Source organism: Triticum aestivum, chromosome 6A (assembly GCF_018294505.1).
Source record: "Triticum aestivum cultivar Chinese Spring chromosome 6A, IWGSC CS RefSeq v2.1, whole genome shotgun sequence".
NCBI lineage: Eukaryota > Viridiplantae > Streptophyta > Magnoliopsida > Poales > Poaceae > Triticum > Triticum aestivum.
In genome coordinates this window covers 23188773-23260861 of record NC_057809.1, presented here as the reverse complement: position 1 = coordinate 23260861, position 72089 = coordinate 23188773, and the positions used below count along the sequence as shown (strand labels likewise).

At 44.5% G+C, this 72089-nt stretch overlaps 2 protein-coding genes, 1 long non-coding RNA gene and 1 pseudogene across 3 annotated transcripts; 3 read left to right on the top strand and 1 right to left on the bottom strand.

Annotated features, from left to right (window-relative positions):
• Positions 1-34019: 34019 nt before the first annotated feature.
• On the bottom strand, positions 34020-34533 carry LOC123130074 (uncharacterized). Its single transcript, XR_006463729.1, has 3 exons — positions 34433-34533; positions 34232-34350; positions 34020-34162 (listed from the first exon to the last, which is right to left on the bottom strand). It is a non-coding gene; the product is annotated as an uncharacterized lncRNA (long non-coding RNA).
• Positions 34534-44381: 9848 nt separating this feature from the next.
• Positions 44382-45708, top strand: LOC123129344 (protein MAIN-LIKE 2-like; annotated as a pseudogene).
• A 65-nt stretch (positions 45709-45773) lies between these two features.
• On the top strand, positions 45774-55089 carry LOC123129343 (uncharacterized). Its single transcript, XM_044549547.1, has 8 exons — positions 45774-46080; positions 51945-52087; positions 52858-52932; positions 53144-53635; positions 53750-53860; positions 54144-54296; positions 54452-54577; positions 54710-55089. Exons 1-8 carry the CDS (start codon positions 45774-45776, stop codon positions 54965-54967), a joined length of 1665 nt encoding a protein of 554 aa, XP_044405482.1. The 3' UTR covers positions 54968-55089.
• Positions 55090-57517: 2428 nt separating this feature from the next.
• LOC123130073 (histone H2B.3-like) lies at positions 57518-58139 on the top strand. The gene has a single exon (XM_044550030.1). The coding sequence runs from the start codon at positions 57594-57596 to the stop codon at positions 58002-58004; it is 411 nt and encodes a 136-aa protein (XP_044405965.1). The 5' UTR covers positions 57518-57593; the 3' UTR covers positions 58005-58139.
• The last annotated feature ends 13950 nt before the right edge of the window (positions 58140-72089 follow it).

Genomic DNA, 72089 nt, shown 5'->3' with positions numbered 1-72089 from the left:
ATGGTGGAGAGTATTTTTCCAATGAATTTGATGCTTTTTGCGCGGAACATGGTGTAATCCATGAGAGGACGCCTCCCTATTCACCTCAATCAAATGGGGTGGTCGAAGGAAAAACCATACTCTAACTGATTTCGTTAATGCCATGTTAGACACAACGGGGCTCTCCAAGGCATGGTGGGGGGAGGCGATATTGACAGCATGTCATGTCCTGAACCGAGTCCCCACAAAGAACAAAGAGATAACTCCATTCGAGGAATGGGAGAAGAAAAGGTTAAAACTCTCTTATCTGCGAACATGGGGTTGTTTGGCGAAAGTCAATGTTCCAATTCAAAAGAAGCGGAAGCTTGGACCAAATACTGTGGATTGTGTTTTCCTGGGATATGCTTTTCATAGCATTGGCTATAGATTCTTGGTTGTAAAATCTGAGGTACCTGACATGCATGTCGGTACGATCATGGAGTCGAATGATGCGACTTTCTTTGAAGATATCTTTCCCATGAAGGATATGACTACCTCATCTAATCAGGAGATGCCTAGTTCATCGAATCAGGAACCAGTTACAATAACCGAACCTGCCATTTCGATGGAACACTTTGAAAGGTCTGTGGAGGAGAACAATGAAGTTCCTACTAGGAGCAAGAGACAGAGGACTGCAAAGTCCTTTGGTGATGATTTTCTTGTGTATCTCATAGATGACACTCCCAGTTCTATTTCAGAGGCCTATGCATCTGAAGATGCTGACTACTGGAAGGAAGCGGTTCGTAGCGAGATGGATTCCATCTTGACGAATGAAACCTGGGAGATAACTGATCGTCCTTGTGGGTGCAAATCTATAGGATGCAAATGGGTATTCAAGAAGAAGCTTAGGCCTGATGGTACTATTGAAATGTACAAGGCTCGGCTCGTGGCTAAGGGTTATACCCAAAAGGAAGGTGAAGACTTCTTTAATACTTACTCACCTGTGGCTCGACTGACCACTATTTGAGTTCTACTTTCACTAGCTGCCTCGCATGGTCTTCTCGTTCATCAAATGGATGTTAAGACTGCTTTCCTAAATGGAGAGTTGGACGAGGAAATTTATATGGAAAAACCAGATGGGTTTGTACTAGATGGTCAGGAAGGGAAAGTGTGCAAGTTGCTGAAGTCTTTGTACGGACTTAAGCAAGCACCCAAACAGTGGCATGAGAAGTTTGAAAGAACTTTAACAGCTGCAGGCTTTGTTGTAAACGAAGCTGACAAATGTGTGTACTATCGCCATGGTGGGGGCGAGGGAGTTATCCTGTGCTTGTATGTTGATGACATACTGATTTTCGGAACAAATCTGAATGCTATCAAGGAGGTCAAGGATTTCCTATCTCGTTGTTTTGAGATGAAGGATTTAGGAGTGGCTGATGTCATTCTGAACATTAAGTTGTTGAGATACAATGATGGTGGGATTACATTGCTTCAATCTCACTATGTGGAAAAGATCTTGAGTCACTTTGGCTATAGTGACTGCAAACCCTCTCCAACACCATATGATGCTGGTGTGTTGCTTCGAAAGAATTGAAGAATTGCTAGAGACCAATTGAAGTATTCTCAGATTATTGGCTCGCTTATGTACTTAGTCAGTGCTACAAGACCTGACATCTCTTTTGCTATTAGCAAACTGAGTCGGTTTGTTTCAAAACTAGGAGATGTGCATTGGAAAGCTCTAGAAAGAGTTTTGTGTTATTTGAAAGGCACTGCAAATTATGGAATTCACTACACCGGGCATCCAAAGGTGCTTGAAGGGTATAGTGACTCAAACTGGATCTCAGATGCTGATGAGATAAAGGCAACGAGCGGTTATGTATTCACTAATGGAGGTGGCGTTGTTTCTTGAAAGTCTTGCAAGCAGACTATCTTAACGAGGTCAACAATGGAAGCAGAACTCACAGCACTAGATACAGCTACAGTTGAAGCAGATTGGCTTCGCCGACTCTTGAATGACTTGCCGGTTGTTGAGAAACCTATACCGGGTGTCCTTATGAACCGCGACAATCAAACTGTGATCACGAAAGTGAGCAGCTCAAAGGATAACATGAAGTCATGAAGACACGTTTAGAGAAGGTTAAAGTCTGTCCGAAAAATGAAAAACTTCGGAGTTATTGCATTGGATTATATCCAAACGTCTAAAAATCTGGTAGATCCTTTTACTAAGGGTCTATCACGTAATGTGATAGATAATGCATCGAGGGAGATGGGTATGAGACCCATAATATGAGTTGTTCACAGTGGTAACCTATTCTTTGTGATCGGAGATCCCGTGAATTAGATGTGGAAGACAAGCTGTTCGTCAACTGAGAGGAGAGTATCCTTGTTGGGGAACGTAGCAGAAATTCAAAATTTTCTACGCATCACCAAGATCAATCTATGGAGTAATCTAGCAACGAGGGGAAGGAGAGTGCATCTACATACCCTTGTAGATCGCTAAGCGGAAGCGTTCAAGTGAACGGGGTTGATGGAGTCGTACTCGTCGTGATCCAAATCACCGATGATCCTAGTGCAGAACGGACGGCACCTCCGTGTTCAACACACGTACAGCCCGGTGACGTCTCCTACGCCTTGATCCAGCAAGGGAAGAAGGAGAGGTTGGGGAAGACTCCATCCAGCAGCAGCACAATGGCGTGGTGGTGGTGGAGGAGCGCGGGACCCCAGCAGGGCTTCGCCAAGCACTACGAGAGACGAGGAGGAAGAGGGGTAGGGCTGCGCCAACAGGGAGATTAAATCACATGTGTTGGGCAGCCCCAAACCTCAAGTATATATAGGGGGAGGGGAGGGGCTGCTCCCCCACCTAGGGTTCCCTCCCTAGGGGTGGCGGCAGCCCCCAGATCCCATCTAGGAGGCGGCCAAGGGGGAGAGAGAGGGGGGCGCACCTAGGGTGGGCCTTAGGGCCCATCTGCGCCTAGGGTTTGCCCCCACTCCTCTTGAGGACGCCTTGGGCCTTGGTGGGAGGCGCCCCAGCCCACATAGGGGCTGGTCCCTTCCCACTTATGGCCCATGCAGGCCTCCGAGGCTGGTGGCCCCTCCCGGTGGTCCCGGTACACTACCGGTGATGCCCGGAACACGTCCGGTGGCCAAAACCATACTTCCTATATATCAATCTTTACCTCTGGACCATTCCGGAACTCCTCGTGACGTTCGGGATCTCATCCGGGACTCCGAATAACATTCGGTAACCGCGTACATACTTTCCCTATAACCCTAGCGTCATCGAACCTTAAGTGTGTAGACCCTACGGGTTCGGGAGTCATGCAGACATGGCCGAGACAACTCTCCGGTCAATAACCAATAGCGGGATCTGGATACCCATGTTGGCTCCCACATGCTCCACGATGATCTCATCGGATGAACCACGATGTCAAGGACTTAATCAATCCCATATACAATTGTTGGGGAACGTAGTAGAAATTCAAAATTTTCTTACGTATCACCAAGATCTATCTATGGAGAAACCAGCAACGAGGGAAAAGAGAGTGCATCTACATACCCTTGTAGATCGCTAAGCGGAAGCGTTCAAGTGAACGGGGTTGATGGAGTCGTACTCGTCGTGATCCAAATCACCGATGATCCTAGTGCCGAACGGACGGCACCTCCGTGTTCAACACACGTACAGCCCGATGATGTCTCCCACGCCTTGATCCAGCAAGGAGAGAGGGAGAGGTTGAGGAAGACTCCATCCAACAGCAGCACAACGGCGTGGTAGTGGTGGAGGAGCATGGCAATTCTGCAGGGCTTCGCCAAGCACCATGGGAGAGGAGAAGGACTTGGGAGAGGGGAGGGGCTGCACCAGAACATTGGTATGGCTACCATCCCACCCCCACATATATATAGGGGCAAGGGAGAGGGGGGAGGCGCAGCCTTGGCCCTTCCTCCAAGGAAGGGTGCGGCTAGGAGGAGTCCCTCCTCCCCAAGGCACCTCGGAGGTGCCTTCCCCCCTTAGGACTCTTCCTATCCCTCATCTCTTGGCGCATGGGCCTCTTGGGGCTGGTGCCCTTGGCCCATATAGGCCAAGGCGCACCCCCTATAGCCCATGTGGCCCCCCGGGGCAGGTGGCCCCACCCGGTGGGCCCCCGGGACCCTTCCGATGGTCCCGGTACAATACCGATAACCCCGAAACTTGTCCCGATGGCCGAAATAGGACTTCCTATATATAAATCTTTACCTCCGGACCATTCCGGAACTCCTCGTGACGTCCAAGATCTCATCCGGGACTCCGAACAACATTCGGTAACCACATACAAACTTCCTTTATAACCCTGGCGTCATCGAACTTTAAGTGTGTAGACCCTACGGGTTCGGGAACCATGCAGACATGACCGAGACGTTCTCCGGTCAATAACCAACAGCGGGATCTGGATACCCATGTTGGCTCCCACATGTTCCATGATGATCTCATTAGATGAACCACGATGTCGAGGATTCGATCAATCCCGTATACAATTCCCTTTGTCTAGCGGTACGATACTTGCCTGAGATTCGATCGTCGGTATCCCGATACCTTGTTCAATCTCGTTACCGACAAGTCTCTTTTACTCGTTCCGTAACACGTCATCCCGTGATCAACTCCTTGATCACATTGTGCACATTATGATGATGTCCTACCGAGTGGGCCCAGAGATACCTCTCCGTCACACGGAGTGACAAATCCCAGTCTCGATTCGTGCCAACCCAACAGACACTTTCGGAGATACCTGTAGTGTACCTTTATAGCCACCCAGTTACGTTGTGACGTTTGGCACACCCAAAGTTTTCCTACGGTATCCGGGAGTTGCACAATCTCATGGTCTAAGGAAATGATACTTGACATTAAAAAAGCTTTAGCATACGAACTACACGATCTAGTGCTATGCTTAGGATTGGGTCTTGTCCATCACATCATTCTCCTAATGATGTGATCCCGTTATCAACGACATCCAATGTCCATGGTCAAGAAACCGTAACCATCTATTGATCAACGAGCTAGTCAACTAGAGGCTTACTAGGGACATGGTGTTGTCTATGTATCCACACATGTATCTGAGTTTCTGTCAATACAATTATAGCATGGATAATAAACGATTATCATGAACAAGGAAATATAATAATAATCAATTTATTATTGCCTCTAGGGCATATTTCCAACAGTCTCCCACTTGCACTAGAGTCAATAATCTAGTTCACATCGCCATGTGATTAACACTCACAGGTCACATCGCCATGTGACTAACACCCAAGAGTTTACTAGAGTCAGTAGTCTAGTTCACATCACTATGTGATTAACACTCAATGAGTTCTAGGTTTGATCATGTTTCTTGTGAGAGAGGTTTTAGTCAACGGGTCTGAACCTTTCAGATCCGTGTGTGCTTTACAAATCTCTATGTCATCTCCTAGATGCAGCTACCACGTTCTATTTGGAGCTATTCCAAATAACTGTTCTACTTGAAGCTATTCTAAATTGTTGCTCCATTATACGTATCCGGTATCTCTACTCAGAGCTATCCGGATAGGTGTTAAGCTTGCATCGACGTAACCCTTTACGACGAACTCTTTTACCACCTCCATAATCGAGAAAAATTCCTTAGTCCACTAGTTACTAAGGATAACTTTGACCGCTGTCCTGTGATCCATTCTTGGATCACTCTTGTACCCCTTGACTGACTCATGGGAAGGCACACTTCAGGTGCGGTACACAGGATAGCATACTGTAGAGCCTACGTCTTAAGCATAGGGGACGACCTTCATCCTTTCTCTCTATTCTGCGATGGTCGAGCTTTAAGTCTTAACTTCATACCTTACAACTCAGGCAAGAACTCCTTCTTTGACTGATCCATCTTGAACACCTTCAAGATCATGTCAAGGTATGTGCTCATTTGAAAGTACCATTAAGCGTTTTGATCTATCCTTATAGATCTTGATGCTCAATGCTCAAGTAGCTTAATCCAGGCTTTCCATTGAAAAACACTTTCCAAAAAACTCTGCATGCTTTCTAGAAATTCTACATCATTTCCGATCAACAATATGTTAACAACATATACTCATCAGAAATTCTATAGTGCTCCCACTCACTTCTTTGGAAATACAAGTTTCTCATAAACTTTATATAAACCCAAAATCTTTGATCATCATCAAAGCATACATTCCAACTCCGAGATGCTTACTCCAGTCCCTAGAAGGATTGCTGGAACTTTGCATACTTATTAGCATCTTTCAGGATTGACAAAACCTTCCGGTTGTATTACATACAACCTTTCCTCAATAAAAGTCGTCGAGGAAACAATGTTTTGACATCCTATCTACAAGATTTCATAAATAATGCAGTAACTGCTAACATAATTCCAACAGACTTTTAGCATCGCTACATGTGAGAAAGTCTCATCATAGTCAACTCCTTGAACTTGTCGGGAAACATCTTAACGACAAGTCGAGCTTTCTTAATGGTGACATTTACCATCATTGTCCGTCTTCCTTTTAAAATCCATCTGTACTCAACAGCCTTACAACCATCGAGCTGTTCTGCCAAAGTCTACACTTTGTTTTCATACATGGATCCTCTCTCGGATTTTATGGCCTCGAGCCATTTTGGAATCCAGGCCCACCATCGCTTCTCCATAGCTCGTAGGTTCATTGTTGTCTAGCAACATGACTTCCAAGACAGGATTACGTACCACTCTGAAGTAGTACACATCCTTGTCGTCCTACGAGGTTTTGGGAGTGACTTGATCTGAAGTTTCATGATCACTATCATAAGCTTCCACTTCAATTGGTGTAGGTGCCACAGGAACAACTCTTTGTGCCCTGCTATACACTAGTTGTAGTGACGGTTCAATAACCTCATCAAGTCTCCACCATCCTCCCACTCAATTCTCGAGACAAACCTTTTCCTCGAGAAAGAACCCGATTCAAGAAACAATCCCTTATTGCTTTCGGATCTGATACAGGAGGTATACCCAACTGTTTTGGGTGTCCTATGAAGATGCATTTATCCGCTTTGGGTTCGAGCTTATCAGCCTGAAACTTTTTCACATAAGCGTCGCAGCCCCAAACTTTTAAGAAATGACAGCTTAGGTTTCTCTAAACCATAGTTCATACGGTGTCATCTCATCGGAATTACGTGGTGCCCTATTTAAAGTGAATGCGGTTGTCTCTAATGCCTAACCCATAAACTATCGTGGTAATTCGATAAGAGACATCATGGTATGCATCATATCCAATAGGGTGCAGTTATGATGTTCGGACACACCATCACACTATGGTGTTCCAGGTTGTATTAGTTGTGAAACAATTTCCACAATGTCTTAATTCTGTGCCAAACTCGTAATTCAGATATTCATCTCTATGATCATATCATAGATCTTTTATCCTCTTGTCACGACGATCTTTCAACTTCACCCTGAAATTACTTGAACCTTTCAATAATTCAGACTCGTGATTCATCAAGTAAATATACTCAACATCTACTCAAATCATCTGTGAAGTAAGAACATAATGATATCCACTACATGCCTCAGCACTCATTGGACTGCACACATCAAAATGTATTACTTCCAGCAAGTTGCTTTCTAGTTCCATTTTACTAAAACCGAGGCTTTCAGTCATCTTGCCCATGTGGTATGATTTGCATGTCTCAAGTGATTCAAAAATCAAGTGAGTCCAAACGGTCCATTTGCATGGAGTTTCTTCATGCATATACACCAATAGACATGGTTCGCATGTCTCAAACTTTTCAAAAACGAGTGAGCCCAAAGATCCATCAACATGGAGCTTCTTCATGCGTTTTATACCGATATGACTTACGTGGCAGTGCCACAAGTAGGTGGTACTATCATTACTATCCTGTATCTTTGGCATGAACATGTGTATCACTACGATCGAGATTCAATAAACCATTCATTTTAGGTGCAAGACCATTGAACGTATTATTCAAATAAATAGAGTAACCATTATTCTCCTTAAATGAATAACCGTATTGCAATAGACATAATCCAATCACGTCTATGCTCAACGCAAACACCAAATAACAATTATTTAGGTTTAACACCAATCTTGATGGTAGAGGGCGCGTGCGATGCTTGATCATATCAACATTGGAAACACTTCCAACACATATTGTCAGCTCACCTTTAGCTAGTCTCCGTTTATTCCGTAGCTTTTATTTCGAGTTACTAACACTTAGCAACCGAACCGGTATCTAATACCCTGGTGCTACTAGGAGTACTAGTAAAGTACACATCAACACAATGTATATCCAATATACTTCTATCGACCTTGCCAGCCTTCTAATCTACCAAGTATCTAGGGTAATTCTGCTCCAGTGGTTGTTCCCCTTATTACAGAAGCACTTAGCCTCGCGTTTGGGTTCAACCTTGGGTCTCTTCACTAGAGCAGCAGCTGAATTGCCGTTTCATGAAGTATCCCTTCTTGCCCTTGCCCTTCTTGAAACTAGTGGTTTCACCAACCATCAACAATTGATGCTCCTTCTTGATTTCTACTTTGGGTGTCAAACATCGCGAATATCTCAAGGATCATCATATATGTCCCTGATATATTATAGTTCATCACGAAGCTCTAGCAGCTTGGTGGTAATGACTTCGGAGAAAACATCACTATCTCATCTGGAAGATCAACTCCCACTCGATTCAAATGATTGTTGTACTCAGACAATCTGAGCACAAGCTGAACAATTGAGTTTTTCTCCTTAGTTGGTAGGCTAAGAAAATCGTCAGAGGTCTTATACCTCTTGACGTGGGCACGAGCATGAAATCCCAATTTCAGCCCTTGAAACATCTCATATGTTTCGCGACGTTTCGAAATCGTCTATGGTGCCTCAACTCTAAACCGTTTAACTGAACTATCACGTAGTTATCAAAATGTGTATGTCACATGTTCGCAACATCCACAGATGACGTTCGAGGTTCAGCACACTGAGCGGTGCATTAAGGACATAAGCCTTCTATGAAGAAATGAGGACAATCCTCAGTTTACGGACCTAGTCCGCATAGTTGCTACTATCAACTTTCAACTAAATTTTCTCTAGGAACATATCTAAACAGTAGAACTGAAGCGCGAGCTACGATATAATTTGCAAAATCCTTTTGACTATGTTCAGGATAATTAAGTTCATCTTATGAACTCCCACTCAGATAGACATCCCTCTAGTCATCTAAGTGATTACATGATCCGTGTCAACTAGGCTGTGTCCGATCATCACGTGAGACGGACTAGTCAACATCGGTGAACATCTTCATGCTGATCGTATCTACCATATGACTCATGCTCGACCTTTCGGTCTTCTGTGTTCCGAGGCCATGTCTATACACATGCTAGGCTCGTCAAGTCAACCTAAGTGTTTCGCGTGTGTAAATCTGTCTTACACCCGTTGTATGTGAACGTTAGGATCAAACACCCGATCATCACGTGGTGCTTTGAAACAACGAACTGTCGCAACGGTGCACAGTTAGGGGGAACACTTTCTTGAAATTTTAATGAGGGATCATCTTAATTACTACCGTCGTTCTAAGCAAATACGATGTATAAACATGATAAACATCACATGCAATCAAATAGTGACATGATATGGCCAATATCATAGTGCTCCTTTTGATCTCCATCTTCGGGGCTCCATGGTCATCATCGTCACCGGCATGACACCATGATCTCCATCATCGTGTCTTCATGAAGTTGTCTCGCCAACTATTACTTCTACTACTACAGCTAACGGTTAGCAATAAAGTAAGTAATGACATGACGTTTATGTTGACACGCAGGTCATAAATTAAGACAACTCCTATGGCTCCTGCCGATTGTCATACTCATCGACATGCAAGTCGTGATTCCTATTACAAGAACATGATCAATCTCATACATCACATATATCATTCATCACATCCTTTTGGCCATATCACATCACATGGCATACCCTGCAAAAACAAGTTAGACGTCCTCTAATTGTTGTTTGCATGTTTTACGTGGCTGCTATGGGTTTCTAGCAAGAACGTTTCTTACCTACGCAAAACCACAACGTGATATGCCAATTGCTATTTACCCTTCATAAGGACCCTGTTCATTGAATCCGATCCGACTAAAGTGGGAGAGACAGACACCCGCCAGCCACCTTATGCAACTAGTGCATGTTTGTCGGTGGAACCGGTCTCACGTAAGCGTACGTGTAAGGTTGGTCCAGGCCGCTTCATCCCACAATGCCGCCGAATCAAGATAAGACTAGTAACGGCAAGTAAATTGACAAAATCAACGCCCGCAACTACTTTGTGTTCTACTCGTGCATAGAATCTACGCAATAGACCTAGCTTTGATACCACTGTTGGGGAACGTAGTAGAAATTCAAAATTTTCTTACGTATCACCAAGATCTATCTATGGAGAAACTAGCAACGAGGGGAAGGAGAGTGCATCTACATACCCTTGTAGATCGCTAAGCGGAAGCATTCAAGTGTACGGGGTTGATGGAGTCGTACTCGTCGTGATCCAAATCACCGATGATCCTAGTGCCGGACGGACGGCACCTCCGTGTTGAACACACGTACAGCCCGATGATGTCTCCCACGCCTTGATCCAGCAAGGAGAGAGGGAGAGGTTGAGGAAGACTCCATCCAGTAGCAGCACAACGGCGTGGTGGTGGTGGAGGAGCATGGCAATCCTGCAGGGCTTCGCCAAGCACCATGGGAGAGGAGAAGGACTTGGGAGAGGGGAGGGGCTGCACCAGAACATTGGTATGGCTGCCATCCCACCCCCACATATATATAGGGGCAAGGGAGAGGGGGGAGGCGCAGCCTTGGCCCTTCCTCCAAGGAAGGGTGCGGCTAGGAGGAGTCCCTCCTCCCCAAGGCACCTCGGAGGTGCCTTCCCCCCTTAGGACTCTTCCTATCCCTCATCTCTTGGCGCATGGGCCTCTTGCGGCTGGTGCCCTTGGCCCATATAGGCCAAGGCGCACCCCCTACAGCCCATGTGGCCCCCCGGGGCAGGTGGCCCCACCCGGTGGGCCCCCGGGACCCTTCCGGTGGTCCCGGTACAATACCGATAACCCCGAAACTTGTCCCGATGGCCGAAATAGGACTTCCTATATATAAATCTTTACCTCCGGACCATTCCGGAACTCCTCGTGACGTCCGGGATCTCATCCGGGACTACGAACAACATTCGGTAACCACATACAAACTTCCTTTATAACCCTAGCGTCATCGAACCTTAAGTTTGTAGACCCTACGGGTTCGGGAACCATGTAGACATGACCGAGACGTTCTCCGGTCAATAACCAACAGCGGGATCTGGATACCCATGTTGGCTCCCACATATTCCACGATGATCTCATCGGATGAACCACGATGTCGAGGATTCGATCAATCCCGTATACAATTCCCTTTGTCTAGCGGTACGATACTTGCCCGAGATTCGATCGTCGGTATCCCGATACCTTGTTCAATCTCGTTACCGACAAGTCTCTTTTACTCGTTCCGTAACACATCATCCCGTGATCAACTCCTTGATCACATTGTGCACATTATGATGATGTCCTACCGAGTGGGCCCAGAGATACCTCTCCGTCACACGGAGTGGCAAATCCCAGTCTCGATTCGTGCCAACCCAACAGACACTTTCGGAGATACCTGTAGTGTACCTTTATAGCCACCCAGTTACGTTGTGACGTTTGGCACACCCAAAGTATTCCTACGGTATCCGAGAGTTGCACAATCTCATGGTCTAAGGAAATGATACTTGACATTAAAAAAGTTTTAGCATATGAACTACACGATCTAGTGCTATGCTTAGGATTGGGTCTTATCCATCACATCATTCTCCTAATGATGTGATCCCGTTATCAACGACATCCAATGTCCATGGTCAGGAAACCGAAACCATCTATTGATCAATGAGCTAGTCAACTAGAGGCTTACTAGGGACATGGTGTTGTCTATGTATCCACACATGTATCTGAGTTTCTGTCAATACAATTATAGCATGGATAATAAACGATTATCATGAACAAGGAAATATAATAATAATCAATTTATTATTGCCTCTAGGGCATATTTCCAACAGTCTCCCACTTGCACTAGAGTCAATAATCTAGTTCACATCGCCATGTGATTAACACTCACTGGTCACATCGCCATGTGACTCACACCCAAGAGTTTACTAGAGTCAGTAGTCTAGTTCACATCAGTATGTGATTAACACTCAATGAGTTCTAGGTTTGATCATGTTGCTTGTGAGAGAGGTTTTAGTCAACGGGTCTGAACCTTTCAGATCCGTGTGTGGTTTACAAATCTCTATGTCATCTCCTAGATGCAGCTACCACGTTCTATTTGGAGCTATTCCAAATACCTGTTCTACTTGAAGCTATTCTAAATTGTTGCTCCATTATACGTATCCGGTATCTCTACTCAGAGGTATCCGGATAGGTGTTAATCTTGCATCGACGTAACCCTTTATGACGAACTCTTTTACCACCTCCATAATTGAGAAAAAATCCTTAGTCCACTAGTTACTAAGGATAACTTTGACCGCTGTCCTGTGATCCATTCTTGGATCACTCTTGTACCCCTTGACTGACTCATGGCAAGGCACACTTCAGGTGCGGTACACAGCATAGCATACTGTAGAGCCTACGTCTTAAGCATAGGGGACGACCTTCGTCCTTTCTCTCTATTCTGCCATGGTCGAGCTTTAAGTCTTAACTTCATACCTTACAACTCAGGCAAGAACTCCTTCTTTGACTGATCCATCTTGAACACCTTCAAGATCATGTCAAGGTATGTGCTCATTTGAAAGTATCATTAAGCGTTTTGATCTATCCTTATAGATCTTGATGCTCAATGCTCAAGTAGCTTAATCCAGGCTTTCCATTGAAAAACACTTTCCAAATAACTCTGCATGCTTTCTAGAAATTCTACATCATTTCCGATCAACAATATGTTAACAACATATACTCATCAGAAATTCTATAGTGCTCCCACTCACTTCTTTGGAAATACAAGTTTCTCATAAACTTTATATAAACCCAAAATCTTTGATCATCATCAAAGCATACATTCCAACTCCGAGATGCTTACTCCAGTCCCTAGAAGGATTGCTGGAGCTTTGCATACTTATTAGCATCTTTCAGGATTGACAAAACCTTTCGGTTGTATTACATACAACCTTTCCTCAGTAAAAGTCGTCGAGGAAACAATGTTTTGACATCCTATCTACAAGATTTCGTAAATAATGCAGTAACTGCTAACATAATTCCAACAGACTTTTAGCATCGCTACATGTGAGAAAGTCTCATCATAGTCAACTCCTTGAACTTGTCGGGAAACATCTTAACGACAAGTCGAGCTTTCTTAATGGTGACATTTACCATCATTGTTCGTCTTCCTTTTAAAATCCATCTGTACTCAACAGCCTTACGACCATCGAGCTATTCTGCCAAAGTCTACACTTTGTTTTCATACATGGATCCTCTCTCGGATTTTATGGCCTCGAGCCATTTTGGAATCCAGGCCCACCATCGCTTCTCCATAGCTCGTAGGTTCATTGTTGTCTAGCAACATGACTTCCAAGACAGGATTACGTACCACTCTGAAGTAGTACACATCCTTGTCGTCCTATGAGGTTTTGGGAGTGACTTGATCTAAAGTCTCATGATCACTATCATAAGCTTCCACTTCAATTGGTGTAGGTGCCACAGGAACAACTCTTTGTGCCCTGCTATACACTAGTTGTAGTGACGGTTCAATAACCTCATCAAGTCTCCACGATCCTGCCACTCAATTCTCGAGACAAACCTTTTCCTCGAGAAAGAACCCGATTCAAGAAACAATCCCTTATTGCTTTCGGATCTGATACAGGAGGTATACCCAACTGTTTTGGGTGTCCTATGAAGATGCATTTATCCGCTTTGGGTTCGAGCTTATCGGCCTGAAACTTTTTCACATAAGCGTCGCAGCCCCAAACTTTTAAGAAATGACAGCTTAGGTTTCTCTAAACCACAGTTCATACGGTGTCATCTCATCGGAATTACGTGGTGCCCTATTTAAAGTGAATGCGGTTGTCTCTAATGCCTAACCCATAAACTATCGTGGTAATTCGATAAGAGACATCATGGTATGCATCATATTCAATAGGGTGCAGTTATGATGTTCGGACACACCATCACACTATGGTGTTCCAGGTTGTATTAGTTGTGAAACAATTTCCACAATGTCTTAATTCTGTGCCAAACTCGTAATTCAGATATTCATCTCTATGATCATATCATAGATCTTTTATCCTCTTGTCACGACGATCTTTCAACTTCACCCTAAAATTACTTGAACCTTTCAATAATTCAGACTCGTGATTTATCAAGTAAATATACTCAACATCTACTCAAATCATCTGTGAAGTAAGAACATAATGATATCCACTACATGCCTCATCACTCATTGGACTGCACACATCAAAATGTATTACTTCCAGCAAGTTGCTTTCTAGTTCCATTTTACTGAAACCGAGGCTTTCAGTCATCTTGCCCATGTGGTATGATTTGCATGTCTCAAGTGATTCAAAAATCAAGTGAGTCCAAACGGTCCATTTGCATGGAGTTTCTTCATGCATATACACCAATAGACATGGTTCGCATGTCTCAAACTTTTCAAAAACGAGTGAGCCCAAAGATCCATCAACATGGAGCTTCTTCATGCGTTTTATACCGATATGACTTACGTGGCAGTGCCACAAGTAGGTGGTACTATCATTACTATCCTGTATCTTTGGCATGAACATGTGTATCACTACGATCGAGATTCAATAAACCATTCATTTTAGGTGCAAGACCATTGAACGTATTATTCAAATAAACAGAGTAACCATTATTCTCCTTAAATGAATAACCGTATTGCAATAGACATAATCCAATCACGTCTATGCTCAACGCAAACACCAAATAACAATTATTTAGGTTTAACACCAATCTCGATGGTAGAGGGAGCGTGCGATGCTTGATCATATCAACATTGGAAACACTTCCAACACATATTGTCAGCTCACCTTTAGCTAGTCTCCGTTTATTCCGTAGCTTTTATTTCGAGTTACTAACACTTAGCAACCGAACCGGTATCTAATACCCTGGTGCTACTAGGAGTACTAGTAAAGTACACATCAACACAATGTATATCCAATATACTTCTATCGACCTTGCCAGCCTTCTAATCTACCAAGTATCTAGGGTAATTCTGCTCCAGTGGTTGTTCCCCTTATTACAGAAGCACTTAGCCTCGCGTTTGGGTTCAACCTTGGGTCTCTTCACTAGAGCAGCAGCTGAATTGCCGTTTCATGAAGTATCCCTTCTTGCCCTTGCCCTTCTTGAAACTAGTGGTTTCACCAACCATCAACAATTGATGCTCCTTCTTGATTTCTACTTTGGTGTCAAACATCGCGAATATCTCAAGGATCATCATATATGTCCCTGATATATTATAGTTCATCACGAAGCTCTAGCAGCTTGGTGGTAATAACTTTGGAGAAAACATCACTATCTCATCTGGAAGATCAACTCCCACTCGATTCAAATGATTGTTGTACTCAGACAATCTGAGCACAAGCTCAACAATTGAGTTTTTCTCCTTAGTTGGTAGGCTAAGAAAATCGTCAGAGGTCTTATACCTCTTGACGTGGGCACGAGCCTGAAATCCCAATTTCAGCCCTCGAAACATCTCATATGTTTCGCGACGTTTCGAAATCGTCTATGGTGCCTCAACTCTAAACCGTTTAACTGAACTATCACGTAGTTATCAAAATGTGTATGTCAGATGTTCGCAACATCCACAGATGACGTTCGAGGTTCAGCACACTAAGCGGTGCATTATGGACATAAGCCTTCTATGAAGCAATGAGGACAATCCTCAGTTTACGAACCTAGTCCGCATAGTTGCTACTATCAACTTTCAACTAAATTTTCTCTAGGAACATATCTAAACAGTAGAACTGAAGCGCGAGCTACGATATAATTTGGAAAATCCTTTTGACTATGTTCAGGATAATTAAGTTCATCTTTTGAACTCCCACTCAGATAGACATCCCTCTAGTCATCTAAGTGATTACATGATCCGAGTCAACTAGGCCGTGTCCGATCATCACGTGAGACGGACTAGTCAACATCGGTGAACATCTTCATGCTGATCGTATCTACCATATGACTCATGCTCGACCTTTCGGTCTTCTGTGTTCCGAGGCCATGTCTGTACACATGCTAGGCTCATCAAGTCAACCTAAGTGTTTCGCGTGTGTAAATCTGTCTTACACCCGTTGTATGTGAACGTTAGGATCAAACACCCGATCATCACGTGGTGCTTTGAAACAACGAACTGTCACAACGGTGCACAGTTAGGGGGAACACTTTCTTGAAATTTTAATGAGGGATCATCTTACTTACTACCGTCGTTCTAAGCAAATACGATGTATAAACATGATAAACATCACATGCAATCAAATAGTGACATGATATGGCCAATATCATAGTGCTCCTTTTGATCTCCATCTTCGGGGCTCCATGATCATCATCATCACCGGCATGACACCATGATCTCCATCATCATGATCTCCATCATCGTGTCTTCATGAAGTTGTCTCGCCAACTATTACTTCTACTACTACAGCTAACGGTTAGCAATAAAGTAAAGTAATTACATGACGTTTATGTTGACACGCAGGTCATAAATTAAGACAACTCCTATGGCTCCTGCCGGTTGTCATACTCATCGACATGCAAGTCGTGATTCCTATTACAAGAACATGATCAATCTCATACATCACATATATCATTCATCACATCCTTTTGGCCATATCACATCACATGGCATACCCTGCAAAAACAAGTTAGACGTCCTCTAATTGTTGTTTGCATGTTTTACGTGGCTGCTATGGGTTTCTAGCAAGAACGTTTCTTACCTACGCAAAACCACAACGTGATATGTCAATTGCTATTTACCCTTCATAAGGACCCTGTTCATCGAATCCGATCCGACTAAAGTGGGAGAGATACACACCCGCCAGCCACCTTATGCAACTAGTGCATGTTTGTCGGTGGAACCGGTCTCACGTAAGCGTACATGTAAGGTTGGTCCGGGCCGCTTCATCCCACAATGCCGCCGAATCAAGATAAGACTAGTAACGGCAAGTAAATTGATAAAATCAACGCCCACAACTACTTTGTGTTCTACTCGTGCATAGAATCTACGCAATAGACCTAGCTTTGATACCACTGTTGGGGAACGTAGTAGAAATTCAAAATTTTCTTACGTATCACCAAGATCCATCTATGGAGAAACTAGCAACGAGGGGAAGGAGAGTGCATCTACATACCCTTGTAGATCGCTAAGCGGAAGCGTTCAAGTGTACGGGGTTGATGGAGTCGTACTCGTCGTGATCCAAATCACCGATGATCCTAGTGCCGAACGGACGGCACCTCCGTGTTGAACACACGTACAGCCCGATGATGTCTCCCACGCCTTGACCCAGCAAGGAGAGAGGGAGAGGTTGAGGAAGACTCCATCCAGTAGCAGCACAACGGCGTGGTGGTGGTGGAGCAGCATGGCAATCCTGCAGGGCTTCGCCAAGCACCATGGGAGAGGAGAAGGACTTGGGAGAGGGGAGGGGCTGCACCAGAACATTGGTATGGCTGCCATCCCACCCCCACATATATATAGGGGCAAGGGAGAGGGGGGAGGCGCAGCCTTGGCCCTTCCTCCAAGGAAGGGTGCGGCTAGGAGGAGTCCCTCCTCCCCAAGGCACCTCGGAGGCGCCTTCCCCCCTTAGGACTCTTCATATCCCTCATCTCTTGGCGCATGGGCCTCTTGGGGCTGGTGCCCTTGGCCCATATAGGCCAAGGCGCACCCCCTACAGCCCATGTGGCCCCCCGGGGCAGGTGGCCCCACCCGGTGGTCCCGGTACAATACCGATAACCCCGAAACTTGTCCCGATGGCCGAAATAGGACTTCCTATATATAAATCTTTACCTACGGACCATTCCGGAACTCCTCGTGACATCCGGGATCTCATCCGGGACTCCGAACAACATTCGGTAACCACATACAAACTTCCTTTATAACCCTAGCGTCATCAAACCTTAAGTGTGTAGACCCTACGGGTTCGGGAACCATGTAGACATGACCGAGACGTTCTCCGGTCAATAACCAACAGCGGGATCTAGATACCCATGTTGGCTCCCACATGTTCCACGATGATCTCATCGGATGAACCACGATGTCGAGGATTCTATCAATCCCGTATACAATTCCCTTTGTCTAGCGGTACGATACTTGCCCGAGATTCGATCGTCGGTATCCCGATACCTTGTTCAATCTCGTTACCGACAAGTCTTTTTTACTCGTTCCGTAACACAGCATCCCGTGATCAACTCCTTGATCACATTGTGCACATTATGATGATGTCCTACCGAATGGGCCCAGAGATACCTCTCCATCACACGGAGTGACAAATCCCAATCTCGATTTGTGCCAACCCAACAGACACTTTCGGAGATACCTGTAGTGTACCTTTATAGCCACCCAGTTACGTTGTGACGTTTGGCACACCCAAAGTATTCCTACGGTATCCGGGAGTTGCACAATCTCATGGTCTAAGGAAATGATACTTGACATTAAAAAAGCTTTAGCATACGAACTACACGATCTAGTGCTATGCTTAGGATTGGGTCTTGTCCATCACATCATTCTCCTAATGATGTGATCCCGTTATCAACGACATCCAATGTCCATGGTCAGGAAACCGTAACCATCTATTGATCAACGAGCTAGTTAACTAGAGGCTTACTAGGGACATGGTGTTGTCTATGTATCCACACATGTATCTGAGTTTCTGTCAATACAATTATAGCATGGATAATAAATGATTATCATGAACAAGGAAATATAATAATAATCAATTTATTGTTGCCTCTAGGGCATATTTCCAACAACAATTCCCTTCGTCTAGCGGTACGATACTTGCCCGAGATTCGATCGTCGATATCCCGATACCTGGTTCAATCTCGTTACTGGCAAGTCTCTTTTGCTCGTTCTGTAACACATCATCCCGTGATCAACTCCTTGATCACATTGTGCACATTATGATGATGTCCTACCGAGTGGGCCCAGAGATACCTCTCCGTTTACACGGAGTGACAAATCCCAGTCTCGATTCGTGCCAACCCAACAGACACTTTCGGAGATACCTGTAGTGTACCTTTATAGCCACCCGGTTACGTTGTGACGTTTGGCACACCCAAAGCACTCCTACGGTATCCGGGAGTTGCACAATCTCATGGTATAAGGAAATGATACTTGACATTAGAAAAGCTTTAGCATACGAACTACATGATCTTGTGCTAGGCTTAGGATTGGGTCTTGTCCATCACATCATTCTCCTAATGATGTAATCCCGTTATCAACGACATCCAATGTCCATGGTCAGGAAAGCGTAACCATCTATTGATCAACGAGCTAGTCAACTAGAGGCTTACTAGGGACATGGTGTTGTCTATGTATCCACACATGTATCTGAGTTTCCTATCAATACAATTCTAGCATGGATAATAAACGATTATCATGAACAAGGAAATATAATAATAACCAATTTATTATTGCCTCTAGGGCATATTTCCAACAGTCTCCCACTTGCACTCGAGTCAATAATCTAGTTCACATCGCCATGTGATTAACATTCACTTGTCACATCGCCATGTGACCAACATCCAAAGAGTTTACTAGAGTTCAATAATCTAGTTCACATCACTATGTGATTAACACTCAATGAGTTCTGGGTTTGATCATGTTACTTGTGAGAGAGGTTGTAGTCTACGGATCTGTCACATTCAGATCCGTATGTACTTTCCAAATTTCTATGTCATCTTGTAGATGCAACTACTACGCTACATTTGGAGCCATTTCAAATAACTGTTCTACTTGGAGATATTCTAAATTATTTCTCCATTATACGTATCCGGTATATCTACTCAGAGCTATCCAGATAGGTGTTAAGCTTGCATCGACGTAACTCTTTACGTCGAACTCTTTATCACCTCCATAACCGAGAAACATATCCTTATTCCTCTAAGGATAATTTAGACCGCTATCTGGTGATCTACTCCTAGATCACCTTTGTACCCTCTTGCCAGATATGTGGCAAGGCACACATCAGGTGCGGTACTCAGCATGGCATACCGTATAGAGCCTATGACAAAAGCATAGGGGACGACCTTCGTCCTTCCTCTTTCTTCTGCCGTGGTCGAGCTTTAAGTCTTAACTTCATACCTTACAACTCAGACAAGAACTCCTTCTTTGACTGATCCATCTTGAACACCTTCAAGATCAAGTTAAGGTATGTGCTCATTTGAAAGTACCATTAAGCGTTTTGATCTATCCTTATAGATCTTGATGCTCAATGTTCAAGTAGCTTAATCCAGGCTTTCCACTGAAAAACACTTTCCAAATAACCCTATATGCTTTCCAGAAATTCTACGTCATTTCTGATCAACAATATGTCAACAACATATATTCATCAGAAATTCTATAGTGCTCCCACTCACTTCTTTGGAAATACAAGTTTCTCATAAACTTTGTATACACCCAAAATCTTTGATCATCTCACCAAAGCATACATTCCAACTCCGAGATGCTTACTCCAGTCCTTAGAAGGATTGCTGGAGCTTTGCATACTTGTTAGCATCTTTCAGGATTGACAAAACCTTCCGGTTGTATCACATATAACCTTTTCCTCAAGAAAATCGTCGAGGAAACAATGTTTTGACATCCTATCAGCAAGATTTCATAAATAATGCAGTAATCGCTAATATAATTCCAACAGACTCTTAGCATCGCTACAAGTGAGAAAGTCTCATCGTAGTCAACTCCTTGAACTTGTCGGAAAACATCTTAATGACAAGTCGAGCTTTCTTAATGGTGATACTTACCATCATTGTCCGTCTTCCTTGTAAAATCCATATGTACCTAGCAGCCTTACGACCATCAAGTAGTTCTTCCAAAGTCTACACTTTGTTTTCATATATGGATCCTCTCTCGGATTATATGGCCTCGAGCCATTTTGGAATCCAGGCCCACCATCGCTTCTCCAAAGCTCGTAGGTTCATTGTTGTCTCGCAACATGACTTCCAAGATAGGATTACATACCATTCTGAAGTAGTACGCATCCTTGTCATCCCACGAGGTTTGGTAGTGACTTAATGTGAAGTTTCATGATCACTATCATAAGCTTCCACTTCAATTGGTGTAGGTGCCACAGGAACAACTCCTTGTGCCCTGCCACACACTAGTTGAAGAGACGGTTCAATAGCCTCATCAAGTCTCCACCATCCTCCCACTCAATTCTTTCGAGAGAAACTTTTCCTCGAGAAAGGACCCGATTCTAGAAACAATCCCTTATTGCTTTCGGATCTGAGACAGGAGGTATACCCAATTGTTTTGGGTGTCCTATGAAGATGCATTTATCCGCTTTGGGTTCGAGCTTATCAGCCTGAAACTTTTTCACATAAGCGTCACAGCCCCAAACTTTTAAGAAATGACAGCTTAGGTTTCTCTAAACCATAGTTCATACGGTGTCATCTCATCGGAATTATGTGGTGCCCTATTTAAAGTGAATGTGGTTGTCTCTAATGCCTAACCCATAAACTATCGTGGTAATTCGATAAGAGACATCATGGTATGCATCATATCCAATAGGGTGCAGTTATGATCTTCGGACACACCATCACACTATGGTGTTCTAGGTTGTATTAGTTGTGAAACAATTTCCACAATGTCTTAATTCTGTGCCAAACTCGTAATTCAGATATTCATCTCTATGATCATATCATAGATATTTTATCCTCTTGTCACGACGATCTTTCAACTTCACCCTGAAATTACTTGAACCTTTCAATAATTCAGACTCGTGATTCATCAAGTAAATATACTCAACATCTACTCAAATCATCTGTGAAGTAAGAACATAACGATATCCACTACACGCCTCAGCACTCATTGGACTGCACACATCAAAATGTATTACTTCCAACAAGTTGCTTTCTAGTTCCATTTTACTGAAAACGAGGCTTTCAGTCATCTTGCCCATGTGGTATGATTTGCATGTCTCAAGTGATTCAAAATCAAGTGAGTCCAAACGGTCCATTTGCATGGAGTTTCTTCATGCATATACACCAATAGACATGGTTCGCATGTCTCAAACTTTTCAAAACCGAGTGAGCCCAAAGATCCATCAGCATGGAGCTTCTTCATGCGTTTTATACCGATATGACTTACGTGGCAGTGCCACAAGTAGGTGGTACTATCATTACTATCTTATATCTTTTGGCATGAACATGTGTGTCACTACGGTCGAGATTCAATAAACCATTCATTTTGGGTGCGAGACCATTGAAGGTATTATTCAAATAAACAGACTAACCATTATTCTCCTTAAATGAATAACCGTATTGCGATAGACATAATCCAATCATGTCTATGCTCAACGCAAACACCAATCTCAATGATAGAGGGAGCGTGTGATGCTTGATCACATCAAGCTTGGGAAAAAACTTCCAACACATATCGCCAACTCACCTTTAGCTAGTCTCTGTTTACTCCGCAGCCTTTTATTTCGAGTTACTAACACTTAGCAACCGAACCAGTATGTAATACCATGGTGCTACTAGGAGTACTAGTAAAGTACACAATGTATATCCAATATACTTCTATCAACCTTGCCACCCTTCTCATCTACCAAGTATCTAGGGTAATTCTGCTCCAGTGGCTGTTCCCCTTATTACAGAAGCACTTAGTCTCGGGTGTGGGTTCAACCTTGGGTTTCTTCACTAGAGCAGCAGCTAAATTGTCGTTTCATGAAATATCCCTTCTTGCCCTTGCCCTTCTTGACACTAGTGGTTTCATCAACCATCAACAATTGATGCTCCTTCTTGATTTCTACTTTTGTGGTGTCAAACATCGCGAATATCTCAAGGATCATCATATATGTCCCTGATATATTATAGTTCATCACGTAGCTCTAGCAGCTTGGTGGTAATGACTCCGGAGAAACATCACTATCTCATCTGGAAGACCAACTCCCACTCGATTCAAATGATTGTTGTACTCAGACAATCTGAGCACAAGCTCAACAATTGAGCTTTTCTCCCTTAGTTTGCAGGCTAAGAAAATCATCGGAGGTCTTATACCTCTTGACGTGGGCACGAGCCTGAAATCCCAATTTCAGCCCTCGAAACATCTCATATGTTTCGCGACGTTTCAAAACGTCTTCGGTGTCTCAACTCTAAACCGTTTAACTAAACTATCACGTAGTTATCAAAATGTGTATGTCAGATGTTCGCAACATCCACAGACGACGTTCGAGGTTCAGCACACTGAGCGGTGCATTAAGGACATAAGCCTTCTATGAAGCAATGAGGACAATCCTCAGCTTACGGACCTAGTCCGCATAATTGCTACTATCATCTTTCAACTAAATTTTCTCTAGGAACATATCTAAACAGTAGAACTGAAGCGCGAGCTACGACATAATTTGCGAAGACCTTTTGACTATGTTCAAGATAATTAAGTCCATCTTATGAACTCCCACTCAGATAGACATCCCTCTAGTCATCTAAGTGATTACATGATCCGAGTCAACTAGGCCGTGTCCGATCATCACGTGAGACGGACTAGTCATCATCGGTGAACATCTTCATGTTGATCGTATCTTCTATACGACTCATGTTCGACCTTTCGATCTTCCGTGTTCCGAGGCCATGTCTGTACATGCTAGGCTCGTCAAGTCAACCTAAGTGTTTCGCATGTGTCCCGAGGCCATGTATGTACATGCTAGGCTCGTCAACACCCGTTGTATTCGAACATTAGAATCTATCACACCCGATCATCACGTGGTGCTTCGAAACAACGAACCTTTGCAACGGTGCACAGTTAGGGGGAACACCTTTCTTGAAATTTTAGTGAGGGATCATCTTATTTAAGCTACCGTCGTTCTAAGCAAATAAGATGTAAAACATGATAAACATCACATGCAATCAAATAGTGACATGATATGGCCAATATCATTTTGCTCCTCTTGATCTCCATCTTCGGGGCTCCATGATCATCGTTGTCACCGGCATGAAACCATGATCTCCATCATCGTGTCTTCTTGAAGTTGTCTCGTCATCTATTACTTCTACTACTATGGCTAACGCTTTAGCAATAAAGTAAAGTAATTACATGATATTTATGTTGACACGCAGGTCATAAATAAATTAAGACAACTCCTATGGCTCCTGCCGGTTGTCATACTCATCGACATGCAAGTCGTGATTCCTATTACAAGAACATGATCAATCTCATACATCACATATATCATTCATCACATCCTTTTGGCCATATCACATCACAAGGCATATGCTGCAAAACCAAGTTAGACGTCCTCTAATTGTTGTTGCAAGTTTTTACGTGGCTGCTATAGGTTGCTAGCAAGAACGTTTCTTACCTACGCCAAAACCACAACGTGAATTGCCAATTTCTATTTACCCTTCATAAGACCCTGTTCATCGAATCCGATCCGACTAAAGTGGGAGAGACACACACCCGCCAGCGACCTTATGCAACTAGTGCATGTCAGTCGGTGGAACCGGTCACACGTAAGCGTACGTGTAAGGTTGGTCCGGGCCGCTTCATCCCACAATGCCGCCGAATCAAGATAAGACTAGTAACGGCAAGTAAATTGACAAAATCGACGCCCACAAGTACTTTGTGTTCTACTCGTGCATAGAAACTACGCATAGACCTAGCTCATGATGCCACTGTTGGGGAACGTAGCAGAAATTCAAAATTTTCTACGCATGACCAAGATCAATCTATGGAGTAATCTAGCAACGAGGGGAAGGAGAGTGCATCTACATACCCTTGTAGATCGCTAAGCGGAAGCGTTCAAGTGAACGGGGTTGATGGAGTCGTACTCGTCGTGATCCAAATCACCGATGATCCTAGTGCCGAACGGACGGCACCTCCATGTTCAACACACGTACAGCCCGGTGACGTCTCCTACGCCTTGATCCAGCAAGGGGAGAAGGAGAGGTTGGGGAAGACTCCATCCAGCAGTAGCACGACGGCGTGGTGGTGGTGGAGGAGCGCGGGACTCCAGCAGGGCTTCGCCAAGCACTACGAGAGACGAGGAGGAAGAGGGGTAGGGCTGCGCCAACAGGGAGATTAAATCACATGTGTTGGGCAGCCCCAAACCTCAAGTAAATATAGGGGGGGGCTGCGCCCCCACCTAGGGTTCCCTCCCTAGGGGTGGCGGCAGCCCCCAGATCCCATCTGGGAGGCGGCCAAGGGGGAGAGAGAGGGGGCGCACCTAGGGTGGGCCTTAGGGCCCATCTGCGGCTAGGGTTTGCCCCCTCTTATGGCCCACGCAGGCCTCCGGGGCTGGTGGCCCCTTCCGGTGGTCCCGGTACACTACCGGTGATGCCCGGAACACGTCCGGTGGCCAAAACCATACTTCCTATATATCAATCTTTACCTCCGGACCATTCCGAAACTCCTCGTGACGTCCGGGATCTCATCCGGGACTCCGAACAACATTCGGTAACCACATACATACTTTCCCTATAACCCTAGCGTTATCGAACCTTAAGTGTGTAGACCCTACGGGTTCGGGAGTCATGCAGACATGGCCGAGACAACTCTCCGGTCAATAACCAACAACGGGATCTGGATACCCATGTTGGCTCCCACATGCTCCACGATGATCTCATCGGATGAACCACGATGTCAAGGACTTAATCAATCCCGTATACAATTCCCTTCGTCTAGCGGTACGATACTTGCCCGAGATTCGATCGTCGGTATCCCGATACCTGGTTCAATCTCGTTACCGGCAAGTCTCTTTTACTCGTTCCGTAACACATCATCCCGTGATCAACTCCTTGATCACATTGTGCACATTATGATGATGTCCTACCGAGTGGGCCCAGAGATACCTCTCCGTTTACACGGAGTGACAAATCCCAGTCTCGATTCGTGCCAACCCAACAGACACTTTCGGAGATACCTGTAGTGTACCTTTATAGCCACCCGGTTACGTTGTGACGTTTGGCACACCCAAAGCACTCCTACGGTATCCGGGAGTTGCACAATCTCATGGTATAAGGAAATGATACTTGACATTAGAAAGGCTTTAGCATACGAACTACATGATCTTATGCTAGGCTTAGGATTGGGTCTTGTCCATCACATCATTCTCCTAATGATGTGATCCCGTTATCAACGACATCCAATGTCCATGGTCAGGAAACCGTAACCATCTATTGATCAACGAGCTAGTCAACTAGAGGCTTACTAGGGACATGGTGTTGTCTATGTATCCACACATGTATCTGAGTTTCCTATCAATACAATTCTAGCATGGATAATAAACGATTATCATGAACAAGGAAATATAATAATAACCAATTTATTATTGCCTCTAGGGCCTATTTCCAACAATCCTTACTATTCACAATACCACTCCATGAAGATGCAATACTCTCCTTATCTGCATGGCAGGTTGATGTATATCTTAATGTGTTCTAAGTGGCTTATTTAAGCAGAGATGTTATCCTGCAGAACATCTTTTGAAAAACACACCTATATGAGTCCGATTGTCAAACGTCGCAATCTATGAGAGTAGGGTTCTCTCTAGTAAACTCATGAAAGGTCACGGAGTATGACGCATAAGCTCCACCCACGGGGAAGATCCACGGTAGCCACGTATCGGTCAAGGCTTTATGTGAAGCTAGATTCGCAGAAAACTTGCAGTTCAAGGCCCAGTCCACTGTTCAAGTTGCTTACTAGTGTAGCATAGAGTTCTAGGTGGAAGTTCAACTTAACAGTCTCCACTGCAGTACCGGTATATAAAAACAGTGTTTTGGAACCAAAGGCAATTTTTTGTGTGCCTCTGGGATCTGGTGGGGGATTGCTGGAATTTTGTCTATTTTGGGCCTAGCCCAATAGCAGTTTCAGAAATTCCTAATAAATCCTAGATGCCCACGCAGCCCATTTGTGCAAGGCAAGAGGTGGAACAAAAGTTTAGTCCCACATTGCTATTTAGAGGGAGTTGGACCGCTTTATAAGGGAGATTCTTTCCCCACTTGTACGAGCATGAGAACAAGAGGGATATCCACGCGCGCTCCTCCTCCGCCGCCCGCCTCGCCGCGCCGCGCCGTGGGTTGCGGGAATGAGCCGAGCCGATATCTAAATTTTTGTCACGCACTACGGGTATACGGAAGCTGAAAAGATTTTTGCGAAAGTGGAGTTTGAATGCGAACAGTGCAGCCCTTCGGCTGCTGGGTGTTCGCTTCGCCTCCGTCTCTTCGTTTCGCCTCCCGTCGCTTCCCTCTCGCCTCCTTCTCTTGCGCCTATAAAAGGGAGGTCGCTCCTCCCAGAGAGATACACCAAAACTTCTCCTTCCTCTCGCAACCGGTTCCATTCTTTGAGCTACCGCTGTCTTCCTCATCCCGGCTTGCGGCGTGCACCGCGACTCGGGACAGTAGGCCTCCGAAACCGCACCTCTTTGAGTCCTGTACGGGAGAAGGGTGATAAGGTTTTTGGGGAGCACTCCGCGCGACTACTGACTTCTTCATCATGGACTCCGACGACTACTTCCCTGACGACGACTTCTTCCCCGACGTCGACGACCTCATCGACAACATGGCTGGAGAGGACGTCGACCCCAAGTCCAGTGCTTCTGCTGCTGCTGTCCCGACGTCGACCCCAAGTCCAGTGCTTCTGCTGCTGCTATCCCGTACGTATTTATGTTCTTTCTGTTAGACGTCTTGCCACAGTTCTTTGCTCTAGTTTCTGCCCTACATGTGTTAGGTTCTACTTCATATATGCAACTTGCTATACTGTCTGCTATAGATGTGTTTAGTTACAGTTCATATATGAAGTTGTTGTTTACCTTCTCTCTGTTAGAATGCATGACTTGTTTTATCTCTACTATATTAGTCATGCTTTATCTAGTATTTCTGTTAATAAAATCATTTGGTATATTGCTCATATTTCCAACAAAATCCTGCCGCTGTGGCCCTACCCCCTTCCTTTCTTCTCTCTCCGCTGGAGCCAGAGGGTTGCCTGCACGAAGACAGAGTGCACCGTGCACAGGAGCTCCAACTTCTGCCGTCCGGAGTAGGAGGGATGTACGGATGTGGTGGCGCAGACGAGGGGTGTGGCGCGCCATAGGATTTGGAGAGTGAGCCCCCATCGGTGGGCCACGACTGCCCTAGCCAACGATGGTCTCCACCGTGCCTGTGTCTGCGCCGCGGGCGCCTCGAATATACGCAGCGCGGCCGTCGGTAGCAACACAGGCCCCATGTCGTTGCTCTCGACCCCGGGGATCGCCCCTCCGTGCTCCCCGTGACCACACGTATGTCCTCCGGCTTCGATGGCGAGTGGATCCAGAGCGAGGGCCGCGGTGGTGGCCAGCTCTGTGGAAGCTAGGCCTCAGCCATGGACAAGAGACACGTGCGTATGCAACCCAGCGCGCAAGGATGGCGACCTCAGCCGTTGAGGTGACAACGACACATCTGTTTGTGGCGAGGCGCGCGAGGGTACCCTGGGGCAACTTCTTGAGGAAGGGAGTGTGGGGCGTTTCGAGCTCGCGCCCGTCAGGTCGTCCGCGCGTCGCAATCCCTGTCGGCGTGGGCATCGTGGTAGATGCCTCGAGCTGTCCAGAGCCACCCGTTCCTCGACCTTGCGTCCGGCTTTCCGAGGAACCTCGCGTCAGCCAAGGCCACCAGAGCCCTGCTCTGCTGCAAGCCACCGGCGTACTGAGGGTACAGGGCGGTGAACGCAACATTATACGAGCCCTGCGAGCGGCCTGGTCACGACAGACGCGGACTTCAAGATGGTAACGGGGCCCCGAAACCCGCGTCCCCACGGGTTTTTACCCTATTAGGGGACGGGGATGGGCATCTTTTCATCCCCGCGGAGCTGTTGTTGGGCACATTATACAACCCGACACGTTTTATGGGTTTGCATCCGTTTTGGTAGTCCCCGAACCCGAAACCTGGCAAACCCGGCAAAATACATTTTTTTGCTAAAATATGCTCCTGTTTGTTGCTGAAATATGCTTATGTTCGTTGTTGAAATGGGCTATAGTTGTGCTGAAATAGGCTTCTTTTAGTTGATGTTATTCCTTTGTATTGTGCTGAAATTTGCAGTTGTTTTACTGTTGAAATATACTATATTGCTGCTGAAATGATATCATTGTTGCTACTAATTATCTTATGTTTGCTGCCTCCGAAATATACTATGTATGTTGTTTAAATCTGCTAAAATACACTCTATATAGCTGTTGAACCATGTACTATTGTTTTTTTGTTGAAATTTGCTCTAGTTATGCTGCTGAAATGTGCTTGTTTTGCTATTCAAATGTTACTCTTTGTCGCCACTATGTTTGTTTAAATATTTTTATTTTCTCGTGGGTTCCCCGAAACCCGATGGGTTTAGGGGACGGGCGGAAAACTAGCCCCGCACACGGTGATGGAGACGAAGACGGGTTTGCGATTTTCTCGTGAGGATGGGTTTGAAAAGGCAAAACCCGATGGGTTTCGTCCCCGTTGCCATCTGGACACGGACTGCCAGGCGTGGAGTAATGATCAGACCTTGGCGTGCTTCCGGTGCAATGAGTGCAAGGTCGATGTGCAGGCGACCGCCTCGGCTGCTGCACCCTTCGCGTCAACGACCGGCGGCGCCGCAGCTGCGACGGCCGTTACTACTGATTGCTATTTTTGTTCACGGGATCGGGATGGTTAATTCCATGTTTCGGATTCAGAGAATCAGAGTAAATTTTTATACTTAATGCGATGTACAGATGTAGGGCACCTACACATCTTCTCTTTATCCTGTCCTGTTTTAATTCTATCTGCCTCACTAGGATTGCAAACGTCTTTGACAGATTCCTCAAAGGCCCCATCACTTGCTTTGATGAGATGGACGTCCAGTAGGTGCAACAATTTAGTTTAAACTAAATAACATTGTTGGCTTTTACTTGTGTTACCTATCAATCTTCCTTCTCTTTTCCATGAAGAAAATCATCAATGAGATGACAAAGATGAAGAATGGGAGCAATAGGATTATGATCATCATGAGGTAGTACGTGGGTGAGGACTGAGGACCTGAATACTCACTCTGCGAGATGTGAGCAATCTTGAGTAGCAGATTGAGTTATCTCTGTACAAGGTTCGCCTAAGGAAGGTAACAACCCAACTACTAGATGCAATATAGTTTCGTGTGCACATTGTAATACCACCTGGAACTTTTATATATTTTTTTAGCAGAATATGGACCTTATTAAGGCCTATATATCAAAGATTCAGCAGTTGGAGGCTGAACTAACACGGCAGAAATTCTCCGCTGCTTGCAGAAATTGTTTGCATGATAAACTTGCACTGGGTAAGGGCATGCTTATAGACGATCTAGGTTCTGGTTGTGAAGTAGGAATACTCGAAGTGTCAAGTAAGTTACAGTACTGTAATAGTATGATGTGCTCATGATATACTTTCTCTAATAAGCACTCTTCTTTTTCAGATGAAGAAGTGAAGGAAAGAGAACACTCCTCCATACAGGGAAAACTGGATACGGAGCTGTAAGATCAAAAAAGGACATCAGCAAGAGGAGATACAATACTATTTTACTTTCCTTATGATTATAAATGTTCATATACGAATTTACAACTTATCTGGCTCAACTTTGACTTTTTGTTCACATGTACTGAATAATCTTCATTCCACCATCCATTGTAAAGTCATTTTCAAAGATAACCACACTTAACCTACGATTCTAATTAACAGTTATAACTGTGCTCTGGTATTGTGTTCTTTGTTCCAAATGGAAGTGTAATTCTACCTTTTTTAATCTAAATTTCTGAAGGTGGAGATGATACAATTTACGAAGAGTGACACCATTGTTCTGAAGTAACATTATGAGACGAAGTTACATGAGATGGAATAAGAAAGGACAGCTCTTCAGGTTTTATCTGTTGTAATTTGCTGATCCCTTAAAGCATCCCCCCCCCCTCCCCTCCACACACACACAGTAGTAATCATATTTATGTTTACAGAAAGAAATCGAGGATCTTGATCATGCATCACCGAATATACCTTCCTCAGCTGACGAGGGCAAAATGAATGAAAACTATCTTCAGAAGATGAGCATGATTGAATCTCAGGTTTTAAAACTCTCTATTTCCCGTTAGGTTTCTGTTTTGTTGTTTTTTTGGAGTTCTTTTACAGTCTTTAAACTGGTTAATGAGTGCATGGCACGTGTATTTGTTGAGGACCTTTTCACCAACTTTTACCCATGGATTAATTAAGTAAATTCTTCGCATCCTTTCTGTAACTTTGGTTAATTTCCAAGCTCATATTTATATAGTCCATATATAAGATCAACAGGTCCTTATTTGATTCACTATCTTAACGAATGGAACTTTGTTCATGTCAAAAGGAAGACATCAACTCATCTAAAACTTGATGCAGAGCATGAATGTTGTTGATTGTGTCAGATTAACCATCATTTGAGGTCTTCTAGAGAGTCAGGACTACTTCTTTGGCGAGACATCATTATAAATAAACCTGATAAACATAGTATACAAATGAATGGATCCTACATACAAAGAACAAAATCATGTCATTCTGTAACTTTTGAACGCTCTCTCTGAACCGGTTAGTAGAAATTCAAGGGTAACTATGACTGAAACATGGTGTTATTTTAATGGCACATGTACAAAATGAAACCTGAAACACAGTGATGTTGTTGCTTGGGTAGTTCTACAAGGAACCGCATGAAGGTAGTTATGATGAATCACACCACGCCGCAAATACATTATAAGGCGAATGCTCGGCAAGGATAATCGGCGTCCAAACCAAGCCAAGTTGCCAAATTTCATGATAACTTGGCCACTCAAACTATATTGCTTTCCTCCTTAATTTTACTTTTGATTTATTTATAGTTCTTTGATTGTGTGTCAGTTTTGTCGTTATTTCCTTCATTTTCTTTCTTCTTAAAGGGTGACACTAATGCCACTATCTCATTCTTTCATGGAAAACTTCATTGTTTTTATTTTGAGAAGTAGAGACGCCGTTGATCAAATACCAATGCAGCTAATTCATTCTCTGGAAAAACATTTGTCAAAGTTTACCACAAAAAAAGTTTCAGAACTCTTTGTATGTGTTTATAAGTTTATTTGATTTTACTGTTTATCAACAAGCATTTGAGCTCGGGAGCAGATACTCCACGCCGGGCACTTTCTTCTTCCTTGAGCTTTCTTCCTCCTCTAATTGTTTGTTCCTCCTTTCATAAAATTGACTTATTCAAATTGCAAATTCAGTCAATTTACGTGTAGTAATTGAGTAAAACAAGAGATCGCATGTGTCCATGCCAAGGTGTAAAATTTCCTCGAAATGTCCCGAAATTTCCGGTGGCCGAAATTTCTGCCTTTCGTTCAATTTTTTTGTTTGGTTTGAATTCCTATGTAAAAAAGTATATGGATCATTTTGAATAAGCATTGGTTTCAGTAGCGCAGCGGTAGGACAGTTTTCTTCCGATTGTTAGGTCGAGAGTTTCAATCATGTTGCAAAAGCATTATTTTAAAATTTTGCACCGAAAATACTTTTTTGGCAAAAAATATATGTACTAGCCGAGATTCAAACGGACTAACGATCAGGTTACATATGCAGTTCGGTATCCCTACATCTACAAAATTTCAACAGTTCTGTATGTTCAATTTCTTCAATGTCTCTGTATATTATTCTGAAACTAAATGATCATGGACAAAACCAAATCTTGAGTCAACAGATTGTTCATTTGCGAGTGATCATCGAGCGCGGCGTGCCGCCGCGCGGGTTAGGCTAGTATGTAATACTATCCTATAATCAATAAAACATTCTAATGGCTATATTTATTTAGCACCCTTACAAATAATAAAATAGGCCAAATCCAGTGTCACATGTCTTCATATTACACGTACGTTATATAGAAATACAAGGAAAGGAAAAAAATAGTCTATTGACCAAAATAATATACAAAGATTTAGAGGTACAATACTTCCTAGTAATGCTATTTCAAACGGGGAATTTGATTTTTTTGCCCCAACTTACTTTGGACTTTGACTATTTGCCACTCTTTACTTTGTATTTGATTTTTTGCCATCTTTTACATTGCACTTTGATCTTTTGCCACTTTGTAACACAAAAACAATCTTTGCAAATGATAGAAGAAATGCATGCGCAAATCAGAGGACAAGTATACCCTTATACCTCTTTGACTGAAACATAGATCAACCTCACCCCAAAAACGTGATGAACCCTAGCTGCTGCCTTGCTGCCCCCCCCCCCACCCCACCCCACCCCACCCCTACTGCTCTCCGGCGGCCCTGCTGCCCTACTGCCACGCCCCCTCCTGCTTCCCTTGCTGCCCCCCATTCCCAGATTAGTGACACATACATGAGTGATTTTCTGTAATTTTTTCAACTTTTTCTGAGAACTTTTAAACTTCGGTCAAATTTTTTGGGTTGTTCGAAAAAAAAGTCCAAAAGTTGGGCAGCATTTTGGCTCAATTTGGACAGCATTTCCACTGTTTATGCACATATCATCCAAATCCTAACATATATTTCCAGAAAGACATATTCATATCCATATGACACTTGAACTCAGTATAGAAAAATAAAGCATTTCACATGTCCATACATCATCCATTTTCATACATCATCTAACATAAGGTGTCAAGTCTGGCATATTACAACCAAAAACATAAGGAAATATTTGATGCATTGTCCCATACAAAGTAGGATGGCAAGTCTGGTAAACTATAACTAAAAGCATAGAGAACATAGAAGATCAAGCACAACACTAGCTCTTCCTTCTCTTCGGGGTCAACTTTCTAGCCCTTGAGCTCGAGGACATGTCATATGCAATCATGGCGTCCCCAACGGTTGTGGTAGGTTGCTGGGACGCCTCATCCGCCAACGCCATAGCCAACATCCTTTTTGTCACAGGATTGGGACTGCCTTGAAGACTATGTGGCATAGTGATCATGTGCCTACTGGGAGTGGCAACAACTTCAAGTTGTGGTGCTGCATGTGTTTCCTCATCAGCCAACGCCGCAGCCAACATCCTGCATGTATTGAGAAATGCAAGAATTGCAAGGAAAATTATATATTTCTATAGTGTGTGGATGTGTTACCTTCTTGTCACTGGATTGGGACTGCCTTGAAGACGGGTTGCTCGCTTCCATCATCAAGCTTGGCGACATAAGAAGCAAGTCTAACAGTTATTGTGAAAACATTGGGTGGTGGAGGCATCCTACTCGACAATAAGCAACTACAGAGTTAGCGTGTTAAATAATGAGCAACAAATAGAAGCAGTAGATACTTTGCTTTCTCACCTCGGCTTGGTTGAGAACAAAGTCTCAGGTAAGCCGTCACCCGTCTCCGGTTCGGCCATCATCAACACTTAGCTCATCTCAAATTTATGGTCTGCATCAACAATAAATCAACCAACCATCAAATCTCTAGTGACAAGCAATAATCAAATAGGAATAGCACTGCAGCCTACGGGCATGAGCAGCAGCGACGGTCACAGCCATGATCAGCACCAAATTATTTTCATTTCAATATCATGCAATACATTTTGATATCTATATTTAGTGTTGTTGATATTTGCATTTTCTTCTATAAACTTGGTCTAGCTTAGGACAAACACATAACTTGAAATAATTTGGAATGAAACACCAAAAAGGATATATGCATATGTAGGTTCTTTTCCTACTATATCAAGAATATAGTAATATAACAGTGTATATCAGATTACTCCAAAAGTTAGGCGTGTAATCACAAGTTATCTTCTAACGAAACTGAAAGCACATGAATAAATAATCAGGACACCATTTATTTTCTTGGACCAACACTTCCCTGAGATCTCAATTCCAAATTTTATCAATCTTCTCACCTTGACGTATTCGCAAGTACAAGAGGGAGCAACAAATAGGAATAGTTATATTGTGAAAACACATGGGGTGAGAAGCAACAGCACTGGCCACACACGGGCACCAGAAGCTGCAGCTTCGGACAACACGGGCGACGAACAGCAATGGAGGCCATGAGCCGCTGCTGCTGCCCTGCTGCTCCCCGGATGCCCGCCTGCCACGCACGGCAACGAGCAGCAGCAGTGGCGGCGCGCACGGGCACGCAGGCGGCGGGGACGAATGGCCAGGAGCAGCAGATGCGGCGGCGGCGCACCGGCAGGCGAGGGGCGGCAGCGGCGCAAAATGTGAGTGGAGGCAGTGGCCGGCGATGGGCGGCGGGCGGGCAGGCGGTGGCCGGCAGCAGAGCAAAACGCGAGGGGCGGTGGCGGCGACAAGTAACCCTAACCCTATGTGGCCAAGGGCCGGGGCGGGAGAGAAGATTCGCCTTCGCTGTCGTGGACCACCGGGGCCGTCGCCGTTGCCGTCGTTGACCAGAGGGATCTCCTGGAGCTGGTCGCTGTCATCTCTGTGAAAGCTATAGGGGGATGAGTTGCGAACGAACGAGTTTCTCGTCCTCTCGTTTCTGGTCAATCTGTTCGGGAGGGGCAAGTTTGTCATTATACGTGAGACCCATCTGACAGAAGGCAAAAGATCAAAATGCAAAGTAAAAGATGGCAAAATATCAAATACAAAGTAAAGAGTGGCAAATAGTCAAAGTCCAAAGTAAGTTGGGGCAAAAAATCAAATCCTCCTCTACACATGGTCTTCTTAGTTTCTACATCTACTAGTAGAATGCTCGTGCGTTGCCACGAGCTTTTGAAATATTTTTCTGAAGTTATGTAAACATAATGCATGTTAATTTTCTCATGTAGAGAAAAGATCGCATGACACAATCGGGTAATAATTGAAGTCCACTTTACTTGCAATATAAATTGATTAAAAAAGATAAGTTGTTGATGTATAAATATAATACGATTATCTAACTAAAAATCTACTTGATGCGCTTACGAAATTCTCGCACAATATCAGGATTGTTGTCTATCCAATTTTTTTAGCTTACCTGCCCAGTCTTATCCTGACCTCAGCCACTCTCTTACCGCACCCACACCTCTCACTCTCGCACCCACGCACCCCTCACTCTCGCACCCACGCACCCCTCACTCTCTGTCTTCCTGTGTCGACAATACATAAACGATGAAAGTGACCGTCATGAACTACATTCTTTCTCATCTCTCCATCCAAATAGATTTTCCTGACATAGTTTCACCAATTTCTTCTATTTATGTGACTGCTCGGGAGGATTGTGCAAATGAAATGTTGCAACATTTTGTGTCAGACATCCCTCTAAACACTGCAACCTCCGCCACCTGAGATGTCTCATACCATGCCTTCAAATCCGTTAATCCCCTACCCCTTCTCAGCGAGGGACGACCCACCTCTAGTTCTTCTTCTTCCTCATGTCGCCACTGCGTTTTTATTCGACCGCTCTGTCGACCCGCCCACCCTATAGCCAGCGAGTGTTGCCGCACGTCGCCCTTTGCTTGAGTCACCACCTCCATCGACGCCATCCATCCCTCTAAAACCTACCACCATATTTGGTGCCCACGATATCCTGCACCTCGCATTTGAGGCCGTTAACCTCTTGCCTTTCCTCCACCGTCAACACCCCCTCGCATTTGAGACCGTTAACCTCTTGTCTTTCCTCCACCACCAACACCCCCTGGTGCGACTACTATTCTTCTTCCTCCCTCTGCCTACCTTTTCTTTGCCCACTCTATTGACCCGCCTACCTCTACCTACGGAACCTCCCCCCACTGCCATCCACTAATAGCAAGTGTTGTCACATACTACCTCATCCACCCTGCCCAAGTCATCGCCTCAACCACCGGCCAACCCTCTAAATCATGCCAATCTCGAGCGCCGGTGACCTTCGGCACCACAGTCTCAATGGTTGGCCATATATGAAGAAAAAAGAAGGATCGAGATGGTTCTTTGAAGAAGTCATACCATGTGTTGATGCACATCATGTTCATGGATCGTAGGCATACACTCTTCTCTCGCCTTCATTATCATCTAATTATTGTCAGCCAGTAATTATTGTCAATGCGAATAAAATCCTTATAAGCAACTAAAAAAGTACCAGTGCTTAATCTTCTAATTAGACCAGTTATTTCTGTCAATGGGAATAGAATTATTATCAGCAGTAAAAGGAGTTACCACATAATATTGCTTCAGCATTGGTCACACAATTTCAAAGTTCAGAAACTGCTTTTAGAAATAAGTTCAGACTGGCCTTGAACTTGGCATGAATATACTATAAAAAGAATACAATGTAAATTAGTTAGTTCACTTGTTGGAGGAGTGATTCTACTTCATGGCGAACAACGCATCCACCTCCTTCACTTTGTGCTGAAGAGCGGACAACCTCCCAGTCATCTTGTTACATGTCCTCCATGCATGAGGCTGAACCGGGTCTAGGCGTTGGCCGTACCAGCGCTGCAGCTCCAGCCGCAGTGACGGCCGGACGAACCCCCATTCAGAGACACTCTACACAACATCTTCCACCAGCTTCTCTACCTCCGGGAACCACTTCGTCAATGGACACCATCGACGCAAAATCCTGAGCCGAACCATTGACACGGAATTAGGAGCCATTGGCTGCTGAACAAGATCAAGATTGCCATGGTGTTCAGACCTTTATACATCCCATATATAGACATGTGATGTAGGCATATGTTGCCTTTGCTCCATGTGGAAAACTCGTGACAAACCATGTGGACTATTTCATCTATGAAACCAATTAAAAATCATGGTTAAAATGAAGAAGATTATTAAATAGCTAATGCAGTTGTGTTAAAATATGATAAGTCAAGGGAGTCACCATTGTGTCGCAACCTGAAGCATTCCATCAGAGATAATCCCTACACCTGCTAAAATTTGAAAAGAGCAGAACATCGCTCAAGCAAGGAGATAAATGGTACTCTTACTTAGAAATTGAACAACGGAAAAAAATTGATCACTGAAACAACGAAATGAAATATGATAGCTATCATTTCTGATGCTGGGAAGCTACAAAATAGAAAACTACATTTAGATGGGAACAATCAAATATCCTAAACCGTGGAGATATTATAGATATGGTTTCCTCTCTTTTTTCATGTCATTATGAACTCTTGTAACTATCCTATCTATTGTGCTCGGTTGCTTCCATGTTTGTTGTGAATTCCAAGTTGAAACTGTGTTATCTTCTCCAATAGCTCCTCCATGGTTTCGTACCCCCCTGATGATCAGAAAATTGTAAGGAAGCTATACTAACTTATCAGATATGGATGCTTCGGATCGTCGAGCCATCTCTGAATTTCCTCTCGTTCATGTCAGATGCAACCTTTACTTCTCCCACATTCTCACCTTATGTCTGTTTGTACAAGTTAAAGTGAAACTCAATCCCTCTGCCCCAAAAATTGCATAGCCAACATTTCAAGACGATGAAGTTAATATATATGTTTGGTTACGGAGTTCAAATCCAGCAGGGATAACCTCATCTTTCATGTGACTTTTCAGGCATAAGCCTATATTCATATGATGAAGCAAATGAAACCTTGACCAAATTCAAGGAAAGTAGTATCTGTTATTTCCTTGCATGAAAATTACCAGAACTTGTAGGCCTAGAGACAACACCATACACCATGATCAGTTCATTCAGAGTTCAATTACAGTATGAATGAGTACATGCCTGAATTCCAAACACCAATACACACCACATGAGTAAAACAGGCAGTATATTTCTGACTACACATACACAACGCTAAGATGTACACTACCCAGATAAATATCTAAATCATCGAAATTGTGTACCTCGACAAGCTTGAGAGCTGGAATCACTCTGCAAAGAGAACCCCAAATGAGAAAAAACTACTTAGTGCACGTTGGTCAGGCAGAGCACATGCGCAAGAAGCGAGTAGAGCTCGTGCAAAAGAAGTTGTATAAGGACGTACGTACCAGACGACACGATGGCCGCCGTCGAGCACAGGTAGCAGTTGAACGTCCGTCGCAACATGTGATCGTCCGCACACATCTCCTTAAATATGAAGAAGGATAAACTAACTTGGTGATGAGTCAAGGGACGAAGGGGATTGAGCCCACACGACGGCGGCATCCTGATCTCGCCGCCATGGGTAACAAGTCTGAGGAGCTCAGGGCCGTGCCGACGGGCATGGCAAGCGCGAAGTAGGACGCCCGTGCCCGAACGGCGCGCGCTTGGTTTTGGACATCCGGACCATGGCGTCATTGATGGCCTCCTCTTGTCACCTCTTCGTCACACTCAACGCCTCAGCCCAGCCGCATCCATGGCCAGCATCATCACGCTGAACCCTTGGCAAACGTGCCCAACACACCGCCGCCAGGGAGTAGAGCCAGTACATCTCGGTGCCTTGGGGTTGCCCGGTTTCTTCTAGGATGTTCCCGATCTTGAGGATGAAGGCGATCATGATGGCGGACCATCATAGAAACGCCATGGAAGGAGGGGCTCCGCGGGCGGGGCTAGGGGCGGGCCGGTAGTTGAGATGCAAGGGCGGTGGCAGGGAGCGCGGGAGGCGGTGGCGGCATGCCAAAACCCTAAGCGGTGATCTGTGAGGAAATAGAGAGGGGCGGATAGGACTGCAGGAAGGGGATCGTGGAGATACATACGGCGCTGCCGGCACTCAAGGTTGCCGCCCCGCCAAGGTGGGAGGTGCCATCGAGATCGGGGCAAAGAGAGGCGAGGGCAGCGGGCGGCGGGTGGAGACGGGAGACGATTGAGAGGAGCGGTGGTGCGAGGTGGTTTTTTTGGGTGTGTGCGTGGGGGTGAGGGAGGGGACGAAAAAATCGGATGAAAGTTGTGGGACGAAAAAAACCATGAAGACTATTCTACCAACTGAGACATTAGGAGTAGAGATTAATTATAATATAATAACTCACCCACAAATTTCAGCAAGGCTGTTGGTGAGTTCATGGACATACGAGTAATACGAATACAACCTAGAAGCCAAAACATCAGCAGTCCTCCTGTTGAGATTCTTCAAACGAGCAATGCTAGTGTTTGCACATGCTTTAGCCCTGAAGAGAACATCAAATTGGTATGTTTCACTAATGATGACACAGTGGAGGATATTCTTGGACGTACCTCATCATATTTATTGTGATCTATAAGGAAAATCAAACCATGCTTGATTGAAACTTGAGCCGCTGGAGCTGCAGCATCAACATCCATCTCACTGCCATCTTCCTACAAGAGGTAATGCCATATGAATATCGATCACCTCTAAGCAAGAGAATACTCCAGGTTCAAAATTTTGACGTGTACAGAATTAAACAAAAGCAAGTTCTAATCCCCTACGCAGTATGCACCCAAGCATGAGATTGCCAATTACCAATTAAGCATCAGAACAGAAGGAACCTGGTTCGACATAAACTTTAATAGTGAAACTCAATTGCAAAATATGGAATTACTCGAGGCTCGTACTGCATCACCATACAATAACAATTGCTTTGTGGTTGCAGCAATGATCTAGATTATGAGTTCTAATAAGCCAGGTAATCCAAAATGATCTGAAGTCATACATAACACCTTCTCATACATAACACTGCATCATTGCCAAGAATATTGGCTTGAACTGATTCCAGGAGAGGTTCTCATACTCGAAGTGGTTCTGATGAGCATAGGTTGAGATGGAAGTTGCAAAATCAAGCAACAATATTAGGAGTTTTCTTATGTTTTTGCAGTAGTTTTAATTAATTTATGGTCAGCTATTGATAAGCAGTTCAAGGTTAGGTTAGAACTTGTAAGGAAATAAGCAAACAAGCCAAAGTTTCAGAAATAACCCCATAGGAATCAGTCACTATCATACTGAAAGTATAGTAGACATGCACTTTCTAGAAGTTTTGCGGCATTTCTTCGCCACTGAAAACTGAGCCTTCACTTATGCAAGTGTGCCAATCTCCTGAGGGTGTTGGTCACAATACCTCTGCATTAACATAAAACTCTTTTCTAAAGCATGCACACTGCTCATATTAATAGTAATTTGGTATTCACGTTATATGATTAGGCACTTGCTAAAACTTTTGAAATATTGCACAGATATCATGGAAAGTATCCATTTTCTCGTTTGAGGCTATTGGTAGTAACACTTATGGCCTTTTCTCTGTTTTTATTTCTTGGTGAAATCCTCCTTATCCCTCTCGATGAAACCAACTGGAAGTTGCTGACCAGCAGACTCATAGCAACAACACCATATGCACTGTCACATAAAAACTAATTGAATCTGAGTGGCTCGTACATAAGTTCCTAGACTAACTACTCTATCTCTCATGCTGAACTACAAAGCAAAAAACACAAAATGCAGTTACTTATCAAGATGAAGATAAAATGTGTTCTTCACAGAAAAACACAACATGACATTCTGCGCAGCTTGGCAGTGTGCTATCAAGATGGACGATGCTCCGTCGGTGTTGATAGTCATCTGCCCAATCACCACAAAGCAAAATATTCATTGCAGCTTGTTCTGGTGTTTCCTCTTACTCCACATTTCACCTATCAAATTCAGCAAGCATGAGTTTTATGTTATGAACATTATATATTGGAAAAAAGGCACATACGAAGGAGTTCTTTGTAGAACCAGGACCTGTTATCTGGTACTCCTAGTAACTTAAGATTCGTGCAAACATTTAGGGGGGTGTACAGAAGCAAAACTCCTTAAACCAAATTACTAACAGGGTCAATGTTCTTAGCATGATATAATTACAGTGCCCTTCCAAGGGAAAACAAAATCAGCCATATGACAGCACATACCTTATTTTAGAAAATATGCAAGATTCTCCCAAAATTAATAAACAGGATGGAGAAAATAATCCTGGACTTTACTCATCAAAGCAGATTCCGAAACCAACGTGATAAATATCACTAGATGGAGAAATGAATCCTGAAAACTAAGCCACGCTCAAACCAACTATAAATATCACCGGCTTAAAATTGCCTATGATTCCTGAACCAACATGCTACTCTTTCCTTATATCCTATTCCTACCCATGTGAGCCTAAGGTACCAAGAAAAAAGAAAAAGCCCCAAAATTGCATAGATGAATACTTCGATGCATATATTTTGTAGGCTGCATATACATGGGACGTATATATGCTTATTAAATTATATGTGCATTTGGAACATATATCTGCCCTCCCCACTGAATTAGCTGGCCAGGCTATGCTATGGTCCTGAAACAAACAAACCTTCCCAACTCTCCACTAACCGCAACACCTTCCTGAGGGACCCGATGCACTAATTCACCACTCTGCACCTCCCAAGTGACCCTCGGGCATACCTTGGTAGGATTTGGCCAGTGTGGCAACAAGCTGCATGTGGGGGGCCAAAAGAAACAAGGAGCATGGTGTACAAGGAATACAAAGAACGGGACTACAGTGACTCGCCACGGCCGCCATGGATGTCCACAGTGGGCCGCCGCCCTTGCAGATCTGTTGAGGCTCGAGAAAAAGAGAGCGGGGAGGATTGATGGAATCGATGCGGTGGCCATGAGCAAGGGGCGACAACGGGGCGATGGATGAGACATATCGGCGACGACCAGCAGAAGGTGCTCGGGCAGAGAGGGGATGGTTCCATGGCCTCTGCCTCGTCCCTTCCCACCTCATCCCCGATCTCGATCCCACCATGGTGCTGCAGTGGGCTGGGGAAGTAGCACGACAAAGCGGGGGGATGGGGGATAGCGCGACCATGGAGGGGAGGCGGCGCGGCGTCTCCCCTCGGACGGGGGCGGCGACGTCTCCCGGAGTTCGGTGGTAGGGATTCAAACCGCCTTGCCCTGGAGACGCGGCGGCGGCGTCTCCCCTCGGACGGCGGCGGCGGCAACGAAGAGTCGGCGGTAGGGACATCTGAGATGGGGGCGGCGGCGAAGGATTTCATACGTCCTCGAGAGGCTCGTTGGCGGCGGAGAACGATCTGCAGTGGGCACGAGGGATCGATTGTAGGGTTTTTTTTTACACTGGTTTTTCGCATGAGGGTTGCGAGTTAAAGGAGGTGGGAGGATGACGAAAATAAACCGGAGGTGGGGGGATGACGGAAAAAACCCAGCGAAAATAAACCGCGCAGACTATTCACCAAGTCGTCCATTAGGAGTAGAGACTTAGCTCATTGAGGGTTGGGTAATTAAAGAGGAGAGAGATGGTGACTTGCACCTTTCTAATGCATTTTTTACTTAACTTCATAATTTGTTCTAAAATTTATAGATGTACACTCTTCACTGGATGGAGGGAGTATAATCAACATTAATTAATATATTTATGTTTCCTTGTTATGAGGTACATTATAGTATGTTGTTCACATTGCAAAGTCACTGGAATCACCATGCTGGGGTGCCCTCTCGTGTTCACACTTTCTGGCATCCAAAATAAAAATACTACCTTTATTCTAGTTTATTAGTTATCTTTGTATTTTGTGCTAAAATTTGACCATAGATTTAACTGATAAAATATTAATGCATGTAATAAAAAATTATATCATTGGATTCATATTTGAATATACTAACTCATTTTTGGTTTATAGGCCTTAAATCAAAAATCTCACCAATCAGGATAGATGGTGAATGGTGGAATAATTTTTGTAATTTACAGAAACACTCAATTAATGCGTTCTTTTTTTTCAAAAATTTATGTTTACCAATGCATTAATTGCAATGCATGCATGAAGTACTCCCTCCTTTCCGGTTTATAAGTCTCAATTCAAAAATCTCACCAACCAAGGTAGATGATAAGTGGTGAAATATTTTTTGTAGTTTGCAAAAGCACCCAATTAATGCTCTTATTTTCCTCAAAAAATTATGTTTACGAATGCATTAATTGCAATACATGCATGCATAAAGTGCATGCATTGGTCAGTTTTCTCTTAATACTTGCATGCAATGATTTAATACACCTTGAAGTCTGAACATGTGATGGGGAACAACCAAATTGAGCCTTATAAAATAGAAAAACTAAAATTTTGAGATAAGCCCTATAAACCGGAAAGGAGGGAGTACATGCATTGCTTAATTTTCTTTTAATCCTTGCATGCAATGATTTAATGCACCTTGAAATCTGAACATGTGATGAAAAACAATCAAATTGAGATTTATAAAATTAGAAATCTAAAATTTTGAGATAAATCTTATAAACCAAAAAGAAGGGAGTAGCAATCCTGTTAAACCAATGAAGCAGGTAATAAATGCTAGAGGGCTGGAGCTCGCTCTCGCGTTCACACTTTGAGGCATCCTCCCTCTCCGTTTGAAACCCCCTTCTCTTTCCCCTTTCGTCTCCGAGAAAACCCCCAAACCAGACCAAATCCTCGGCAATGTCCAACAAGGAGGAGCTCCTGGTCCAAGAATCCACCACCGCGATCATCCCCAGCACCAATCGCTCCCCTCCCACCACCCGATTGGCCCGTTTCCTCCTGCCTCGCGCGGACGGCGCTCGTCTCCCGGCCCTGCCATCCCCGTCACGCAATGGCGGCCCCGTTCTTGGCGAGGAGCTCCGCGTGGAATGGAGGGGCTGGCCCGGCTCCTCGAAGCTGTGGATACGGTGGGTGGCCAAGCTTCGGCCGCAGCACGAGGGCCTGTGGCGGAGAGTCGGTATCTTCGACGCCATTCTCGCGACCACACGCCGGGTGCGGCGTGACGAGGGCCTTCTGCTCCAGCTCATGGCGTTCTGGTCCAAAGAGACCAGCACCTTCGTCTTCCCGTGGGGCGAGGCCACGGTGACGCTGGAGGACATGGCCGTGCTTGGGGGGCTGCCACTGTTGGGCAAGCCCGTGAGCGCGGAGCTGCCGGATGCGCTGTGCGGGGAAGTGGCCGCGCTCAAGGCCACTCGGAGCGCTGTGAACCGGAGCAAGAGCAGGAAAGCGAAGTATTCCATCTGGGCAAAGTACTTTTTGGACCGGCCACGGGAGGATGATGTCGCCGGCGGCCGCAGCGGAGAAGACGCGGCTGGCAGATTGCTCGAGCACGGGGCATTCTTGGCCATGTGGCTCTCCGCCTACGTGCTCCCGTCGCGCCCGTTCGACGTGGTTCAGGCGCGGGTGTTCCCCATCGCCGCTCAGCTGGCACGCGGCCAGAGTGTGGCCCTCGCACCCGCCGCGCTCGCTGGCATCTACAGTTGCCTCTCCACGCTCGCCGGGTGCGCGCCACTCCAAATCCTCCAGCTCTGGGTCTGGGAGTATTTCCCGGAGCTTCGCCCAGAGAAGCAGGTTTCCCCGGACAACAACGACGACGGCGTGCCGGCCAGAGCTGCACAGTGGCACAACGTTGCAAAGGCGTTCAACCCCATCTACATCCATGCAGTGTTCATGTCACCAGAGAAGTTTGAGTGGATGCCGTACGGCAGCAGCAGCAGCAGCTTCGGTCTGCCACCCGGCAATGGTGGGCGCACAGTCCATGGCCAGGACATCGCAAGAAGCGATAAGCTTCTGTCCATGGCGCTATGTCTGCGCCCTTGCGAGCTCGTGGGCATCGACTGCATCGAGCAGTACTGTCCTCATCGCGTCGCGAGGCAGCTGGGCTTCGATCAGGACGTGCCGGGGGACGTCCGCCGTGTCAACTCAGATTCCGGGGCCGCGTGGGCGACGTATGAGATGGAGGCCGGAGCTGTTGCGTTCATCGCTCCGCAAGGTGACCCAGGCGTGACCGTTGAGTACGCGCGATGGTAGCAGCCGTACTCGTCGACATCCGCCACTGGTGTTGTTCATCAGATGAAAACCGAGGTGGAAGTTGTTTGCATAGATGATGATGATGATGATGCAGAGAATGCACAACCTCAAGATAACATTCCACCAGTGGAAAATTTGGCGAATGCGCAAGCTATTGTCGTTGATCTGCGGTCAACATCTGAGGACATCATGGCCATCAGCAACGACGAGTCCGATGAAGAATCTGAAATGGATGTTGAGGTGGATGCAAATGCAACAGCTAAATTGAAATTGGTAACATCGTCAGTGGAGACAGTGGTCTGTACTAGATCACTCTACTATCTTAGGCCATTTGAGCTGGCCAAAGATGGTCAGCCGAGTGCAGGCAGGACAAATTCGGATCAAGGGATTTTCCAACCAAAACGGGAAGTGGGGACGGCTGAAATGATCAAGCAGGCGTCCAAAGCACAAGGTTTTGGATTCCGAATGGAACATTTTTTTCGTGGGGGGGCGGTAAACTCGGTTACCGCGGTAACCACGAAATACCGACAAAAATTCGAGCGAAATTTAAAATTCAAATTTGAATTCGAATTTTTTAAGACTAGAATAGATAAGTTTGGAGCACCAAATGTATGCAGCAGTAGTACTAGCGCAGTGGTAACAGGTCTGATCCACTGCCACGCACCTGCTGGTCGCGAGTTCGACCTTCGCACGCACATATTTTTTTAGAAATTACAACATAGTGTGGCGTGCATTCCTCAAAAATCAAAAAGGAAAAAATGCGGCCGTCTGTCCTCGAACAAATGAGGCTCTGTTGCCGGAGGATGATCCTTACCACTAGGACACAAGTCAGCTTCTGTTTGTAAAAGAGATATATCTCATTTAACTAGAAGTTAGGAGTTTAAATTCAAAAAATTCAAAAAGTTCGAATTTTTTTACTCGAGATACCTAATTATCGTGGTGCAGCGAGAAACGCGGTTACCGGGCGGTAACCGAATTTACCGCCCGGTACCCAAAACCATGCCAAAGCATGAGAGGCGGAGAAGGCCGAGTTGGAACAAAGGATTGATTATCTGAAGAAACAGATTTGGGGCTAGATCAGGTATTCAACTTTATATCCATATGATTTACACTGTTGTTTCTCCATTCCCTGACAGTGTCCTAACTTGTTTTCTTTCTTTTCAGTTCGAAGGAATGCTCTAAGTTAAGTTATGCCAAGGAAGCATTTAGGATGCCTGATCAGTAGTTGTTCTGCGGTGCTGATGCAGATTTAGGTGGCACTGTTTCGCGCTGCTGTGTAGCTTTTGCTGTTGCTCGTTGTTTGAACTTCCTTTAGTTTGGTTATTATATAATTTGTACTCCCTCCTGAAAGAAATATAAGAGCGTCTAGATCGAGAAGGCCAATTTGGCTCCTGGGCTCAGCTGTGCCTGCTTTGACGGAAAAAAAATCAAAATAAATATTAAAAAAATTCAAAAAAGTCCAAATTATTTTTGTGTGGTAGATAATTTGATGCGTAAGATTCGCTGCAAATTTCAGCTCGTTTGGACATTTGAGCAGCTCTCTGCAAAAAATACAAAATTGGGATATGTAAAAACATTTATTGTTCATGAACTGTTTTGACCCGATTTGTCTGTTTTGTCGAGAGCTGCTCAGATATCCAAATACGTTGAATTTTAGAGCGGACCTCACGTATCAAATTATCTACCACAAAAAAAATTGTTTTGAATTTTTCTAATATATTTGTTTCGAATTTATTTCTAAGCGGGAGCATCTGAGCTCGGGCTCAGATGCAGATTTTCGCGTTGAGATCACTATATTTCTTTATGGAGGGAGTATAGTGCAACCCGGCTCCTAGAAATCAGGTTAGATTGTTGGACAGAAGTACTCTTGTGCATTTTGGGGGATGAACTTCCACTTTCCCTGTTTGCTCTACACCTATGCTTCTAAAATTATTATCTTCACATGCCAAAGTGAAGAAAGATAGTACCCCGCAAAAAAAATGAAGAAAGATAGTATTAAAATTCAGTTTTGCTAAAGCACATCTAGATGTGCCATAAATATTGCACATCTAAGTCATATGTCATTGATCTTACATTAAGATTCGTGTAAATATTTTCTTTCTCTTTTATCTTTTTCTCTTTATGCTTGATTCACTTACTTAGATGTGCAACAACTAGGGCACATCTAGATGTGCCCTAGACACACCCATTAAAATTCATATGTGAAGCTGACTCTCGGACAGTACTTGTAATATACTTCCTCCGTTTCAAAATAAGTGTCATGGTTTTAGCCGGAGTACCAGAATATGTGAAGCTCATCTCTTGCCACTCAAAAATATGGCGAACATAGGTGAACTCCGCTCTCTATTTCCACTGTCAAAATCGATGTAACATCTGATAGGATCACTCGTCACTTGATAAATTATGTACTGTGAGTTTGGTACAAATATTTGAGTGCCAATACTACACTTATTTTAATTCATGTGCCTGACTTATTTGAGTGCTCAACCAACCAAAATATTTCAGAGTTCAGGAGCTATTGCTTATATGCTTGCCTACAACTGTCAAGTACAGTGGCCTCTGTTAAATCTTTAGTGAAATGTTCTTAAACTAGTCAAAGTTCCTTTATTTTTTATATAACCAGGGAGGAGCTCCCCGGCTCCGTTTTCATTGAAAATAAGCCCCCAAAATAGGTCAAAAACATACATGATTCACGAGTTCAGTAAAGGTAAAAACAACATGCTATCGAAGCCAAAACATAAAATAGAATATCCACTCCCTAGATGAAGTCTCATTTCGTAGGCTAGAGGGAGTGAAGATGTGATCGGCAACCAGCAGACGAAGACTTGGCTCGAAGTAAGGGCAACTTTAACCGGTCCCCAATAACCGGTTAGAGGAGTAAAATTCCAGTTTTACTCCTCTAACGGGGACCTAACCGATCCATAATAGTCCATAGTGGAGGATAATTTATCCTCAGCTGCATCCACCACCCCTATTTCTACTTTCCCTCTCCTTGGACGAGTAAAGAAAACACATGTTCTTCTCTTCCTCTCCGCCTCCTCTGCCGCCACCCCCCTTCCCCCGCCGTTGTTCCTCGCCGCCCACCTCTCGTCCCAATGACTGGATGCGGTGGTTGGGGGTCCGCGCCGCCGATCCACAACACGAATTAGCATGAGAGAGAGCAGCAGGAGTGATTAGCATGCTCTTAATACTTGTCCTCTCATGTTCGTGTTCTTCGTCGATCCTGAACTTAATCTCATGACCATGTGTTGAACTCGATGATATCTTTGCTTCTGGTACAAGTGAATGTTTCTTCTTTAATCTAGTGTTGGTGGTGATTAGATAGCGGTAACGACTGATGATTAAATAATGGTAATGACGACTATATATGATGATTTTTAGCTAGCTAGTATACTGTTGTTGGTGATGATATGATGCAAGAGTTTTTATATTAATATGATGATGATGAGTTATTATTTCATTTATGAAAGAAACCGCAGATTAGTTTCAACTGGATGCAGAGGTAGCTAGCTAAGTGATCAAGTATTTATATGCCATATCCATATACACTTGATCAAGTAATATGGATATGGCATATTATACTTGATCACTTAGCTAGCTCAATGCATCCAGTTGAAACTAATCTGCGGTACTTTCACCTAATGATTTAATAACTCATTATAATGTAAAAACAATCTCTAAATTAAATTGAAAACACAAAATTAAAGGAAAAACAAAAAATAAAACCAAAATCACCACAAACATTTAGCGGTTGGTGGTACCAACCGGTACTAAAGGTCTCCCCGCACCCGGCCCTGAAATGTGCCACATGGTGGCACTTTAGTGGCGGTTCGTGCCAAACCGGTACTAAAGGTGGGGGACCTTTAGTCCCCACCCTTTAGTGTCGGTTACAGAACCGGCACTAAAGGCCCTTACGAACCGGTGCTATAGCCCGGTTTTGCACTAGTGTATGGCGAACATAGGTGAACCTCTTTTTCTGAATTAAGGAACTCTCCATTCTTTATTTCCACTGTCAAAATCGGTGTAACATCTGATAGGGTCACTCGTCACTTGATAAATTATATCTACTATGAGTTTGGTACAAATATTTCAGTGACAATACTACACTTATTTTAATTCATGTGCCTGACTTATTTCGAGTGCTCGGGAACTATTGCTTATATGCTTGCCTGCAACTGTCAACTGCAGTGGCCTCTCTGTTGAATCTTCAATGAATTGTTCTTAAACTTGTCAAAGTTCCCTTATTTTGCATATAGCCAGGGAGCTCCTCCCTGGCTCCATTTTCATTGAAAATAAGCCCCAAAAATAGGACGTATTCATTGCTTCCAAAACTTGGCTATGGACTTTACTCAAAACAATTGGGTACGGTAACCTCGAATGTAAAAAGCCCTTTGAAATAACTCGTGGTGATATTGTTTATATCATCCAACTCCTCCTTCTAAACCCCTGTATCATCAAGCAATCTTCGCATATAATTCCTTTTCTTACGGGTTGTAGCTGCTTTTGTGGAAATAAGATGTATTTATGTCACCATGTAGTAGCCAGTTGGCTCGTCCACATTGCAGCCACACTAGCTCCTCCTGATCCAATAGGTTTTCGATTAGGATTTGTGCCTCCTTGATTTTTTTTGTCGGACATCTTCTGTCAATGTACATCTTCTCAACTTCTTTACCTCTTCCTTCAACTTATTAATTCTCTTCTTCGAACCTTTGAGTGTATCACGGTCCCAAATGAACATATCATCCTTAACTGACTTGGTTCTGGTCGCAAGCGAAGGACCGATTCCTGCCAGCTTCGCTCTTTCCCAGACGCTTTTAACAATTTCGTCAATTGTAGATTCACTCAACCATCTCGCTTCAAACCTTCATTCACCTTTTTGCTATCCCATAACTGCGGAATAATATTATGTATCTAGCAGTACTGGTATGTGGTCCGAATGTACATGGTGTTCATGGATAACTGGTGCATAAGGAAAATATATGCCCACTTTTCGTTGCATAAGGCTCTATCCGGCCTTTCTATGATCACACCTCTACTCCAAGTAAAAGGGTCCCTTATAGACATGATTTCTTGTAAGCCACAATCATCCACACGGTCTCGAAAATTCTGCATATATTGTTGCGAAATACGTTTAAGATACATCTAAGACCTATTTGTCCCATATTAATTGTCACTCAAATGGTACCTATCATCGAAGTACGTCTAAGATACATCCATTTCAGCGATAATTGATATCTACGATTTCTTCGTCTCTCAGGGCTTGCACATGGCACTGAGGCGGAAGGTCAGTGGGCGCTGGCATCAGCTGGCTGGGACACCCAGTTTTTTCTTGGTTTTTCTTTTCATGGGAATTGAGGAGTGCAACACATGGCTGGTATTTCCCCCTTTTCTTTCAGGGCGAAACGGAAGGACGCGACTGCAACGACGAACGGGCCCAGCTACAGCTTCCTTTCATGCTCCATGGTCCAAAATCTCTGCCACACAGAGATGTCCTGGAAACTTCAAATTCACACAGCACTTGCCTGTGTCCCCACTGTATCGCCCTGTTCCGAACCGTATACAACGAATTACTCCGATTTCCACAGTCCACATCCCACCGATAAATGCCAATTTTCACGCATCCCAAAACCAGAGCAGAAGCACGTATTTCGGGTCCAGCTGTGCTCGGGCACCAAATTGCCGTGTCCAATTCTATTGATGTTTATTGAATTAGTCTTGTAACATTTCCATGTAAATACAGGTAATGAGGATTGATGCTTGTTGAAGCAATTGATGTTAACCTCCAGCAGATGATGAATCAAAGAGATGTCATCTTTATCTATATTCTACTGGATGTGAAAAGATTAGCTATATGGAACCTGTAATATTTTGATCTTGTCTATAAATCTGTTGGATTGTCTAATAATCACCATTTTTTGAGGTCTTTAGCTTGATGCTCTTTGAGACCTGTAATTAATCTTTTGATCTCATCATTTTACTAGATGTGGAAAGATTGGATTTTGTTATTTTACTGTACTGTGTAGACAGAGTTGTAAGTGTGCTGATTTTTGTTTCCGCAAAAAAAGGTGCACTGATTTTTAGGTCACACTATATCCAACCGGTCAGTGAGGCCTCAAATTTCTGATGAAATGGGCTGGCCCATGGCCTGATATATTGACCTTGGGCCACGGGGGCAGGTCCAAGGCCTAGGCCTTTTTTATTTCTTTGCCTGAGCGGCGCTGCGTGTCGTCTTCCTCCATTTCCTTTCCTCAACTTCGTCTAAAAAAAAATCCATTCCTCAACTGCATCGGGGCTCACTTGGCGGAGGCGGCGACCCCTTCCAGATCCGCTCCGACGCCGGCGTGCAGGCAACTCCGGTGAGTCCACTTGACGCAGTGTACCTCGCGCAGTTTTTTTCCTCTCTCTCTCTCTCTCTCGCGGGACGGTGGTTGGGCGGGGGCGCAATCGGCGGTTTGCAGAGAGGAACTAAATCCGTCGGGCGACAGCGGCAAAAGACGCGAGATGTGGCCGCCGGTGGAGGATGAGGATTACTCCTTCCTCTCGACGGCCTGTCCACCCCGACCTCCTGCCTCGCCCGGTCCATAGAGGCCGCCGCCAGCGCGCGGAGGTGGCGGGCGGTGAGCAGAGTCTGAAACTCGTGCTCAAAAGTTCCTCGTCTCCCAGAGTATGGTCTGAGAAACTCTGAATAAGTTGAATCCGTGGAATTGATTTTCAAACATGATGTTCCACCATCTAACAGTGGCATACAGCTTAAATTGAACTGCGAGTTTTTTTATTATTATTGTAGGGATGCTGCTGCTGTGTTTTATTTTCTTTTTCTCTTGATTGATGAAATGGATGCAATCACAGCCCCAATGTTTCTTTTGTTGGATTTTTTTAGAGATGCTGCTGCTGCAGTGCTGCTGCTTTCTTTTGTCCCAATTGGCGATGAACTGGGTGATCTCCTACGATAGTTTCCACATTACCATATGGGCGGTTCCCACATAAGTACAGGGGTGGTCGCCACATTTACTAGCGGCGCAATCGCCATATATGTGCAAAACTATAGCGCGCAGCAGGGGTGTTTTAACCAGTGGCTCTCTCTCACGGCATTCTTTTTTTACTCTCGGTGTTTTAAAATGAACAGGGGTCTTTGAAAATGCCAAGGAGGAAGAAGAGCCGGTTGGATCCAGTTGCAGGCGGCAGGCAGATAGCCAGTAAGGTTTGTGTTTTTCACTAATTTACTGCCCTTTGTTAGTTATCACATTGCCAGCATCATGTTGTTCACGTAGCTTTTTTTTTTGCATAGCTAATTTCTTCATATCAATTGTGGCACACATACCCCTTTTTACCACATATTTTCATATCAATTGTTGCTTTTTTCCAGTAGTACTTGCCAAAATCATACTACATAGTTACCAATTTTTGCTCAGGCTCAGATTGATGGAACTGAGCAGACATCGCCACTCGCCATTTGTAAGCTCTACGAGCACATCAACGAAGGTCAACGCGTTGCTGTCAGAGCCATGGGGACTGGGCAGCTCCTGGACATCAAGTGTGCATACTTACACAACACCATCCTGACATGGTTCACAAGGTTGTACCACTCAGGAAGGAGAGGGTTTGTCGTGCCAGGACGCGGGTTCATTCCACTGACCGAGGAGTCTGTACATCAGATTTTGGGCATCCCTCATGGAGACATTGAGGTCAAGTATGAAACCGACTATGACATGGAACAGGAGTTCGCAGCTACTTTGTTTCCGGGCAATGGCAGCAGGCCAAACATCACGACAGTTGCTACTGCAATCATTAACCATAACGAGGCTGATGATAGATTCAAGAAGTTATGGCTTATTTACATTGTCTCAACCGTGTTGGCCCCTACGACCAATGCACGGATCAGCAACAAGTGCTACCCCATGCTGGTAGCACACTCATCTATGAGAGATTTCATATAGCAGCAGCACCTCTTTTGTTTGTTTTTCTCTTGCTTGCTTTGACACTTTATTTATTTATTTTTCCCTTTTTGTTTTGAAAAGGCGGATATCAACCGGGCAGACAGGCTGAACTTGTGCAAATTTGTCGTGGACCAGCTCCACGAGCACCTCTCAAAGGGGAAATATACAATTGGGTGCTTACTTTACTGCATGGTGAGTGACACCCCATCCAAAATTTTCTTGGTTTTTCAAAGTAAACATACAAGTATACTTACTAGGCAACTATTTTTTAAGCATGTTTCTGGGTTTTTTAATCTGGCAGCTACAAGTATTTGCTTTTCTTAGGCAACCACATAAGTATAATATCAGGCAACTATGTGCTCCTCCATCTTGCCCAATCTGGGTTTACTAGCCATTTTGGGGTTCCGCGCATTTTTGCATGTCCCACTCTGATTTATATCTCTCTTTTTTCTGTCACTTTATCTTGCACCAGCAGTTAAGGTACCTTGATGCTTTGGATTGTGATGGCATGGAGCTTGAGTTAACTGACACACCATATAGAGTAAACGCATGGTCCAAGACCCAGGTTGATGTTGTCGCTGAGCTGGACATGTTAGAGCATGATCCACCCTGTTTTGGCAAACTTCAGGTTCTTTTCACCTCATCGTCCCTCTTTTTATTTCCACACAACATTAATGACAATAAGTTCATTTTACAATAGTAGGAGTATTTCCTGAGAATCAACCTCTCTCATGGAGGATCAACCCTTTTTTTGATCTTCTTTTTTCAAACATGTACATGCAGCTAAAGGAAGAATTCAGAGAGGAGGCTGCTAGTGGATCAGGCACAAGCATATTGAGTCTGTTCGGAGGCCCTGGTGGCTTCGAAACCTGGATGAAGCAAAACACCCACCCAAGTTGTTCTGAAAATGTAAAAACAAGAATCCTTTTTTTTTCTTTTTCTTTGACAAGGATGTGTCCTCTACCCTGTATCACCTTTTCCCACACCCAAACCTCACCCCAAAATGCTGTGATAATGCTTTTTACTGTTTTTTTTCTGCAGAACAAGCTTAAAGTACAGGGGATCATCCACAAGTTTGCATCAGGGTTGGAGACTCTCCTTGGTGATCTCGTACAGGGGATGACAGCCCCAACAGCAAGTAATTCAACCAAAAGTAGGAGGGGCAGGCGCAACGAAATAGAAAAAAATGATGATACGTTGTTTGAAGATTCGTCATCATCAGAATCTGACGGCGACACGGATGGGGACGATGATACGTCGTTTGCGTCATCTTCAGAATCCGTAGTGCTAGCAGAATGAAATATTTTCTGGTTTACTTTGTACTGGTTGCTATATTTATTTTGATATTTTTCTCGGATCTATCAAGTGTGATGCAATCTGTATGTTGTCCCCTCTTTGCTAGTGATTCATAACCAACAATACTAGAGCATTTTCAGACTTCGTTTATCAACATAGGATTTGACATCGCTGTTCATTTGGGACATTATAATTCATAATGTTCGGTCGGAGTTATTTTCTCAGCATTTCTTTGTCACTCATATGTAATCGGGCCACTAGCCTATAGAGTTTCTAGATGCTGTCAGGTAGTTATGGGTCATCGTTTCTACTCCCTCCTTTCCGATTTATAGGGTTTATCTTAAAATTTTAGTTTTTTCATTTTATAAGGCTCAATTTGGTTGTTTTCCATCACATGTTCAGATTCCAAGGTGCATTAAATCATTGCATGCAAGTACTAAGAAAAAATTGACCAATGCATGTAATTTATGCAGGCATGCATTGCAATTAATGCATTGGTAACCATACTTTTTTGAGAAAAATAAGAGCATTAATTAGGTGCTTTTGCAAACTACAAAAAGTATTTCATCACTCACCATCTATCTTGGTTGGTGAGAATTTTTTATTAAGCCTTGTAAACCGAAAAGGAGGGAGTATGATCCTAGATTCCACATTCACGCTACCTCGTACTATGAGATTTTAAGACTTCTAATGCATGGATGCTTAAATGAGGTGCTAAGTGCATTAAAAGAATTAGCAACTAAACTCCCCAACTAAGCTCCCTCCATTTAATTAGGCATAGACTCAGATTTGTGTTTTTACCTAGGTACACCTGCTTAGTATCGTTTCTTCCTGAAACTGCAAAGTGAGAATTGATTAGATTATTGAAAAAGGCTTGTGCTCCGATTTATATATAAAGCAACGAGCAATCATCATGCAACTCAACACACTCTACTCGACACCCCAACACACACACTCAAGGCATAATACATGGACGATAAGAACAGGTACACAAAAGAGTCGTGTATGACAAATCGGGAGGTCTAAGACGGTGTCTTCAAAAAGAAAACAACACCTAAATGCCGCCACTGCCCGATCCAATGATTGGGGATTCCCCCGGAGGGAGAAGAAGAAGAGTCGTGATGACACCTTCAAGAAGGGATGACACCATAGGCGCCGCAGCCGTCAACCTGGCATAGCCGGAATGGGTTTTCACCCCGGCACCACGTCATCGTTTGCCACACCACAACCACTGCACACAGACCACCACGCTGCCCACACAACCATGGCAGCCAGACCACACCCTAACCCTGAGCTCCGCCCACAAGCAATATGGCTACCAGCACGAAGGTCACCGGCCCGAAATCAAGACCCCTAGACGCACAACTACGACGACCAAAGAGACGATCGGAAGGAAAGGACCCTCCTTTCCCACCCATGAGCAACCCCAAGACCCCCCCCCCCATGTCATCCAGATCTGGCCACCACTGGCCCGCCCTGCCGCTCCCCGACAATGGACGAGCTCATCGGTGGCACACCACCAACCAAAGGGAGGCAACGATAATTCCTCAGCCCTCCTGCCAGGGGAATCGTCCCTCAATGGTGGACGACGACTGGGAGAGGGCCAGCCCTTCGGCGAAGACAACATATGTGCAACGAGGAGAGGAGGCAGAGGTCGAAACGGTCCACTTGCTGATGAGCCGACACCGAAGAAGCCAACCATCACTGTAGCTGGAGCTGTCGCGCTACCATGTAGCGTCGCGCTGTAGGAAGGCCACCGCACACTGGACCTCACCTCGCCATCGCCGCCCATGGTTAGAGCAGCAACCATGCCAAGCTATTTGCCCCAACCCGCGCCACCCGCCAGCCACAACAAAAACAGAGACCGCCGGGGCGCCAACCACCATCACAGCATCTGCGTCCTCCACGCCCTGGCCAGATCCACCCGGAACCTCGCCAGCCCACACCGGAGCAGCATGGAGCCAGCCGCATCACCACCACCTTAACAGGGCCGCCGGTCCCCCCCCCCCCCTCCCCCCTGTACGGCCGCCGCTAACCGCTAACACTAACTGGATTTGGGTAGGGACTCCCAGATCCGCCGCCAACACGTCTCGGGACCTCGGAGGCCCACAAGCCATCATTGCATGGGGAGGGGGAGGCGGCAGCTTCAGTGGGCCACTAGGACGTTGAGAGGAGGGGGCGGAGCAGAAGCAGGCCCGCCGCCGCCGAACAGAAGGAGAGGAAATGGGTCATCGCGCGGGGTTGGCCTTAATCCAACATATATGTATTTAAAAAGTGTAAATAACCAAATATACCTTTTTTACGGGAATAGCCAAATACTAGTATACCTTAGTAGGTGACTGGTGATAAATGCCCAACAGATTTTGGCCAGGTCACCCATCCGCGCCAAAACGAACGCTGTCCGTCCATCTCAAACACCAGCGAACGGCTGGAACTACTCCGAGGCATCGATCCGGAGCACCAACCTATCCACCAATCACAGCTCGCTTCCTTCCTCCTTCCTCCTTCCTATTTAACGATCTCGCCGCCTCCTCCGCCTCCTCCCATCGCAGCATCTGAACACTCCGCCTCCCGCATCTTGCCGCGAAACTCCACCTCTCCGCACCCTCGATTAGTAGCACCAGCGTTCATGGCACCCAAGGCGGAGAAGAAGCCGGTGGCGACGGAGAAGGCCCCGGCGGGCAAGAAGCCCAAGGCCGAGAAGCGGCCGCCGGCGTCCAAGGAGGGCAGCGAGAAGAAGGGGAAGAAGAAGGCCAAGAAGAGCGTGGAGACGTACAAGATCTACATCTTCAAGGTGCTCAAGCAGGTGCACCCCGACATCGGCATCTCCTCCAAGGCCATGTCCATCATGAACTCCTTCATCAACGACATCTTCGAGAAGCTCGCCGGCGAGTCCGCCAAGCTGGCCCGCTACAACAAGAAGCCCACCATCACCTCCCGGGAGATCCAGACCTCCGTCCGCCTCGTCCTCCCCGGCGAGCTCGCCAAGCACGCCGTCTCCGAGGGCACCAAGGCCGTCACCAAGTTCACCTCAGCCTAGGCTTCATCGGACGAATGGATGGTCGCATTCTGTATGTAGTTAGCTGCCAGTTTGTGTTCTGAAGATGTTATCTTGTGAGAATCAGATTGTATCGCCTGTCGGTCTGAAGAAATAGTAATGCTCTTTTCAGTGGAACTTTCTGCCTTCGTCTGATTCTTGAGTCCTGCAGATACAACCTCTGAAGTTGTAGAGAGATTGCTTTTGTTCTAACTATAATTCTAGTACAAGAACTGTCCATTGTGTTGCGAGGCAGCTAGGCTTTGAATCTTTGACCAGGAGGCCTTGCTGAAAAGGAAGGGATTACTGTCTCCACGATCGACCTGCATATTTTGTGTTCTCTGTTCTACAATGTGACCGAGACGTGAAGGTTGCATATGCACAATGGAGAGGCTGAATAGCACTGATGAGTAGGCACGTGTAGAAATTCGGTGTCAAGATGGATGATAAATTTGGTGATGTTTATGCAAATTTGCCGAGCAAGCTCCCTCTGATGCAAATGGAGTTTTGGTGAGTGCATTTGATGAATCATTCCGGGTCAGGCAAGAATGAACACTGTACATGCTATTTCTATCACCTTTTTTTTTGCGGGGTGTTACTCCTATTACTTACCATCATGCAAAAGAGTATCAGTTCAGAGCATGGTGAAGTAGCACAAACGATCAGTTGAAGTAAACAATGCCGTTACTCTTAAACTAATGTTGATCTCTTCCGACTTCCGTGGATCCACAAACAAAATGCAGACAGATAAGTGTACCCGAGAGGAAGATCAGAGAACGTACACACTTTCTTTAGAATATAACTCAGAGCAACTTTAACAAAGGTGCATATATTTGACAAAAAAAGGCGCGTAGAGTACCGTTTAGAAGAAATTTGGGAAAAAATGGTCTCCAACAGATCCTGTAAACATAGAATAAATTTAGAGGATCATGCAAATTTGACATGAACATCCCTCTACTTTAGGGGAAGTATTACAACCCGTAATATTTTGGCCAACTGAAACTTCAGGCCACCATGCGCGGCACATCCCCCCCCCCCCCCCCCCCCACCGTTGCCGCCGACCCGCCAACGCGGCCCTGGTGCGGTGTGAGCTCCTGGTGCTCTGGCCACCCTCCCCCCCCCCCCCCCAACTGTTGCTTCGTCGAGGCTCCGCTGCACAACCAAGCCATCGTTACGCCGCCGCGGCCCCGGTGCGGTGTGGGCTCCTTCTGCGGCCACCCCGCCTCTCTCTCCCCTGCCCTGCTCCGTCGATGTGTGCTATCCTTCGCTCAAGAATCCAACGTGGCGAATGTATTCGATGATATTCTTGACCCATTTTTTTACGTTTTGAATTTTTTTTGTACGACAATGCCTTTGATCATAGTTTTTTCTTGTTCATTGTAGGTGAACGCTCTTTTTCAATCTTTTTCTCGGGACTCATCCTCCGACGAGGATGAAGAAATCGGCCGTGTGATGGCTTTGCACACAGATACGATGGCAAACAAGAAGCCGAAGTAGGAAGGTTCGGTGGCTCGTCATCATGTGCTCCGTCGGAACAGGGACTACTTTGGAGAGAATCCGGTATATGGTGCAAAAACTTTTAGGAGAAGATTCCGAATGTCAATGAGTTTGTTCTTCCGCATTGCTCTTGCCGTCGAAGAACACCACTCGTTCTTTCAACAAAAAAGAAATGCAGCTCGTCAACAAGGTCACAACAGTTTGAAAAAAGTTTGTGGTGCCGAGAGAATGCTTGCATATGGATGTCCAGCTGATTCTGTTGATGATTGGATTGGAGTGGCAGAGAGTACTTGCCAGTTTGAAAAAAAGTGCTATCTTCGTTGAGATATTTGGAGAAGAATATCTTCGAGCTCCAAACGAAGAGGACACGACAAGATTTCTTGAGATGGGTGTGTCAAAAGGCTTTCCAGGAATGCTTGGAGGTGTTGATTGCATGCATTGGAAGTGGGAGCTTTGCCCTACGACGTTGCATGGACAATTCAAAGGAAAGGGTAGAGCTGCAATTATAATAATAGAAGATGTGACATCAAATGACCTGTGGATTTGCATTGCTAGGATCTAACAACAATCTAAATGTTCTGCAAAGATCTCATTTATTTTCAAGGTTTTCTGTTGGAGAGGCACTCTAGTGAATTTTGAAATCAATGGGCGTCAATACAACATGGGCTACAATCTCGCTGATGACATATATTTGGCATTGTTAGCTTTTGTGAAGACAATATCAAACCATGGAGGTAACAAGAATACTTGCTTTCCTAGGAGACAAGAAGCATGTAGAAATGATGTTGAGCGGGCATTTGGGGTTCTCCAAGCTCGGTTGCCATTGTTTGTGGTCCTACACACTTTTGGCATCAAAAGGACTTGTGGTGTATCATGATCACGTGCGTGATATGGCATAACATGATGATAGAGGATGAGAGGGAACAACTGCATGCCTATCGCTATGAGAATGAGGGGAACAAAATTTACATGCCACCAGTTTAGCCACACAGGGATGAACGACGATTGTAGAAATTTCTCAAAATGCATCGACGCATAGAAGCCCGTGCCGGTTCTCACCAACTCAGGCGTGATCTAGCTAGTTGAGCATTTGTGGACATTTCATGGCCAATAAATTTTGCACTATGTTTTATTTGCAATGTTTTTGACCATCGATTATGTTTAATCGGACTTGAATGCCATACCATTTTGAAACTATTATCAAGTATGTGACTTGTATGTATCATTGTTTGAATTATTATGATGATATTAGACATATGCATATGTCATTTCTATTTATGTTTAATAAAAAAATAGGAGAATTAGGCTTTTAGGGGAAGAAATTTACATGATCTGACAAAAGTTGCTATGAAGGAACTTCCCCTAAAATCTGTAAAACCTATTTTACAAGGAGTTTTTTTAGGGAAACTGTTAGAGTCACCCTTAGCAATTGTTCATTGTGTGGCTAAATATTAGTGATATTTTGTTTAATAAAAATTATCTCCCTTTTACTCTTTTGTGGATTAGGATCACGTGGTAAAGGCACCGTGCAACATTCCTAGTAAGTTGGTTGATCCTACATGTTTGAACATTTCTTGTTTTAAATATACCACCAATGGTGAGTTTGCGCCCTTACTCACAGGGTTAGGGTAACTCCAACGTGGATCACCAAATGGACGACATCAAATATCCACGCACACGTCTAACCGTGTTCAAGATTGATGGGCGGGGCATCGACCATACAGTCGTGGACACCAAATATCTGGTCCATTAGAAACAGAGCTCTCACAGACATAGATGAAACTGAAATGAAACATACGTAATTTAAACAACGATAGATACATTATAACTAAATAGACGAATTAAATAAGTTCAACCTAAAATCAAACTAATCATAACTAATACTGTAACACCCACGATGCGGCTATATCTCTCACGTGTCGAAGCACGACTTAGAGGCATAGCCGCATTGTAAGCAATGTCGCAAGAGGGGTAATCTTTACACATCCCATGTACTGAATAAGGAAAGAGTTACATAGTTGGCTTACAATTACCACTTCACACAATACATGAGTAAAGCATTACAACATCCAGATACAATCAAGGTCCGACTATGGAACCAAAATAAAAGAAGACCACCCCTAATGCTACAGATCCCCGATCGCCCCAACTGGGCTCCACTACTGATCAACTGGAAGCGAAACAATATAACGAACACGGACTTTGTCGAGCTCCTCCTTGAGCTTGGTTGCGTCACCTGCACGATATCATCGGCACCTGCAAGCTGGTTTGGAAGTAATCTGTGAGTCACGGGGACTCAGCAATCTCACACCCTCGCGATCAAGACTATTTAAGCTTATGGGTAGGGAAACGGTATGAGGTGGAGCTGCAGCAAGCACTAGCATATATGGTGGCTAACATATGCAAAAGAGAGCAAGAAGAGAAGGCAAAGCACGATCGAGAATCTATGATCAAGAAGTGATCCAAATCTACTTACGTTCAAGCATAACTCCAACACCGTGTTTACTTCCCGGACTCCGGCGAGAAGAGACCATCACGGCTACACACGTGGTTGATGCATTTTAATTAAGTTAGGTGTCAAGTTTTCTACAATCAGACATTAACAAATTCCTATCTGCCCATAACCGCGGGCACGGCTTTCGAAAGTTCAAATCCCTGCAGGGGTGTCCCAACTTAGCCTATCACAAGCTCTCACGGTCAATGAAGGATATTCCTTCTCCCAGGAAGACCCGATCAGGCTCGGAATACCGGTTACAAGACATCTCGACAATGGTAAAACAAGACCAGCAAAGCCACCCGATGCGCCGACAATCCCGATAGGAGCTGCACATATCTCGTTCTCAGGGCAACACCGGATGAGACATCCTACGAGTAAAACCAACCTTCAAGTTTCCCCAAGGTGGCCCCGCAGTCTACTCAGTTCGGACCAACACTTAGAGAAGCACTGGCCCGGGGGGGTGTTAAAATAAAGATGACCCTTGAGTCTGCAGAACCCAAGGGAAGGTGGTAGGTTGTTAATGCAAATGGTAAAACCAAGGCTGGGCCTTGCTGGAGGACTTTTATTAAAGGCGAACTGTCAAGGGGTTCCCATTATAACCCGAGCGTGTAAGGAACGCAAAATCAAGGAACATAACACCGGTATGACGGAAACTAGGGCGACAAGAGTGGAACAAAACACCAGGCATAAGGCCGAGCCTTCCACCCTTTACCAAGTATATATATGCCTTAATTAAATAAGAGATATTGTGATATCCCAACAAATATCCATGTTCCAACAAGGAACAAACTCCAATCTTCACCTGCAACTAGCAACGCTCTAAGAGGGGCTGAGCAAAGCGGTAACATAGCCAAACAACGGTTTGCTAGGACAAGGTGGGTTAGAGGCTTGGCTTAGCAATATGAGAGGCATGATATAGCAAGTGGTAGGTATTGCAACATAGGCATAGCAAAAGAGCGAGCAACTAGCAAGCGAAGAAAGAAGTGATTTCGAGGGTATGTTCATCTTGCCTGCAAAGTTCTCCGAGAAGACGAAAGCTTGATCCTCGAAAACGTACTCAACGGGTTCCTCGAACACAAACTCGTCTCCCGGCTCTACCCAAAGCAAGAACACAAGAAAAGGGAACAACAATCAACCACGGTGCAATGCGCAAGCAACATGATGCAACACATGACATGATATGCGGGATGTGATATGCAATGCATATGCATGCTTTGGAAAGGAAAGATTGAACCTGGCCTCAACTTGGAAAACCAAGAGTGCCGCTGGAAAGATGAGTTGATTTCGGTCGAAATCGATATAAAGATCACCGGAATCGGATGCACGGTTTGGAAATGGCAAGCAAAACAAATATGACACAAAGCTGCGATTAACAGCACGAGGCCATCTAAATGCATCAAGAACAACAAGCTACTGCACTCAAACATAACAACAAAATGCATGGCAGTGATCCACTCAAGATGCTTGACAAAAGATGAACACTGAGCTATGGCTAATTCACTCAATAGCAAGTTCAAACAAGCATGGCAAAAGTGCAAAAGGCATCAGGTTACAGACTTAGTGAAATAAACAACATGCCAGGAATTAACATCAGGAAGCAATGCTTAGAGTAAGATAACAACATGCTACAGGAACATATCATGGCAAAGCAAGGCATGGCATGAAAGTACTCAAAGCATACAACAAAAGTCCCTTACTGACCATAAGCCAAAAGGGATCAGAAAATACAATGGCAACCATGTGAACATAGCAATTATCGTTAACAGATTTAGACTTAGAAGAAAACTGGAACATGGCAAAACAGATATCAAGTAGGCATGTTTGCGAGCTCGATGCACTCACCACAAGGCATTACATGACAAACTAATCATACACCCAGCAAGTAGACATGGCATAGAAGCTAAACATGTCAAGAACAACAGCATAGCATGCATGGATCAACTACAACAACCTCGGCAAAAAAGCTAAACACGTAAACATTCTGCCAGGAACATTTTATAGCAAAAGTAGAGTTCGATTGACTCAAGTTAGGGTGCTCCATAAATGCAAACAAAGACATGTATTGATAGAGCACTACAATATCTACAAAACATCCTTACTGATCATGCTCAAAAGAGGCATGGATCACTCTGTACCAACATGAATACATGGCATAAAAATAACAGCAGGAAAAGGACAGTGAAATTCTAAGTCCCTGAAATCAGCAACATCATGAGAGCTACTTTGCATGCTTGTGCTAGTCACCACAAAGATCACAAAAATACATGGCATACACCCCTGTAAAGATGGCATGGCATACTTCAAAACACATGTAGGGCTCAAGATCATGGGAGGCACACATTAATCATGGAAAAAATGACAAATGTCCAATTACTGATATGGATCTGAAACTAATATAAACTAGCACTCTTGCAACAACATTTAGGGCATCAAGATAAACTCAAATGAACATGATGCAATGAGATGAAATGAAGTACTCACCGAGACGAACAATTCGATATGCTACACGCGCAAAACGGAACCACGGGTGCAAAGTTATGATGTGATGAAGAAAGCTAAAAATGCTGGGGACTTGGTGGAATTTTACCCTCCGGAAACTGGATGGTGAGGTTCCAGATCACGTTTGGTTCATTGGGCGCTGGACGAGGTAGATCTGGCACGGGCGTGGACGGAGGCATCCCGGTCGGAGGTTGAAGCAGGTCAAGCCGCACGGCGGCACTCGGGCTCCGGGGACGAGGGGAGATGGCGGGGAGGCGCAGATCCGAGAGCGGGGACTCCATTCCCGGTGACGAGGATGCTTGGGGCGGCCCGGGCGCGGAGATCCCTGACGGCCATGGAGGGGCGGCTCCCTGGGAAGCAACAGAGAGAGAGGGAGCTCGGGATGCGAGAGAGAGCAAGGGAAAACGAGAGATGGCGCGGGGGCGGCGGCCTGACCTGAGGACGGCGGCGGCGGCGGAGCGGTCCAGTGAGGTGCGAGGCGAAGCGGGACGAGCACCGGGGAGCGGGCGGTGCTCGGGCGAGCACGGGCTGCTCGGGGCGCGAGGTAGACGGGCGGCGGCGCGATGAGATGGGCCCCGCTAGCCTGATCCGGGCCGCGCGGGCCGGCGGCGGGGCTGGAGGAGAGAGAGGCCGGCGGCGGTGACATGTCGTGCCCGGATTCGTCCGGCACGGCGGCTGGACCCGTCCGGTCCGGGACGGACATGTCCGGCGGCGCGAGGAAGAGGGAGGCTAGGGTTTTGTCCGCGAATTTTCGGGGAGAGCCACATATATATAGGTAGAGGGAGCTAGGAGACTCCAAATGAGGAGCGGTTTTCGGCCACGCGATCGTGATTGAACGACCGAGATGATAGAGGGGGTTTAGGTGGGTTTTGGGCCACTTTGGAGGGGTGTTAGGCTGCAACACACATGAGGCCTTTACGGTCCCTCGGTTAACCGTTGGAGTATCAAACGAAGTCCAAATGGCACGAAACTTGACAAGCGGTCTACCGGTAGTAAACCAAGGCCGCATGACAAGTCTCGGTCCAATCCGAGAATGTTTAACACCCGCACACGAAAAAGAGGCAAAAGGGGACACCGGATGACATAGGGGCGCCGGAATGCAAAACGGACAACGGGGAAAATGCTCGGATGCATGAGACGAACATGTATGCAAATGCGATGGACATGATGACATGATATGAAATGCATGACACGCAAGCAAATGACAAGGCAATAACAGCGAATAACTGGAAGACACATGGCACATCGGTCTTCGGGCGTTACAACACTCCACCACTACGAGAGGATCTCGTCCCGAGATCTAGAATGGCATTGGAGGTAAAAACGGAAGAGAAATAGAAGAGGTAAAACTAGTTGCTTCTTTGAAAAACAAGTGAAACCAAAGAACCTTGAGAAGTTAAGCCATTTGAGAAAAGAATACAACGGAGATGAACGTAGTTGAAAACACTCGGTTAGAAAAGAGGAACAAGTTAGAACAATTTCGGGCGGCACTCCGGTTGAAAAGTGATATCAGACTTGATAAGATGAAAAGAACTTAAGCAGAGGGCACAACACTCCGGTTAAATGGATAAACATGAAAAGAACATGATTCTCACCATTCGAGATGATGATTGAAAAGAGAAACATCACAAAGCCTCCGGGAGAAAGAATAGAAGATAGATAATTGAAATAAAAGAATGGAGAAGAAAATGCCAACTTCTGCCACAATTGAGCTAGAAAAGGCATCCTTAGGAGAAGGGTCGAATGGAGTTGTTGGAAAAACCAGCAACGAAAGGAGTAAGCTTGAAGTGGGCTTACGGAAAACATCTCAAAAACTAAGGTGAAATTCTGCCACTAATGGAAATGATAGATTGGATTGACATGAACAAGGAGACGAGAAACTTATTCACCGGGAGGATAAATGAAGAACTTGGATCATATATGAGCACCATAAATAGCAACAATCCTTAGGGAAGGCTTTAGGTGAAACATGACACAAGATAACTCCAACGAAGAGGTTGATTGGATTGAAAAGATGTCTTGAACGCAGAGAAAATGATGGATTTAGATATGTCACTTTTGAAAACATGTGAATCATGAAGCATGAAGGGACATTATCAACAATGACATAACACCACCTCAAAACATAAGAGAGAACAAATGCACTCCGGATTACAAAATGAAGAAAAAACTTGAGCTCCTATGAAAAGAATCTTGATGAACGCTTCGAGAAGGAATTAAATCCTTGATGAACCAACATGTAGAACCTCCACGAAGAACTCCGGTAACAAAAGGATGATCAAACGAAAGGAAAGAGAAGTTGAAAACACAAGGTGAAGACTTGCAATGATTTAGATGGAGCCTCGTGGCAAGATAAAGCATAAGACCTGGAACTCCGAAAAAGAAAGATGAAACAAATGAAATCGAGAATTTGATGAGCCTCCGGAATAAGGAATTAATCACTTGGATGAACACAAGAATAAGAATTATGTTATGCATATCCTTCATCAATTAAATTGATGACAAACAATGGATTTGGCACACTACTTATTCTCGTAGAAAAGATTAAGAGAGATATAGCGCAACCTTGAGAAGGTCTTCAACGATCCACCGGTAGAATTTGGAAAGCATGAATGAATAAATTGATATGATAACGAAGGAAGAAGAGTCTTGGGAGAACCACCGTAAGAATTGAAAATGAACGAAGAAAAGATAAAGAAACATCGGGAAGAATTAGCAAATGAACGAAAATGCTTGCTAGGATTTAGATACAAATGAACGAAGAGATCCCGAGTTGATTAGAGGATATCTAGACAATGCACCGGTAAGATTTGGAGAGCAATAGCTGAAAGCTGAGGATGAATAAACCTGAAATGGTTGCCTTCGGAGAATCAAACTGAAAAGACTCCTGAATTACTTCAGATGGGTGAAAAGAATTCTCATAATCAAAACAATTATGAGAGGATGGCAACAAGCTAGAATCATGAATCTTGAAAACTCTTCTTCGGTCTTCAAATGCAGAGAATGACGATAAGAAAGACCCCCAAATTGTTGAGATACTTCGGAATGATGAATAGAAAGGTTGAGCCAACTGTGAAAAGAATTTGGAAGATCTTGGAGAAACCATCTGACTGATGAAGAATCATTCTTATGTCAAACTCTGAAAAGAATTTGAGGATAGCTCCGGGAAAATAAGAAGAGTCAGGTAAGATCCTGGACAAAGACGTGTGGGTTAGGGCCCACTCAAGAGAAACACCGTTGGAATGATTACTTGAAAAGGAGATAGCACCGGTTGAATTAAATGGCTTGAATAAGATAAGACCTCGAAATAGGTTGAACGGATCTTGGATGACAAGACGAGCCTTCTGAGATATCTTCAGCACTCCGGAACAGTAGAATAGCGAGAAGTGGATGATTATGAGGTGCAACGGCATGGGAAAGCATTTGAAACGAGGAAACGGGATATGATCAACACCAAAAGCTTGAATTGAACCCACCGGAGAAGATAAAAGAAACGAAGAATGATGAACTTGAAGCTCCGTTAGCATCTTCTTGAGAATCACCGGATAATTACAATGACGGAAAGAATGGAGAGGCTTCCCATCAATAAAAGGATACTTTAATAAGAAATCTGAGTCCTTGAAGAAACAAAGGGAGGGAGGGCGGGAAAAATAAAGGTAACTTGGGACGGATGAAGCAAACACCGTTGCAAAGAATTGAGAATTGATCTCGCGAATGAAGGAATGATCGGATCCACTTGAAGAGATACACACCGGTTGAAAAGGATTGACATGACAATCTCGATGATCGAGAAGGATTAGTATTCACATAGGAACATGAGAACACTGCTTAGGAAAGGTATGGAATCAACACTTGACTTCAAAGCAACTCAACTACCACAACTCAAAAACAAAAACAAAGGATTGGCTTGCAAAATAAACCGGAACAAACATATGATAGAGATTTCGTCCGCAGTTTTTGTGGTGGGGCCTACATGGGCTCGATCGTACAACAACATCATGTACAAGGCAGTGCACATGACATACGAAGCGTCCCCGAGTCAGCATAGCCAAGGACTCTTTAAGACACAACAAGACCACTGTAAAACCAACCGTGGATAGGCGGACCACTAGACGTCGAACCCCAATTTCATATCATACATATGTCGGAAAGATATCCTAGACACTACTTGAATTCCCACTTATAAACTCCCGAACCTTTCTGATTATGCAATCAGGTGTTGGGGATACAGGGCCAAAACTAGCAAATCCTACATCCAGCTGTATCCATCCTTCAACACATAACCAAGAAACCTTCGGAAATCATTTACCTCAACCTTCGAAAAGCATCTGTTATACGAGTTATGGCGATACTCCCGAACTCCCGCCCCAGTACTGGGTGGCGTCGAGGTTATCTCACTGATACGTCTCCGTCGTATCTATTTTTCCAAACACTTTTGCCCTTGTTTTGGACTCTAACTTGTATGATTTGAATGGAACTAACCCGGACTGACGCTGTTTTCAGCAGAATTACCATGGTGTTGTTTTATGTGCAGAAAACAAATATTCTCGGAATGACCTGAAACTCCACGGAACATCTTAGAAAAAACAATAAAAAATCCTCGCCAAAGATGAAGACCAGGGGGCCCACACCCTTCTCACGAGGGTGGGGGCGCCCCCAGGGCGCGCCCCTACCTCGTGGGCCCCCTGTTGCGTCTCCTACTCCAACTCCACCTCCATATATTGAGTTTCAATGAGAAAAAAATCAGAGAGAAGAAATCATCACGTTTTACAATACGGAGCCGCCGCCAAGCCCTAAAACCTCTCGGGAGGGTTGATCTGGAGTCCGTTCGGGGCTCCGGAGAGGGGGATTCATCGCCGTCGTCATCATCAACATCCTCCATCACCAATTTCATGATGCTCACTGCCGTGCGTGAGTAATTCCATCGTAGGCTTGCTGGACGGTGATGGGTTGGATGAGATTTATCATGTAATCGAGTTAGTTTTGTTAGGGTTTGATCCCTGGTATCCATTATGTTCTGAGATTGATGTTGCTATGACTTTGCTATGCTTAATGCTTGTCACTAGGGCCCGAGTGCCATGATTTCAGATCTGAACCTATTATGTTTTCATGAATATATGTGAGTTCTTGATCCTATCTTGCAAGTCTATAGTCACCTACTATGTGTTATGATCCGGCAACCCCGAAGTGACAATAATCGGGACCACTCCCGGTGATGACCATAGTTTGAGGAGTTCATGTATTCACTATGTGCTAATGCTTTGTTCCGGTTCTCTATTAAAAGGAGGCCTTAATATCCCTTAGTTTCCAATAGGACCCCGCTGCCACGGGAGGGTAGGACAAAAGATGTCATGCAAGTTCTTTTCCATAAGCACGTATGACTATATACGGAATACATGCCTACATTACATTGATGAATTGGAGCTAGTTCTGTGTCACCCTATGTTATGACTGTTACATGATGAACCGCATCCGGCATAATTATCCATCACTGATCCGGTGCCTACGAGTTTTCCATATACTGGTTCTCGCTTATTTACTTTCCCGCTGCTACTGTTACAATCACTACAAAATACCAAAAACATTACTTTTGCTGTCTTTACTTTTGTTGCCGCTACCACCACTATCATATTACTTTGCTACTAAACACTTTGCTGCAGATACTAAGTTTCCAGGTGTGGTTGAATTGACAACTCAGCTGCTAATACTTGAGAATATTCTTTGGCTCCCCTTGTGTCGAATCAATAAATTTGGGTTGAATACTCTACCCTCGAAAGCTGTTGCGATCCCCTATACTTGTGGGTTATCAAGACTAATTTCTGGCGCCGTTGCCGGGGAGCATAGCTCTATTCTTTGAGTCACTTGGGATTTATATCTGCTGGACACTATGAAGAACTTGAGAGATCCAAAAACCAAGATCTATCCCTCAACTACGAGGGGAGGTAAGGAACTGCCATCTAGCTCTGCACTTGATTCACCTTCTGTTATGAGTAAGTTTGCGACACCTACACCTGCTTCTGCTATTCGTTCTGATATGTCGCATGTTATTGATGATGCCACTTCTGCTATGCATGATACTTATGATGAAACTGCTTCTATGCCTGATACTACTGTGCCCCTTAGTGAATTTCTTGATGAACAAATTGCTAGGGCTAGAGAAAAAGAAATTATTGAATCTGAATACGATGATGATAGTGATGATGAAAATATGCCTGTTATTCCTGAGGGTTATCTTTTTGATATGGAATCTTCTGCCGCTATTTTTGCTTGCAAAGATAGATATGAGCTTAAGAGGTTATTAATTAAATGGAACAAAGAATCACTTAGAGATAAAATGAGACCTGACCCTGCTTTTGCTACTTCACCTATATGTGTTCCTGATAAGGATTATGAATTCTCTGTTGATCCTGATATAATTACTTTGGTTGAATCTGATCCGTTTTATGGCTATGAATCTGAAACTGTTGTGGCACATCTTACTAAGTTAAATGATATAGCTGCCCTATTTACTAATGATGAGAGATCGCGTTACTTTTATATACTCAAAATATTTCCGTTCTCATTAAAGGGTGATGCTAAGATATGGTTTAATTCTCTTGATCCTGGTTGTGTGCGTAGTCCCCAGGATATGATTTATTACTTCTCTGCTAAATATTTCCCTGCTCATAAGAAACAAGCTGCTTTGAGGGAAATATACAACTTTGTGCAAATTAAAGAAGAGAGTCTCCCACAAGCTTGGGGGAGGCTTCTCAAGTTACTTAATGCTTTGCCTGATCATCCTCTTAAGAAACCTGAAATACTTGATATCTTTTATAATGGACTAACCGATGCTTCCAGAGATTACCTGGATAGTTGTGCTGGTTCTCTTTTCAGGGAAAGAACACCGGATGAAGCTGAAATTCTATTGAATAATATGTTGACAAATGAAAATAATTGGGCACCTCCTGAGCCAGCTCCTGAGCCATCTCCTGCTCCAATTACTGAGCCTATTCCTAAACCAACTCCGAAGAAGAGAGGTGTTCTATTTCTCAGTCCCGAAGATATGCAAGAGGCAAAGAAATCTATGAAAGAAAAAGGTATTAAAGCTGAAGACGTTAAGAATTTACCTCCTATTGAAGAAATACATGGTCTTAATATACCGCCTGTTGAAGAAACATATGATCTTAATTATTTATTTACTGAAGAACCTCCTGATCCCGATATCCCGACACAGGTAGTAAAGGTAAATTCTCTCTATAGATATGATAAAGCTGAAGTCCCTCCTACTAAAATTGCTAGTAAGTGCTTGGATGAGTTTGATAACTTTATGTTTAAGCAAGACGACTTCAATGCTTATTTTGGTAGACAATTAAAAGAAAATGCTTATATGATTAGACGCTTGGGTGATTATATGGCTAATATTAAAGGTGAACTTAAACTTGTTAGCAAACATGCTTCTATGGTTACCACTCAAGTAGAACAAGTACTTAAGGCTCAAAAAGAAGTGCTTGATGAAATGAATAGTAAGAAAAATGATTATGCTGTTAGAGTGGCTACTAGAACTGGTAGAATGACTCAGGAACCTTTGTATCCTGAAGGCCACCCTAAGAGAATCG

Excerpts from the sequence above, each read along its gene's own strand:
- LOC123129343 (XM_044549547.1), top strand. The coding sequence starts at position 45,774 with ATGAAAACCGAGGTGGAAGTTGTTTGCATAGATGATGATGATGATGAT. Across the intron at positions 52,933-53,143 it reads GCAGGCAGATAGCCAGTAAG|GCTCAGATTGATGGAACTGA; the intron begins GTTTGTGTTTTT and ends ATTTTTGCTCAG. Across the intron at positions 54,297-54,451 it reads CCTGTTTTGGCAAACTTCAG|CTAAAGGAAGAATTCAGAGA; the intron begins GTTCTTTTCACC and ends ATGTACATGCAG.
- LOC123130073 (XM_044550030.1), top strand. The coding sequence starts at position 57,594 with ATGGCACCCAAGGCGGAGAAGAAGCCGGTGGCGACGGAGAAGGCCCCG.